Genomic DNA, 71,532 nt, shown 5'->3' on the forward strand with positions numbered 1-71,532 from the left:
CTAGAACCTGGGGTGCCCATATGGGTTGCCGGGGCTGAAGGCGGAGGATTAACCAAATGAGCCACGGCGCCGGCCCCCTGAGTTTTGTCTGGATTCTGAGAGGCACCCCCTAGATCACTGCAATTTCCCAAGTGATGAGTCTCTGCTATCTACAGGGGTCCCTTCGGCCACGTCTGACGGTTCATGCTAAGAAGGTGACTCCGGGTGACGTCCGATGGCTGGGACTTTGGGTATGTGATATCATCCCCCACTTCAGGGAAGGAAGTGGCCAGGACATGGAGTCCAGATGGGCAGTGTCCATCAGTTGCCCGTATGCAATGAAGCCTCAGTACCCACTCTCGGTACCGAGGCTTGTGGGATGTCCCAGGTTGATCTGTAGCACAAGACGCTGGGAAGTGGCACAGCCTGGGGATGACGACAGCTTCGCCTCTGGAAATCTCCCAGCCTTCCCCTGAGGCTCCTCCACCCTGACTGGCTCTCATTTGTGTCCTCTGATCACGGTAAGCTGTCGTTACGGGTACAGTGCTGTCCTCCGTACTTTGAATCATTTTAGAGAATTATTAACCTGAGGGTAGTCATGGAAAATCCCTTATTTCATAGCCAGCTGATCTGGAATGAGAGTGGCCCCAGGGAACCCCAAATTTGTGGCTGCTATCTGAAGTGAGAGTAGGATGGAGAGGGATTCCTTAGACCGTGCGGTTTGTCAGAGCTAAGATCCTGTCACCTAAGCCAGGGCCATGAAGGTTGGCTCAGTGTCATCTCCACGTCTTACAGTCTCAGGTCTCAGATCTGTGCTCCATTTGGAATTTGTCTTTCTATACGGCTGAGTTGAGGACTTAGGGCTATTCTCTGTGGGAGGATGTCTTGTTGTCACCTAACCATCAGTTCAGAAGATTTTTCTTTCCCCTATGAAGTTGTCTCGGTGCATTTGTCAGAGTCCCTCGGTCACAAGCAAGCCTTCTTTCCAGAATGTCAGCTCTGCTCTGTCGATGCTCTATCTACACTACACCAGTACCAGACTGGCTACACCAGTACCAGGCTGGCTACACCAGTACCACGCTCGCTACACCAGTACCACGCTGGCTACACCACTACCACGCTCGCTACACCAGTACCACGCTCGCTACACCAGTACCACGCTGGCTACACCACTACCACGCTGGCTACACCAGTACCACGCTCGCTACACCAGTACCACGCTGGCTACACCAGTACCACGCTGGCTACACCAGTACCACGCTCGCTACACCAGTACCACTCTGGCTACACCAGTACCACACTGGCTACACCAGTACCACGCTCGCTACACCAGTACCAGGCTGGCTACACCAGTACCACGCTGGCTACACCAGTACCACGCTCGCTACACCAGTACCACACTCGCTACACCAGTACCACACTGGCTACACCAGTACCACGCTGGCTACACCAGTACCACGCTCGCTACACCAGTACCACGCTCGCTACACCAGTACCACGCTGGCTACACAGTACCACGCTGGCTACACCAGTACCAGGCTGGCTACACCAGTACCACGCTGGCTACACCAGTACCACGCTCGCTACACCAGTACCACTCTGGCTACACCAGTACCACACTGGCTACACCAGTACCACGCTCGCTACACCAGTACCAGGCTGGCTACACCAGTACCACGCTGGCTACACCAGTACCACGCTCGCTACACCAGTACCACGCTGGCTACACCAGTACCACACTGGCTACACCAGTACCACACTCGCTACACCAGTACCAGGCTGGCTACACCAGTACCACGCTGGCTACACCAGTACCACGCTCACTGCACCAGTACCACGCTGGCTTAGTCACGTAGATTCTGAGGAAGCTGTGCAGTACAGAGCGTGCGTTGCTCAGCCTGTCCTCCTTCTTCAAGACCGTTTTGGCGATTTTGTGTTCTTTGACTTCCAGATGAGCTCTACGATTGGCTTCTCATTTCTGCAAGGGGGCTCTCTGTTACAGGGTTTATGCTGAACCAGTAGGTCAGTCTGCAGAACACTGCCATCTTCCAGCCCTGGCTGCAGAGGAGGGTAAGCCAGCGGCTGGAAGATCGGCCTCTCTCTCTCTCTCTTCACACTCTCTCTCTCTCTCATTCTCCCTTGCTTCCTTTCAAATAGATAAATAAAAAATCTCTTTCAAAGAGGATGTTGCTATCTTAACAATATTAAGTCATTGGACGCATGGATATGGATTTTTTCTGATTTAAGTCTACTTTAATTTCTGCCAACTCTGTGTCTTGTACGTGTCTTGCACTTCTTTGGTTTTATTTATTCTTGAATATTTTCTGGTTTTTGATTTTATAAACAGAATTGCTTTCTTAATTCCATCTTTAGATAATTTATTACTAGTGTATAGAATATAATTGATTTTTGTAATTTGTGTTATACCCACAGCAAATTCTAACTGCAAATTTTATTTGAAAACCCCAGACAGATCATAAGCCCCTTGAAGACAGATATTGTCTTGTTGTGAAATAAACTCAGAACCTGAACAGTGACAAGGATGTAGTTGGTGAAAATTCAAGTATCTATTTAATCTTGTCATCTTTAAGGTACTCTATGAGAGTCTATGGCTGATACAAAGTATAAATGAACAGCTTCTGCCTTAGTGTCTTTTTTTACAAATTCATTTGAAAACTGCAATTAGAGAGAGAGAGAGCAAGCGAGCAATCTTCCATTAGCTTGTTCACTCTGCAGTGATTACAATGGCTGGGGCTGGGTCAGGCTGAAGCCAGGAGCCAGGAGCCAGGAGCCAGGAGCCAGGAGCCAGGAGCCAGGAGCCAGGAGCCTCGTCTGGGATCTCATGTGGGTGCCGTGGCCTATCTACTTGGCCAGTCTCCTGCTGCCTTCCCAGGCCATCAGCAGAGAGCTGGACTGGCGGTGCAGCAGCTGGGACTCCAACCACTGCCCACATGGGATGCCGGTGTCACAGGTGGCAGCTTAACCCGCTATTCCACAATGCTAGCCCTTGCTTTAAGGGTCTTAAAACTTGTTTAAAACTGCATTTTGCTTAGGGCAAACACTGAAAAACGTCATGAGGTCCACTCCACCCCTGTTGTGACTCACCCCCGTGATGGCACAGGTCCCCTCATGGGCTGCATTCGCTTTACCTCTCCTGGAGTGTCTCATCATTCCATGGCACTTAGGTGCTCTGGTCCTGGGTGTGCGTTGCTGCACAAGGAGGCACCGAGTCTTTGTTGGATACCAGTCTGGGTATCTTCTTACAGTTTCAAACAGAAGGGTCTGTAGAGGCAATGCTTACCCCTAAAGGTTGAGACTGGAATGGGATTGCTAAGATCCCTTCAACTGTAATGTCCCACAGATATGAACTTGGTGGCTACCAGATATGACTGCATCTCAGGTAAGAGCACGTGTCTCTTTCTAGGTGGCTGTCTATCACATTTGCAGCCGTGCTGGGTAATAAGCCATCTGTGTTACCTATAAACAGGATTCCCGTTGACTGAACTTGCCCTTGGCCCTAAGACACCTGTCACTCTACAGTCTACCAGAGCTGGTGCAGAGGGGGTTAGGCAGGGCTGTCCAGCAGCATGTTGGGAATTCCTCCCTGATAGCAGAAGATTTGTCTCATTTAAATACTTGTTGCTGTAGGTATGACAGATATTTCTGACCAAGCATCTGATTAATTTGCTCTATTTGGATAACATCTTAATGCCTGTCAGTGAAAACGAATTAGCGCTTGAAGGAAAAAAAATGAAAAGGTAAAGCTATCTTTATTAAATTTTTGAATCAAAGGCTGCTCACTGGTTTGATTAGATCTTTCATATAGTCCAGAATTACTGAGACTAACTTTCAATTTTCCTTTTCTAGTCTGAGGAGCGAAAGTTTAGGCCAAACATGACTTACTTTGCTGCGGCAGGTAAGTCACTGCACCAACGCAAATCTGACAGCGTTTTATTTTGTGGGGTCACAGAGCAGTGTTCTCGAGAGCCTCTGACCAGAGGCACCTCTGGGAGTTACACTGGCAAGTGAGCACCAGGGGACAGCACCCGCTGTGAGCCGGTCGTCCGGCTGTCGTCTCGGGGAGGCGGGTGGAATGGTGGGAAACGCGGCTGAGCCGTCTGATGCGGCCATATGTGTGTTTACTCTGGAGAAGGCCCAGCAAAACAGATGGCTCCCCCAGGAGAGCGTAGAACGAGAGTGCCAGGGCCCGTGCAGCATTCGCTGTCTGCAAGCAGCAGTTAGCTGACCTTGGCCACGCGGACATACGCATCACGTTCTCTTGGCCAAATGGAATGGGGACGGTCCTCCAATCTCCTTACCTGAGGAGCGATTCTTGAGAGCGGCTCTCTGTTGTTGGCTTCTTTGCCAAGTGCCTGAATGGCCAGAGGGGACAGAAGCCAAAGCTGAGAGCCAGGAGTGGTCCAGGTCCCCCACATGGGCGACGGGGCCCCCATCACTTGAGCACCCTGCTGCCTCCCGGGTGCGTACTAGCAGGAAGATGCAGCCAGGAGTCAGAGGCGGGCGCCGATCGCAGGTGCTCTGGCATGGACCCGGGGGTCTCGACTGCTGGTCGTAATGTCCGCCCCCTTCCTTCTTATTGTGCTGAGTCTTGGAACCCTGATGTGTGCTGTACCCCACATTCCGTCTCATTTCAACCCAGCAGCATTCCCAACGTCACATGCGGCTATTTGAGTGGAAAGCGTCGTTATGTCAATTTCTTAATAAATATCTACGTTGTAGGAGCATAAAGTTTGAAATAAACTATAATTGAGAATCCCCAGATTGCTATCTTCATACAATTAAAGGATGATTTTTTAAAATTTCTTTTAACTTCTGGATGTTCCTCTTCGCTTGGTGTTGCTGCCACGCGTTCGGGAGCTAGAAGGCGGCAGTGGCTGTGCCGATCGATCACCAGCTACGGCTCCCTGGCGGCCCCGGAGTTGCGTTCCGCTGCGATGTGGGTGCGTACAGAGCGCTTTCGAGGGGGCGGAGGCAGCCTTGGGATTCTGTAGTTTCACACACCGCTAGGTTGGGCTGTTTGCTCTGCAGGGAAGGTGACCGAGTAATAACACCCAATTCATGCAGGCACCTCCCGGGAGACTAACTCCTCATCTTTAATTCTCCGGACGTTAGAAGAAGAGAAAACACACCAAGACTCAAACGCCTGAAATATTACTTTCAATTTAGTTTAGTGTATATGTATGTGTGTGTGTGTGTGTGTGTGTGTTAGTGCCTCTCTTCCCAGAAGCAGACCCTGAGATGTCATTTAAGCACAGATAGTGTTTGGGGCTGTGTGAGAGCAGGCGGGCACTGCAGGGAAGAGAAGCCAGAGAATGGAACCTTTCTCCTAAGACGCCGCCACTGTGGGCCCTTGGCATTGAATCCTGAAAGGAGAGCATGAAGAATGGAGTGTAGTACCAGGCTGGGATTGACAGAGGGATCAGGACTGGGGAACACACGCATCCCAGTGTTCTGGCCAGCAGCACACACAGCTCCATGGAGAGGTGCACACGCACATTTAAACTGACCTGGACAAGTGAAGCGCCAGGTCACAGAGGCGTGGGTGAGCCCCGGCCATGGCTGCTCTGACAGCCCTTTGTCTCCACGTAGGACAAAGTCCTAGCATTAGTGTCCCGTCCAACCACGCTGGCCCGGGAAGGGAGGCTTCATGCAGTGTCACAGGGTTAGGAGATGGGAGTGTAACCGCCACTCTGCAGTGAGGAAATCGAGGTCTTTGAGACAGCCGTGGCCCGAGGTTGTCACGCTTGGAAAGAAGGCAGGAAGCAGTCAGAGAGACCAGGAGCCGGGGCCGCCTGCCTCCTGTGCCCCAGGTGGGTGTCGTGATGGAGTCGCTCCTTTGAGGATGGCTGCAAGGCTCTACCCAGGCTGCTCAGAGGCGGCTGACGCCCCTGGGGGGGTACCCCCACCTGGCTGCACAGTCAGCCTGCTAATTTGTCAAAGACAGTTTCTCCGTGGTGAGGTTCGCAGCTCTGCTCTGATCAGAGCCAGTAAGTGCTCTGTGACCAGAGCAGCCAGCGCGAGAGCGCGACGCTGAGAGATAAGGGTTGGCAGACACCCCTCTGGGTGCGATGCACCTGGGCACGGTCAGGACGGCGGAACTCGCTCATTCTATGTGTAAGACTTAGTGTTAGACATTGGAAGCATGTGCGTCTCTGTTCCCATGGTCTAGAGATATACGCTGCTTGGGGATTGTAGCTCCCCGGGTACAATATGTGGGTGAATTTATATCATCAACCAGTTGGAAAAGTAAGCCAGTTTTTTTCTTTCCATGGGTCAAATCTGGAAAAACAAACAACTCTGTTAAATAACTATTTAGCACTTATTATTGGTTAACTACTGGACAAAGAGAAGAGGGTGGAGATGTAAAGAACTGTGTTAGAGTTTTAGAACTCAAACATCAGGACGTGTCAAAGTCGTCTATGCACAGATATTTATCATGACGGTCCTATGTGTCAGATACTGGAATGGGTACTGGGCTTCCCCTGGGGAACAAGGTAGATGCGATGGGTCCCAAGCAGGTGAGAAACAGATGAGTGAGAAAGAAACCCAGACCATAGTGTGGTCCCAGGGGTGACAGGGAGACACCGTGTGTCGGGACTCGGAACGTTTCTGTCTGCCGTTGTGGCCAGATTGGGTGGGGACTTGTGTGTCACCAGCCTGCAGATGGGAACGAGAGATAGCACAACAGGCTGACAGTGGAACAGGCAGGAGGAGGCATGTCCCGCAAGCCCAGGACAGCAGGTTCCTGCACTGGCGCTGCGTCCTGCTTGCTCAGGTGGCTGGAGCTGGGTGTCTAGAGCGGGGAGTGCTCCAGCAGTGCCTTGTTTCAATAGGACGGGATAAGAGAAAGTATTGTGAACACATTTCTTGAAAGATAAATATCGTAGGCAGGTGTGGGGAGTGGTGGCTTGCCGTGGTGCGTAATGGGGTCCTTTGTCGCTATACCCGAGGGTCCGGCTGGGCAGGTCTGAGGGGCTGGCGTGGCAGGTCCATCCAGAAATCCACTTGCAAGAGAATCTTCCAGTTAAGGACTTATTTCAAGGGAAGAGAATCAGACCTTAAAGCCGAAAGGCAAGAGCAGGGTGATGGGAGTGATGAGCCATGGGAAACACGCAAGTTTGACACCAGCTCAGCAATCGAAGGAGGCCTCTCGTTTTGGTCGTAATTGAGAAATGGTTTAAAATAAAATACAACCAGGCTATTCCACCAAAACCCATGTAAGTGAGGGTAAGCCAATTCTGCTGAATCAGGGTGGTAAGAGGAAGAAGAGTTTCCTCTAAGCTTCTCCCCTGCTGGGGTGACACAGGGGCTGGGGGCTCTGCAACACGGGTGGGCAAGTGGCAGAAGTGTCTTGGCACAAGTGGCTGGCGCCCACAGCAGTGGCAGTGCGTGGCCAGGGTGCAGGAGGGCAGCATTTGACGGGTGACGATAGCAGTGGCACCTGGCAGCGCTGCCCATGGCTGCTGATGGCCGTGTCCACGAGGATGCGGGAGCCTCTGGGAGAGTCTGAAACACCCTCGTGGCAGAGGCGAGGCTTTTACGAGAGCTGGCTCTCTGTGTGGGCAGGAGGAAGCCAGAGGCAGTAGAGTGACATAGGGAGGGAACCGGTCCCTTTGGGCTCCCAGTGGGAGGATGGCAGGTGCGTCAACGTGACCGCCTCCACGTGTCTGATCTCTTTGCAGAGCTTCTCTGGCCCACTAGTGTCAGGATGTTCACAGAGATGTTTTGCGCGTGTGGTCGGATGTCTGGCATGCAGGGCGATGTTTTCTTCTACTCATTTGTACGCATTTCAGCGCGGCAGCCTTGGGGCTGCTGAAGACGAGCGGGGCTCACCCCTGCATCCTGATTCTCCTCACTGTCCGAGCTCATTCCAAGGAGCCTCCCAGCTTCGACTTCGGAGGAAAGGATCGCAGCCCTCAGGAATGCCCCGCAGAGTCCTGGACAAGATGACGGATCCACCTGCTCCGGCTGCCTGCATTGCTGGTGCAGAACATCTCTCGTCACGCAGGGCAGCCTCTGTGGGCTTCGAGCATTTGCAGGCTCTTCCCTGGGGCTCTTCCAGCCTCTAGCGCTCCACTTCCTTCCTTCCTCTCTGCCAGCATCCGCTCCAAGGTTGCTATCCCTGCCCCCGTCTTTCCCCACACTTACTGTGCGATTCCTGACCCCGCTGCCATCAGGAATTCCCCCCAGGAATTGCTCCTGGACTCGGGGCTCTTCTCTTTCCTCCCTCCCTGGTAGTCCGGCACTGCTTCTCTGGAGTAACCTCTCCTAAAGCAAGCCCTGCGGTGTGACGTCCAGGCTGTGCCCCTGCGCTGCCTGCTTCAGAGGGCGAAAGTGAGCGCATCTGGATGTTGGATCCAGAGGCAGAGATGCGGCCTCAGGGGCGGGGGTCTGAATCCCGCAGGCTGGTGGCGACTCCGGTTCCTGATAATTGACCGACAGAATACGGAGTCTCCTCACAGCACGAGAAACTGAGAATTTTCCAGACTGAAAGGAACGGAGTTCATTGAGATTGACAGTCATTAGTGATTTATTCCAGTAGGACCGAGTATGATAATGAGTGGGTGAAAATTTATGGAGTAAACAGCCTTTCAAAGCCCTGAGAGTGAATCCGAGCCTTTTTGTGCCTTGTGCTGAGTGACTGGTATTAGACATTCAAATCACTCTTCCCCACACTCGTTATGTGCGGTTTGAATAGACTCATGTAATCCTTACCTGCTGTGTTCTTCTGCAGCTAATCTATTCCAACACCAGAGGAATCACAATGACTGGGGAGCCCGAACGCTTTCCGTAACCTCTGCTGTTTGTGCCGTGACAAAGTTAGGGAGCGTCTGCATTTAATTACGCGGTGTTGGACTTCAGCAGGAAAGAATTCGGTTTTGTAAAATAACAAATTTTGGGTAATTGCATGCATAATCGATGCATATTTTGTCCATATTTTTTCTCACCAGCCATTACCCTTTCCCCTCCCCAAAGGAAAGCTGCAGTTTTGAGGGCTCTGTTCTTCCAGCCTTAATTAACAGCAAGAAAAAAAAAAAATGGATCGAACTTCAGACATTTTTTTCCCTTTGGCTTTTCAGATCACCTTTTTGCTTTTCACTTGAAGGTCGCAGATTTTGACAGCTGAAGCAGTTTTCCCGGGTCTTCTTCCTGGCCTGCTTCTCTGGATGAAGCTTGCATTGTGGTAGGTGACACATTTTCTTTTGGTTGGGAAAAAAAATTACACAAAATTATTTTATTGTCTGGGGTTGAGAGTAAAATAGGCAGCCAGATGGCAGAGAACAAGTCCTTGGCCCTGAACCCACGCGACCTTAATGTCACCGTAGCCATAGGCGAAGCAGCTGGCTCCAGGCTGGCAGCCATTTACTTGGTGCAGAAAATAAGAATAAAGTTCTGCCTCCAGCTCTCAGACGTGGCTGAATTTTCCTCTAAATTATTGTGTTCGTTTTAGCCTCAGCTTTCTGGGTCTAATACTAAAACACTAAGTCCCAGCATCCTTTATGCTGTATATTTTTTAAAAAAATCATTCTTCATCCTTCCTTCTCTCACTGCTCTCAGAATAGAGTGATTTACATGCATAGGGTCAAGGAAAACTCTTAGCAGCTACCAATTTGACCCGGTTGGGAAAACGACAGCTTTGGCATCTCCCTGTCCCCACAGCACTCCAAGCAGCCTTGTTTCTAACTGCTCTGAGTACATGGCTTGCACAGAGCGCTTTATTGAAGAAAGTGGCCTAGATCCAAAATGATTGTGCGAGTCACTGAGGAAGTCTAAGGGGCTTCATTGTCTAGCAGGATCTGCAGCTCAGAAGTGGTAGGGGCTGCGCTTGGAGTCACAGCGCTGAGAGGAACGTGGGCTGGCGTGGATGTAGGCTCTCTCGGGTCCTATATCCAATGCCCATTGCCACCGTCCCGGCTTCATGCAGTAAACCAACCTCAAGGTCAATGTAGGAGGCAGCCCAGAGCAGTCACAGTCACAGGAAATACGCAGTTGGCGTCACCATTTTTTTGCCTTTTGCCTAAGGAGCTTATCTTCACAAATCCAGCTTGTCACAAAGGAGTGGTAAATACAGGAAACTTCACTATCATCAGCTGTGGGCCAATTATTTCGTTTCAAGGTTTATTGATCCAAATTCCTGTAAAATTGCACGCAGCCCCCAGGCGTGTGCAAGCCCACGCTCTCCGAGCTGCTTACCCTGGTCAGCAAGGCACGAGCACTTGCAGCTGCCTCCAGCCTCCCGGCCCCACCTTCCCCAGTGTTAAGCAAGAAACACAAAACACATGGATGCTTATGAATTATTCAAGCCCCAAGAGAAGGCCATTCGATACTGACCCTGCTCAATCCCTTCCCATCAATCTGCATTTCTAAATCTAACCCTGGGAAAGTCAGGCTCCCTCATACGTGCGAACGCAAGGCAGTTCTGATTTGCAAGCCTAGAGAGGCCCTCAAATAAAAAAATCAATTCAAACCCAATGTGACATTTCGGTTTTATTAAGTCAGCGTTGTCTGGCCTGCATTATTTAATAGGGTGCGTGCATTATGACCTCTGAAGAGTTAAATCGCATGAACGGCGGGGCAGAACGCTATCCATTTTAATTTCGGCTTTAATGATGGGAAACGCAGAATTCATTTTTTGCAGGAAGAAGGCTCTGAAATGGTTTTCCCTTCAGCCCATCCCACAGGAGGGAGTGGGGCTTCCAGAACTTGCATTGACTTCATTTTGGGTTCACCACTCATTTGCTTAAGCATTTAGAGTTGATACCCCAAGAGAACACCGCTCAGAGTGCTGTGATCTGCCCTGACTTCCAGGTACAAGGGGACACCCAGGTGACTTGCAAGGCTGAGCAATCCTGACACAATGAGCCGCAGGCCACACCCACAGACGCTGGTGGGCGGAGCTGCTTGCCCGAGAGCTTGGTGGGCCATCCAGCAGCTCCCCGAGCAGCTCAGGAAGAGATGCAAGGGAAGCCACCGGAAACACTCAAAACTCAGACTCAGTTTGGGGGTGAGCTCTGTGTCTGTCAATTTGATGGGTGGCTTTTATCCCCTAAGACTCTACTCGGGGACTCCCGAAAGTTAGTGGCAAGCAGAATTAAGAGGCGAGTTTATCTTGACCCAAAAAGGTTTCGAAATCCGTGTGTTTGAGGGGTCTTCAGAATTCATGGCAAATGCACCTGATGAAAAATTGAAGCCTGCATTTCAAAATACCTTGCTCCAAAGCAAACTTAAGTCTTAATTCCATTTCCACAAGCTTTGTGGAGTTCCCGCTTGTTGATTGGTTGGTTGGCTTCTCTAACAGTGGAATGCATTTAGACTAGAGACAGAATCATCTCCTCTGCCCCCGCCCCTGGCCACTTGCAAAGTGGCTGAAGCAGAAATCGAAATTTTCACGTAGATATTTATGAAACCTGATCTGGGATATCTCAGAACACGTGAGATCACAGCTCGACAACCTCCTGCCCACAGGCCAAATCCATCCCCCTCCTGTTTCTGTGAATCAAAGGTCACCGGGACACACCGTGGCCCACTCCCAGTGTTCTTTGGTCTCACAGCACCGGGCCGAGTTAAGTGATCCTTAATGAAGCCTCCAGGCCTCCGAGCCCTCCACTCACATGCTTGCCCCACCCCGGGGTAGTCTGCAGCCCGGACCATCCACGAGGGGCAGTGAGCCCTTGACAGCACGGGACGTGGGTCAGATAACAACCACCTCCCAGAGCGAGCCAGCCTGTGGATGTCATCACAGCCGGGCCCACAAGGAAACCTGACATTGGTGGCGCTGCTCCAGCTGAGGAGCCCGAGGTGGCCCGAGAGGACCAGAGCTTCTGCCCGGTGTCCAGCCACAGGCCAGCACCACCCCTTGCGAGTCGGCTTCGCTCCCGCAGTCTGGCCCAAGTGCAGGCAAAGGCAGCCAGGAGCTCTGGAATGGGGATGCTTATGAACGGTGTCTTAACATGGCTTAGACTGGGGGTAAACAACATTTTTTGTAAAAGACCAGATAGCAAATGTTTTGGGCTCTGCAGGACAAGAGGTCAAATCAGGCAAACCGTTCTCGGAAGGCTGGCCGTATTGTTCCTATCGGCTGGCCACACACACACACACACACACACACGGGCAGCAGGCTGGAGTGGGCTTGTGGGCAAAGTTGGCTGGTGTCTGACTTAGAGGAAAGGTGTCTTCAAGTCTCCAGGTCTGCTTCTTAGCCTCCACGTTCACTGCTCTCCCTCGAATTTCTAAGTGCTCGCTTGGCCTCTCCTACGTAGACATCTGAAAAGGACTGGAAATGCTGACTTGCAGCAAAACCAAGACCCCAGCTCCCACCAGCTCCCAGGGGAGTGTGGGCACTGGGTCCCCGAAGCCTCACCTATGCCAGGCCTACGGTGGGCACCGAGCAGTCACTGCTGGCGTCTCCAAGGCAGTGCAGCCCCACGAGCCCCTTCAGGTGGGAACCTACAGCTGGCTTCTCCGGCCCGATGCGCCTGTGGGCATCCCGTTCTGCAAATGCGTCAAACAGACACATGTGTATCAAGAGGTCGAATTTACTTTGTATTCTCACTGCCTGTGGGGAGGCCTGTGCGCTTGGCCTGGGGCCTGTGAGCGGACTTGCAGCTGCGTGTCTTTCCTTAATACCCACACGTTGTGACGGTTCAATAAATATCTCTCGGGCTTGCCCGGGAGGAAGAAACTGTTTTTGACCAGGTAGCGCTTTATTTTACTAAGAAAACAGCTTTTAAAGCAGAGGTAAAGGCGTAGGTCATTGAGTGAGTTCTGCTGCTTCCAGCTCCGCTGTCCCTCCCCACCTTTCTGTCACCCCCACGCATTTTATCAAAGCTCTGGGCACCGGACTCGGTCTTCCTCCGCCCCAGCCCCTCCAGGCAGGGGCCTGGCTTCTGTACATTTGCTCCTCGCACACAGGGAATGCAGGATCTGCCCCAACTCCCTGGCTCTAGGGTCTGTTTGGAGCCCCCCACTGCGGCCATCCTTCAGCGCCTCTAAGACCCCCCAGCCCTCTTTTGCCCCCACTTCTCCCAAGTATTGGCACTTCCTGTGTTTCCGGTTTATTTCTTACACAGCTTTTTTCTATTTATTTCTCCAGCTGCTCTAGTACAAGGCAACCTGTTGAAGGCTATTGGGTCTGCACGGCCACTAAACTTCGATTTGTCAGTACTGTTCTGAGTCTAACCCTTCATACGTTGCTATCAGATCTGCGGCACCTTCGACAGTAGCAGAGCAGGTGCAGGACAACAGATATCATTTTATAAATTTCTCGTTTTAGAAACGGTTCTTATAAACTCTTCTGTACTCTCCCTGACCTCCTTAGAAGGCACAGCTACAGGTGGAGCTTTGCAGGATCTCTCGCAATGAGAAATTTCCCAGGTAAATTCTGGCTCTTGCACTTGCTGTACGTCCTTGAAATAATCACATAAACTGAATTGACTACGGAATTGAAAATCTGAATCAGATTGCCTAAGCCACGAAGGAAAATCCTCATCCCCTGAGCATGGTCATGCATATTATTCGACGATTTTACTGTTAATGAAACAGAAATGGAACTACAAGGAATAAAAATGAATGCTTATTTTATTTATTTGAAAGGCAGAATGACACACACACACGGGGGGGGAGGGAGGGAGGGAGGGAGGGAGAGAGGGAGAGAGAGAGAGAGAGAGAGAGAGAGAGAGGTCTCCAGCTGCCGGTTCACTCTCCAAGTTACTGCAAGAGCAGCTGCGGCTGGGCAGGCTGCAGCCGGGGGCTGGGAATCGGCGTGGCTCTCCCATGCGGTTGGCGGTGATCTAAGTACTTGGGCCACCACTTGCTGCCTCCCAGGGTGCACAGTAGCAGGAGACTGCAGCTGGGAGGGAGCTGGGCCCAAGGCCCGGGCACGCTGATATGGATGCGGGCATCCCCAGTGCTGTGTTAGTGACGGTGCCAAATACCGGCCCCCAAATGAACATTGTGAAGAAATAAGAACAGAGCAAATCCCAGGCCTCTTCAGTTCTTAAACATAAAAAAAGTACACCATAGGCACCCACACATATCTCCATGTCCGTCTGTCTGTCTAGACGGAGATACAGAGAAACAGACGTAGTGCAAGCCAGCTGAGTGCTTGGAACCCCTTCCAGAGCTACAGCTCTAAGGCTCTTGGGCATTTGCCAGCGTGGGTGGGGAGAGCGAGTGGCACAAGGGGATTTAATATGGTTAATGCTTGAGCTTAGCACATTTTCTACATATAAGGTCAGTACAGAAATTACATTTCTGATTATAACAGAAATTTTTAAAAATTTAAAAGTATGGTTGATATGTATCAAAAAGGATGAAACACCTTGGAATGAGTACAGTAGGTGCTATTCAAGGTCTCTACACAGAAAACCAGGAAACCTTTTTGAGAGAAGCTAAAGAATGAGGAATCTGAGCCGACAGCATTGATCCTAGACTATGGATCCTGGATCAGTGCGACCCCTGGGAAAACCTCACAGGGTTTGTTTTGCATTTTGCTGGCACTTGACAAGCCAGTTCTTGCAAACGACTATGAATAGTAAGAGCACACATCAGGAGAGACCAGTAGGAAGACTTGCTCTACATACGTCAAGGATTGCTATAAATACATGTTATATATATGACACTGACATACAGCACACGGGTAGGCTAATGGTGTAAAAGATTCCAGGAATAGACCCCTCTGTCTCTGGACAAAGATGCATGATAAAAATAGCAATTCAGAACAGTGGAGGCTGGATGGCCCCTTCAGTAATTGCTGTGTCTGTACGGGAAGAAATGAAATGCAGAGCCTATTTTAGGGCACACACACGTTAGTTCAGTTGGATTGTAGGCATCCACATGGCCAGCAAATCAGCGGGCAGTTTCTCAACCTCAGTAGGAATTAGGAAAACGCAGAGGCCTGTGGGGAGCAACTCGGACTAGACTAAGTTACTGGAATTAAGACTTATTCTATGCATCTGCTCTCCCACAATATGGCGCTGGGAGAGAAGAAAACAGCTTCTACACAGCTGCCTCCAATTCAGCCAATAAACTGTAGGACCTGCTCCTGATTGGAGAGCAGCGTACTCGGCGTGTGGGCAGCCGAGTTAGGATTGGCGGAGGAGGACTATAAAGGAGGAGAGAGACGGCATGCACCAGGAACATCTAAGGGGAACATCTAAGGGGAACACCTGTGCAGCCCCTGAGAGAGCCGGCCAGCGGTGTGCCGCTCCCCTGCGGAAGTGGAGAAAGTGGCCAGGGGGAACCGCCCTTCCACGGAGGTGGAAGGGTTGGTAGCCAACCCGGGAAGAACCAGCAGCAAACCCGGGGAGGGCCGAGCAGACGAAAGAACAGCGCAGGGTCCTGTGTCTTTCCTCCACGAAGAGGGGGAGCGACATAATGGTGCCGTGACTCGGATAGGAAACCCAGGACGGATAGGAAACTTAGGAGGGAAGAAACGGGAAGAAATGGGAAAATACCAGAGAGAGAGAGACTAGCAAACAGCCTAGGGAAAAGCCGGACGAAAAAGGTGCCGGAAAAAGCTATTGAAAGCCTAGGCATAGACTCGGATACGGACTACGGGGGGAAGCTGGGAGAAATCTCTAAGGTCGAAAGTGAAAGTGAAAGCTAGAACAAACAGACTCGGATACGGACTGTGGGGAGAAGCCAGGAGAAATGAGGGAGGAGTATTGTTGGAGGAAAGCTTGGGGAAACATACCGGGTAGAGAAAAATGTTAGGGAAATTGAAGCCGCGGGGGGCAGGCCGAGGCGGAGACGAAAGCCACTTTGGGATTCTCAAGTTAGCCCGGGAATAGGGGGCGAAAAGTTAAAACCAGAAGCGGAAACGTAAGCCAGGATGGAATCTGTCTGATTAGCCCGGGGAGCAAAGGACGGGAAGCCAAATCGTGGGGCGGAAATGTGAGCTGGGTTGAATTCGCCAGGTTAGCCCGGGGAACTTAGATTGAATACTAGTGGCGGAGACGTAAGCTACGCTGTGTGACTCGCGGAAGCCGCCGCGTGCAGAGAGAGCACGGGGCGTGAATAGATAGGGAACGCGGGGCTTGTGTGAGGCCGTGGTTCAGACGCGAAGGGGCGTGGAGACCGCGGAGTGTGCGCGCGAAGCCGAGCCGCGCAGAGCCGGGAGCCCGCCGGCAGGGCGAGGCGCCGGGAAGCCGTGCAGAGCCATGAAGCTGCCGCGGGGCGGCGAGGCGCCGAGAAGCAGCCTCGGGGCGGGCGCCGGGAAGCCGCAGGGATAAGAGAAACAGAAGTTTAGAAGTAAAATGAGAGAAATAGGAATGCTGGAAGATAGAAGTAAAATGGGAGAAATAGGAATGCCCGGAGATAGAGAAATAGAGAAATAGAAAGGCCTCCCCACAATACTGCAATGAGAAGGCTTGGATTCGGTCTGCCTGATTAGTGAGGCAATGAGCACCTGCGGGCGGCTAGCAGCTTACGCGCCGCAGGTCACCGAAGACAGGCACATTATTAACATCAATAGTCTCTCCACAATACCGCAATGAGAAGGCTTGGATTCGGTCTGCCTGATTAGTAAGGCGGTAAGCACCAGTAGGCAGCTCGACCAGAGTATGAGCTGCAGGTCACCGAAGATAGGCACAAATCAACACCAATAAGCCTCCCCACAATATGGCGCTGAGAAGGCTTGGATTCGGTTTGCCTGATTGCTAGGTTTTGTAAGCACCTGCAGGCAGAGCAGAGCATGCGCTGCAGGGCACTGAACACAGGCATGCATCAGTGCCTAAAAACCTCCTCACAACATGGCGAAGAGAGGACCCGGATTCGGTTTGCCTGATTGATAGGACTTGTAAGAACCTGTGGCAACTCTAGCAAGTAGAGCAGAGTGTGTGCCGTGGGGCACCGAAGACAGGCGCGTATCAACGCCAAAAAATGAAAAGAAAGGGGGATCTGTGGGGAGCAACTCGGACTAGACTAAGTTACTGGAATTAAGACTTATTCTATGCATCTGCTCTCCCACAATATGGCGCTGGGAGAGAAGAAAGCAGCTTCTACACAGCTGCCTCCAGTTCAGCCAATAAACTGTAGGACTTGCTCCTGATTGGAGGAGAGCAGCGTGCTCGGCGTGTGGGCAGCCGAGTTGAGATTGGCAGAGGAGGACTATAAAGGAGGAGAGAGACGGCATGCACCAGGAACATCTAAGGGGGAACATCTAAGGGGAACACCTGTGCAGCCCCCGAGAGAGCCGGCCGGCGGTGTGCCGCTCCCCTGCGGAAGTGGGGAATGTGGCCAGGGGGAACTGCCCTTCCACAGAGGTGGAAGGGACAGTAGCCAAGCCAACCCGGGAAGAACCAACAGCAAACCCGGGGAGGGCCGAGCAGACGAAAGAACAGCGCAGGGTCCTGTGTCGTTCCTCCACGAAGAGGGGGAGGGACAGAGGCCATCACTGAGCAGCCACCAGCACGGCAAACATACAAAAGGCAGATTACACCGAGCATTGGAAAGGGATGGAACCGCTCGAACCTGGACACATTGTTGGTGGGAGGAAAGCAGGTACAACGGTACCAACTGTACACTCATTCTTGACAATAACTGCTAAAGCTAGGGTAGGCAGATCCTGTGGCTCACAGTTTTACCCTTAAATATATACCCAGAAAAACAATGCAACCGGGTGCATACGAGAAACAAGAATAAGCAGGAATGTTGATTGTAGCATTCTTGTAGAAGTTCAATTATAAATAACTCTGTTTGGCAGCAGTAGATTGCGGTGTATTTATACATATGGTAGGTAGCCAGGTAACACTACACAGAGATGAGAATGGGCAAAAGCAGCATCACATAGCATGGGTACATTTCATGAGTATTTTTTATTAGGGAAGTAAGATGTAAAAACAATATATATGTACACACAACACAACAAGCGGACTCAAGCTCATACAGGAGGCAGCAGCTGCTTTGGTTGTAAACTACAAGTGCCACTTTGAGAACCTGAATGGTGGAGGCGGGAGGGGATCTGCGCTGGGAGTGAGCACGTGAGGGCGTCTGTGATGGACGACGTCTGATTGAGTTCCTGGTTTTATGCGTCACTGCTCTGAACATTTTGGGGCACTTTTCTATTTATGCTGTGTTTCACAGGAGAAATTTATAAGAAATCAGAAGTCTTTGATGTTCTGGGTTTTTTCATAAAAGCAGACAAATACCCCATCCAAGGATAAATCACTCCATTTCTTTTCCAAATAAAGAAACTTGTTTGAGTTAAATCCTTGTACCAATGATCACTAAAAATGTCTTTTCAAATTTCTCTGAGAAATGAAAGAACTAGATTTTTACATTACAAACCCTTTCATGACTTCATTATAAACTACAGTGAATTTTAATCTGTCCTTGGGGACCCTCCAGGAAAATGTACTTTTTGTTGGGAATATAGACCAAACTCTTCATATATTTGCTGTCAATTTATTTGTGATTGCAGTCTTCGTGCAAAGAATTTCCTCATCAACACTGGTGAAACGCCAGCTCACTAGGTGTCATCTCCAATATTTTGAGTTTCCTATTTGGGGTTAGCATTTTCAAAGAAAGAAATTATTTTTCCCTCTTGTAGTTAATAGGGTAACAAAATCGTCTCTGCTTCCGTTCGTGACACGCCTGTGCTTTGGAGGAGTTTGAAGTGCACCCTCATACGAACTTGAATTCTCTGAGCACTGAGGGAGCAGGAACGATGAGCTCTGGCGCTGGCTGGTGCTTGACAATGAGATCCGGACTGGTCTAGGGGCTGAGTCAGTGCCTGAGCTGCAGACGGAGCTCACCTTGGGACCCAGCGCTAACCTGGGTCACGTCCAAACTCCTCCCCCTAGATTTTCACAGACTGCGCAGAGTGGAGGCTGTGTTTTGGGAAGGGTGTGGATCGTCTCGCCATCTTCACGGATTGAATTTGGGGGACTCATTTGTCTTCTCTGAGGACCGATGACTGTGTGTGTGCGCAGTCAGCAAAGTCTCGTCCACTTTGCAGAGTTTCCATGTGTGCAGTAAAGCTGCTCAATAAATAAAAAGCGTTATCCACACAGCTACGTTCAACCCACTGCTGCTATCGTCAAGGCACTGAAAGGCCCTTTGGAGAGAGGAAATTTGCTTGGGATCGCACAGCAGAATTGGAGTAAAACCCAGGTTTTCTGGATCCCCCCAAGCTGTACCTTCTGCCAGCCCCTTTGCTTCCCAAATCACCACGAGTCCTGGTTCAGTAACTTACAATAAAAACAGAAAGGAAGAAACCAGCTACATTGTAGCTCTTGTTGCTAAAATTTCCAGGTGAATTTTATAGATTTAATTGGATTGGCATGGACGAGATTCGTCCTAATAAGAGAACGTCTTCATTAGGCTGTAAAGTACACCCCAAGCAGGAGCCGGCATGTGACAAATTACAGAAATAACAAGGCTCTGAGTGGCAGAGCAAGTGCACATGCAGCCGTCCACCTGGGGCTGTGATTTCATTACCCTTGTAAACCAAGGCAAGGTCAGTGTTAGTCAGACTGCCATTAAGAGGCCCCGAAGGAGATGCCAGGTGCAGAAGGAACTAGCATACATGGAGAGAGAGGGAGAGAGGGAGAGAGGGAGAGAGGGAGAGAGGGAGAGGGACAGGGAGAGAGGGAGAGAGGGAGAGAGAGAGGGAGAGAGCGAGAGAGCGCTTCTCTTTCCCGTTCTGAAGCAGGCCTTCTCAGGGCAGCTAAGTGGTGAGGTTAGTGAACCGCCCATGGAGTACTGAGCCAACCAGAAAACCTGGGTTCGATTTGTCTTCAGCCTTTGTTACAAGTGTGAGTCAGAGAAGGTTTTCATAAACTGTGGGTGAACCTAACCTTGCAAGTTTGTTCAGGTGCAGGAAGAATAAATCTGTCCCCTTATTTGCTGGTAAGTGGCCTGTCTTTTATGAGCTGGTGCCAGCTGGATCAGACTGAAGACAATGTTCTTGAGCCTTGGGAATGGCCCACGGGGCCCGCTGACCTGGCCACAGTTCAGGTCTCCCAATTAGATCTGCTTTTCTAAGTGGCTCCTGCAGCTTTGCATTTTGCTTCCCAGAGCTGGCCACGCAAACAATCCCTGGTGGTGGAATCCGTCTTTCAACACGACTTGGCAAGATGCCTTGGGCTAGACTTGAAGCAGAGGGGGGCGTGGAACGGTCAGGGCCACGCTTCCCAAATCCGTGCGGAGCAAGGTGATCTTACAGGTTTCTCGAGAGACCACGTGGTTACCGCAGCCATGGCCAACTTGGAATTGAAATGCTCTGGGGTCTTTTTGCTATAGCTGTACCCTAGACAAGCCCGAGCTCTCTGCAGTCTCTACAGATGACCACAAGCATTTAGTGAAAGCCAACAGACACTTGAATGAATCCAAATTCCTCTTTTGAATAGGCCAGGATTCGATCGGGCCCGTCACTCATTCACAGAGCCCCCGGCGCAGGAGGTCTAGAATGTTTGAAGGCATGGGTGAATTGTGGATTCAGGGCTGAGATGTGCCTTGGGAGTTGACCAGGGCATGCCAATGGGGGAGGGGGTCCCCAGTGATTCTTGGTGCAAGGGAGTAGATCAGAGCGGGGAGCTGCCCGAAATGAGGTCAGAGAGCTTGTAAAAAGCACATGTAAGGAGCACCCAGGCCAGAAGCTGGGACCACTAACGCTTGTCTTCAAGTAGGAGGGTCAAGTTTATGGCACAGAGTAGGAGGAAGCCTGCCAGGTGCCAGGAACTCTAAGGCTACGGTGAGGCGGAAAGACAGGTTGGACCAGCGGAGTCCTGACGGGTCCACCCTGTGACGATGCTGGGCTTCCGGTTCCTCTGCTCCAGCACTGCCTTTGGTTGTGCTCTTCCTGCGGGTTGGCCCCACATGCACACACGTGACACCTGGGCTCCTCGTTCATTCCCCTGCAACCTGTTTGCATTTTCTTGCTTCCCTTAGAATTTCCCAGCTGCAGGATTCCCACAGTGTACCTGGAGGCCCTGGTACTGAGTGACTGGGCCAGCTGCGCAGCCTGGGTTTCAACCCTGAAGGTCTCACAAGTGCGACCGCAGATTTTCACCGGGCAGAATCTTCTAAATGCAAAGTAAAACACGATTTAAGAAAAGGTAGGATGGCTGGGCCGGATATTTTTGGGGTCCGTTGTCTGATAACGTTTAACCCTCATAAACCTTCCAAATGACGATTACTCCTTTGCCAAGGTGGACTTTACCGGGGAGCAAGTGGTTCTGGTCCCTACAGACAAATGAGAGTTCTCTGTGCATCTGCCAAGCCGATGTCAGCCCTGCTTCTTAGGCAATTGCCCCCACCCCCCAACGAAGGTCTGATGAAGAAACCTAATGGAGCACACGTGTCTGCCCCACCCCTTCCCAGCCCCTCTCGCCCTGCAGTGCCCACAGGTGCTAACCTGGCCGAGAGTCCAGGAAACGGGGTTTGTTTGATCTCAAGAGGAATCCGTCTCTCTGAAGGTGTCCTAGCACCTAGCCAACTCGTGGTGCGGTGACCCCTAGACGGGCAGGTCAGTGACAGCCAGGAATCTACCACATACCAGCTCCAACCCTCGCTTTATTCCCAAACCCAGAGCAAACATTCCTGCCACAGGTATTCCAGGAGAGTTCCTGGAGGAAGAGGCAGGACTTCCAGGCAGCTGCTTCCAGGGACGGTGCAGGCACGGTGCCGCTGCTGGAGAGATCTGAGCAGCCTCTGAGATCCGGGTCACAGGAGGCAGGGGGGAGGCCCCTGAGCGCCCAGGCCGCGGAGCAAGGTAAGAGTTGTTGAGATCTCGAGGTGTGGGGGCCGCATTTCAGGCTGAGTGTGGGAGTCCCTCGTTGCTTAGTGGCAGGAGAGAGGAATCAGGATCATTGAAGCCGAAGGTGTGGCCATCTGTGTGATGTTGAGGGGCCCATTTAAAATCTGTGTTTCCATTTGTGAGAGGGGGAAACCAATACCTACTCTGCAGAATGTGGGAGACTTCGGGAAACCAGTGTGTGTGAAATCGCTGAGCTCACACTCTGGCATTCCAATGAAATGAGTTAACACGCGTAAAGTTGTCGGAACAGCGCCTGGTGGGGGCTGATTCTGTAGTGAGCGTAGAGGGTGGTTATTATTTAAGAATCTGATTAACGATGTCAGAGCTCTGCACACATGTTTGTCCGCACTGGATCTCGTGTGACACGTGCACCTGTAGGGCATAGCAGGGTGCTGGCAACAGAGCTGCCCCCCGTCTTCGTCAGGGGCTGGGGTCCCAGGGGGACTGTACAAGGCAGAGAAGGACAGAGATGCCCAGGGGAGCAGGGAGGCAGGGGATGCAAAGCAACTCTGCTCCTTGGTGTTTCAATGCCTTTCAGGAGGAGAAAAGGCCCCGCCTCTTTTTGCTGTGCACGGCCTCAGCCATGAATTGTGTGCGAGTGCTGGGAGTGAGAAATCTCTAAAACATGGACGGGGAACCTTTTTTTCTGCCAAGGGCCATTTGGATGTTTCTAACACCATTTGCAGGCCATACAAAATGATCAGCTTAGAAATGAGCCTGCCTTGCTTGATTGAATCGGTTGTCTTGGCAGGGCCTTATACGGCCCGGCCCGTGGGGCCAGCCATTCCCTACCGCTGCTCTCAAACGAGGAAATGGGACAACTTCACAACCCCAGAGGGTGCAACGTGAGAGCTCCATTTAATCACACTCACCAGTTCTCTGATAATGAGATTGGTTCACTCTCACTCAGGTTTTTTTTTTTTTTTAATTATATCCTATGCAGCCCTAATACTTATGTCGCTGCTAATAGTATAGGCAAATTCCAAAGACGAGATACATTGGCATAAAATTACAGGATGACCGTTGCTGCTAAGTGAGCTCTGTTTCCTGGAGAGAGATTGACTTCTCGTAATGAAGCGGAAACGTAAATCCTGCAACAGCTCCCGAGTTATCTAAGCACGGGGAAGACGTTCCTCAGTCCTCAATTCAGTTCCCAGACGGGTGACTGTGAGCGCGCTGAGGCCTGCAGGCTCCTCTCCCGGGCCCGAGACGGGGTCGCAAACCCTGAGGGTTAACCCCGGACACTGCACCGGGCCGCGGCCTCACGGCAGCGTTCTGGCTACTCATCACCTGGCCGGAAGCTGCAGAGGAAGGTGTTGGCCTAAACTTGATGCCAGATTTCCACGGAGCAGTGTCCGTGGCAGAACGGGCCAGCGAGTGTGTCCACCACAGTGGCTGCCACTTTGAAACCTTCCTCTCTTCCTCCTCCTCCTCCTCTTTATTCCCAGCCACCCTCTCCTCCTCCTCCTCTGCCCGTGTCCGTGGGAGGAGCTTCAAGCACCATGTTGCAGGGCCCGGAGCAGAACACAGCACAGCAGAGGCGTTCCTGGGCTCTCAGTGGACATCTGCGACTCAGAAGGGAAGTTGGGGACATTCAGGGGACGCTGCTGCTCTCAGCGTCACCTTCACTGCCAGGGCGCAAAGCTGGGACTGTGAACTGGGGGCTCCAGAGACAGCCGTAGGTGAGACGTGACTCTGGGGAGCTGGGGGGGCCGGGACTGGGGGATTTGAACGCACACAGGAACATCCACGCGGGGGGCTCCAGCCCACAGCAAACGGCCTCGGCCTCAGCCGGGTGTGGCTTTTGGAGAGTGTTGGCAGCAGGGTGTGCACAGACGTTCACGTGGTAGGATCTGTGTTAACTGGACAGATGCAGGTCATTGAAAAGGTGGCCCACATCGCAGCTGAGTGTCAGAGAGACGCGCCGAGCCGGGGGATCCCTGCTCAGAACACCTGTTGTGACCAGGATGAAGAATCCTTGCTTGAAGGACCATGTGGGGGCTCTGCCAGCCCCCGTGCTGAGTCTCCTCCACCACCCCCCCAGCCCCGTGCCCACCCGGTCTCACCAGCCCCCGTGGATCCATTTGTCTACCTTCACCTGGGCACAGAGCCTGGCTCTCCTCAGCCCTTAACCACCAGGGCAGCTTGTGTTTCCTTTATGAGTCCTAATTTCAATGCTTCCACCCCTACTTCAAATTCTTCCCAAGTTTATTTGTTAGAGAGAGAGAGAGAGAGAGAGAGAGAGAGAGAGAAATCTCCTGTCTACTGGTTCATTTCTCAAATGCCAGTAACAGCCAGGGCTGGACCAGGCTGAAGCTGGGAGCCAGGAAGCCCATACGAGGCTGCTGCATGGTTGTCAGCTCTCCAAGTGCTCGATCCATCACCTGCTGTCTCCCAGGTGCATCTGCAGGAAGCTGGATCAGAGGCAGAAGTGGGGCTCAATCCCAGGCACGCCTGTATGGGATGTGGGCGTCCCAACCAGCAGTGTAACCAGTGCGTCACGACTCCTGTCCCCTAGCTCCTACTTCCTTAGAGAATAATTCCATAACTCGGAGTCTCCAGGGAATTAGTACCAGTAATAGACTCTGTACCAAAGGAACTCTTTTCTTCTTGGTAGGGACACGACAGATTCAATTTCTCTGGGCCTCATTTCCCAAGTTTGAAAGTGAGCATGTGAGACGTGTGGTGTCTGGGAGTCACATTTTCCAGAAGCTTCACAGACCGACTCTAACTCCCCTCCACTGACTGCCGAGGCCTGCGTCACCCCAGCTGCCCACGGCCTTCGGTCGCTCCCGTTCTTCTCTCCAAGCCCTCTGGATTCTGGTGGCTCATTCTTGTGTCTCTAGGTTGATCCCCCACATCAGACACCTGCACAGCCCTGGGAGTCTCTCTAGCATCTCAGTTCTCACCAGCGTGAACACTTCCGGAGCACCCCTAGTGGACAGCAAAGGGCGTCAGCAGTGCACATGGCCGTTAGCCACCTGCGCTTCCTGTTGACTCACGCACTGTGTGTGTGTGCACGCACGCGTGTGTGTCACTAAACGTCCATGCACTCCCTGAGGAGCTGGTGTCTCAGGGGAGTCTCCGTCCTTGTCCTCCACCCAAGTCCACACTGCGGTGGTCCGAGCATCGGGTCTGAAGCCGGAGCCTCTGCGTTTCAGCTTTAGCCCCTTCGCTTGCCTTTCAGGAAGCAATTCATCCCCGAGTTCACCATGGGCTCCTCCCATCTGATTTTCCAGCTTGTTCTCTCCGCGCATGACAAACAGAGACAGTTCTCAGGCTCGAGGGACACCTGCAGAATGAGCCTGGATGCTGTCCACGATGCAGCCTCTAAACCAGGGCACACGCAGGTGCCATGGAGATTGAGAAGTTCTGGGGCGGGGCGGGGTGAGTTTTCTATGGCACAGACTCGGGCTCAGCTCATCCCCACGTCCTGGGTGAGTGCTCTCCGGCCAGGGGGGTTACTCATTCCCAGTCTCCTCCTCAGTACAATGGGCAAAGTACTACTGAGCCCCGGTGGGTGACGCTGGGTGACGTCATGACACCAGCAGTCATTTTCTGCCTCTTGGCTTCTCACTGTCCTCCTGGAAGCTGTGAAAGCCGCAGGTCCCCTCCAGGCCTCAGTGTCTGGTGGATGCCAGCAGTGAGTGGCCTCAGCCTTCAGCTGGGTCAGGAGCAGGTGGCTCTGTGGACATCACTGCCTTAGAGACTGGAGATTAGTCTCCTGCTGCTGTCCCGGGCGAGAGTCGGCAGGGACTTGCGTGTTGTGGGGAACTCAGGACCCAGCCTTGCCATGCTCTTATCTTGTAACACTTTCTATTCTGGATATGACCTTTTTCTTGAGGTTTTATTTTATTTATATGAAAGACAGAGTGACGGGGGGAGAGAGTAAGAGAGAGAGAAGAAAATACAGAGAGAGAAAGAGAGATCTTCCATTCACTGGTCCACTCCCTGTAAGGCCACAATGGCCAAAGCCAAGAGCTTGGAACGCAACCCTTGCCTCCCACATGGGTGACAGGGCCCCAAGTACGCGAGCCATCTTGCACTGTTCCCCAGCTGCCTTAGCAGGGAGCTTGATTGTAAGTGGAGCAGCCAGGACTCGAACCAGTGCTCCAGCGCGGGACGCTGGAAGGTAGGTGGTGGCCTCACGGCACTCAGCTCCTGGAAGTGATCCTAAGCCGATGCAGCTCAGGTGCTCAACGGGAATAGTAACCTCTGATGTCAGAATGGTGTGTTATGGTACTGAGGGGATCCCATGGCCATCAGACTACCCAACTACCCCACCACGTGCTCCACAAATCAGACACCTGCACCACTCTCTGTGTGCACATAGAGTGACTATCATAATTGTGATGAGCGCCATGAATCTAACAGCCGGGTAAGCATGGGCAGAGCTGGTTAGGCGGACATCATTTACACGGGGGATCCAGGGAGCGATGTCTAAGGGGGTGAGCTGAAGCATGAGAAGCGATTAGCAATAGTGAGAGCACGGGGTGGGCAGGGGAGGAGGAGCTATAGAGTCCAGGCCTGGGCATCGCAGTGGGTGGCATCAAAATGGGGCAGAGGACAGAGTGTTGAGGGGACTGAGGGAGACCAGTGAGCCTGCACCATGATGACCCCAGCGAGTGAGATGTCCAGATGCAGAGGTGGACGGCCGGTCTTGTAGGTCATGGTGAGGAGTCTGGGTTCATTCCATGAGCAGTGTGAAACCTCTGCGTGATCGGATCTGAGGTGCAGTGCTGATGTTGTCTAAGGGGCGCCCTGGGTGCCTGCTTGGGGCAGGGCTATCCGTCTCTCAGGACGGGGAGCCGGCAGGCTGTGCACACCCTTGCTTCTGGCCTCTCCCACCACCCCTCTTATAACTGGCACCGAAGCCCCGAGCGCTTGAGGCATAAACCACACTGCTCGCTCCCTCTCTGCCCAGCCGCTCTCACGCTGACTCCATAACGTGGGAAGCCAGCGAGTCCAGCCATGTACAGCCCTTGCTCCCTGTGGTGGGAGAATGGGAGATGTGTGCACTTGGTCATCCCGTCCAGCAGGAGTTCCTCCCTGACCACGTGCACAGAACTCCATGGCTGCTGTGCAGGACATGGGCTGGGGAGGCAGAAAGCAGGCCCAACCCTTGGGGAGTGAATACTGATGGTGAATGGGCTGAAATGTTTCCTGCCCAAATTAATATGTTGAAGTCTTACTCCAGCACCTCGGGATGCGACTCTCTTTGAGACGATGAACTTACATGGAGGCTGTGGGGTGGACCCCAATCCAGTGTGGCCAGTGTCTGTATAGAAAGAGGAGGGTGGGACACAGCCATGCACAGAGGGACGGGCATGTGACGACACAGGGAGAAGACAGCGTCCACAAGCCAAGGGGCCTCAAAGGACACCAACACTCCAGCGCCTTGATTTAGGGCTCACAGCCCCCAAAACCATGAGAAAGCGAATCTTGGTTGCTTCTGCCACCTGATCGGTGGTATTTTGTTAGGGAGGCCTGAGGGACTTCAGGATCCTAAGGCAGGTGGAGCAAAGGGAAGAAGAACCAAGTGACAGAGCCGAGTCACGAGTGATGGCAAGAGCAGGACAGACTGACCCAGTCACGTGACCGTCATGGAATCCACTGGATCCTCCCAGCTCTCCTCTTGGGCCCGCCGTGGGCCTGCACTTCCTCACCTCTTGCAGGATGCCAGTGGTCATGTGACTTGCTTTGGCCACTGGACTGCGAGTGAACGGACGTGTGTCCCAGCCAGGCGGAAACTCTGCCTTCCCCTGCACTGCAGGGATGGGCAACGTCTCCATGGGCAGCTGCCTTGTTAGCCTGGGCTGAGCAGTGGGGGGTGGGGGCAGAGCTCGGTGATGGATGCACGCGTGGGCTAGGAGAGAAGTGCACCTTTGTTGTTGTAGCCACGGAGACACTGGTCGCTTCGCTGCCAGGCTGCGGCCTGACCCCTCTCGACTGATGCACCCACACCACTGAGCTCCTTCTTCCGGGTGTGGGAGGCAGCAGGAGCCTACCCAAGCTGAGGAGGACGGCCTTGCACTGCAAGACCGTGAGACCGGTGTGAGCAAGGCAACTAGCGCCCGCCGTAGCTCTCCAGCGGGCAGTGCTCTGGTGACACGCGTGAGCCATTGACTGCTGAGCTCAGGGAGTTGTCTCTGTCCCTGTGCTCCTTGCAAACACAGCGCTCATCTGTGTGTTAAGGGACACTGGACACTGCACGTCTTGTGATGGTGCTGTGGGACGCGGTGTTTGCCGGATGTTCTCTGCATTGCCAGGAGGGTGGAGAGAGTGGAGCAGCTCAGACGAAGCTCAAACTTGCAGTGTTCCCTGAGCCTCACCCATGGAGTGTGCGTGCAAAAATGCACTCAGACAGGCGGTGTAATCAGGGAAGCATGGAAGGAATATAAAACAGGAGGAGTCACTGCTGGGCGCAACGATTTCCCAGGGGCAAGCCAGGGCGTGCACTTGGAAGCCACGCGTGGTTCTGAGCATCCCGGCCTTCCCAGGAGGGAGCAAATGCAGACTACTCTGCAGCTCGCAGAAGGAAGGAGGCTTTTTTCTGTGTGCGGAAACCCAAGCTGATGCGTGGGCTCCTTTGCAAGTGATGCACGCTCAGGAGAAGGAGCTATAGAGTCCAGGCCTGTGCATCGCAGTGGGTGGCATCAAAATGGGGCAGAGGGCAGAGTGTTGAGGGGACTGAAGGAGACCAGTGAGCCTGGACCAGAAGAGGATTGGCTCTGAGAGGGGACAGGTGGGTACTGTCGGGGAAGTCCCTGCTTGCAGTATTTAGAGAAGAAAGAGGTCTACGTTTGGACGCCACTGGTCTGGGTTCAAACACGAGCGTCTGTTGCTGTGTATTTGTTCTGAGAGGAGGAGCACAGTGGGGGCAAGAGGCACAGAGTCACCACACAGACCCCGGAGTTGGGTGAAAGCAGGCCAGAGGTGAGCAGCCTGCAGACTCGTTTATTTCAGTTGGTACAGCAGCTTATATAGCCGAGACAGCCAATCTGGTCAAGGGGTGGTTTTTGCCCTAACCAATCACTGCCTGTTGCCAGGCAGGCTCCGTTGCCGGGGGTTTCCCAGGGGGTTTCCAAAGCCATTTCTGAATATCTGACACTCACTTGCCAGTGGCCATGTTGGAATGGCTTTCTCATTCTACCACAAGCATCCTTACTACACACGTGTTCTGCCACCAGAGACTTCACGTCCGTGAGCCCGGGTTCCTTGTTTGGTAAATGAGGGAAGTGGTGAGTTGATAACACAAGGCAACCACGCAGGCAAACTCAGTGAATTCATAGAGTATCTGCATGGCCCTGGGCTCGACTGCTTTCTGCCCCCGTGCCTCCTCCATCCACCCCCTCCCTTGCTCTTCCATCCTCTTCCCTTCCTCCTGGATTTCCTGACTGCAGCAGCCACATCCCGGGGAGAGAATGTTCTTAGGACGTGGGCCCCTCTTGCTCTCTGACCCAAGTCCCGCTCAGCATCTCCCGGGCTCCCTTCTCCAGAGGCCCTGTGACGCTTCTGTCCCCTCCACCCTCACCTTTCAGCCCCAACATGAGAAGGCCTCTCCGCGGGGCCTCTGACGGATGCTGATCCAATCGGCTTGAGTGCACCAGAGACTGGGTGGGTGTCATCGCTTTATTCCTGGAGGACAAACCCGCTGAAAGCCCAGGAAGGTGCAGCACACACGGTTACTCGGCGTGTGGGGCAGGCGATGCTGTTTCCTCCCCACGGCACCGCCTTTGTCTCCGCTACCCTCACCGCGGTGCCCCCGTACTGCCTCAGCAGGTGCAGCTGAGCCCAAGGACTGGTCGCCTCCCGGTAGGGGATGGTCCCGGGACTCTGCTACACAGAGGGGACTCTCAGCAGGGCAGTGGCTTTAGTGTACACAAATGACACTGATTTGGGTATCTTTTTTTTTTTTTTTAATATTTGAGAGGCCGAGAAAGATATCTAGAGAGAGACAGGGACGGACAGCTCGTTTCTGCTGGATTATTCCCCAAATGCCAGTCAGGAGGTGGGATCTCAATCCACGTGGCCCTCGTGTGTGGCGGGACTCAGTCACTTCAGCCATCGCTGCTGCCTCTCAGGAAGCTGGAGGCAGGAGCTGGAGCGGGGAATTGAACCCAGGTTCTCCGATGTGGGATGGCAGCGTGTTAGCCGGAGGCCAAACGTCCACTCCCTGGGCCAGTTTGTCAAAGCACGTTCTTGGGAGTACGGCTGCGTAGTGACTGCAGGTGCTTCTTTCAAATTTAGGATGAATAGATGACAAAGACATGAAGCAGACTTGCCATTCTCCTTAAAATGCAAACAAAGGAACAAACTGGAGACTGTGTTCCTGGGACAATATTCACCAGACTGTGGCGACCACGACCGTGTCCTGGAAAGTTAGGGCCTCCCAGACGTGCAGGGAACTGGGGAGTGGCCCTGCTCAGTCCATTCCCAGGGAGGCAGGGCCTGGCCAGCGGCTCCAGCTAAGAGGACGACCTGGGATGAAGGTGACGTGTGATCACCAGTCTGTGGGTCCTTGCTTTCTAATCTAGCCAGAAGCATTGGCGAGGCAGAAGCAGAAGGAAAAACCTTCAGAAAACTGGAACTTGCAAAAACATTGCTTTGTGAGAAAAGAGTTACGGGAAGCATGTTGGAACATTCTTTAATATGGATTCAAGATAGTTGATTGATTTTACTTTGGGCCGTGTTGGTTTGCTCATCTTAAACACCTCTACGTTCTGCGAATTGTAGATGGTGCCTTGTGCTACTGAAATTTAATTTTCAGTTCATCAGAACTGGATTTTGGAGGTCACTGTAGTAACAAACTATTAGAAATTATTTTATTTTTCCTTTCCCTTGATGGCTTTCGATGTGAAATTCTCAGCAGATCAGCGGCGTGCTTTTGTGGCTGGTCATGGAGCTGGTTAACTCCAATAACACAGATTCTCAAGTGAAAAATGCCATCTGTCTTCTCTGTTTGCATTTCTTTCATCTCTTCTCCCACATGTGCTCCACACAGCAATGTTCCTTGTGCGGGGTTTACTGAACATCTTTAAAGGGGTGCCTGCCCCTGGTGTGCAGGTACAGTGGGAGGGACTCGGGTCACACTTTGAATAAAACAGGGAGCTTGGAGCTCCTAGATTTCCTCTCTCTCTGAGGAGGTAGGAAATGAGAACAGCTACAAAGTAGCAAATCCTGCAGAATGGTACAAGAAACAGGAGAATCAGAGCTGGAGGAAGAGGAGGAGGGCCCGGTGGTGGAGGTTCAGGACTGGGGGGGAGGCTCATTGCGGAGATGCCAGGGGATCAGATGCCCAGAGTTGAGGGCATGACGGGGTGATGGGAGAGGGTCAGCACAAAGCCGCGGGGTGCGTGGGCTTGGGTCCTGTCTCAGGAATGGCAAGGAAGCTGGTTCCCCTGGATACATGTTAGCAGGTAGAAAAACTAGATGAGTTAGGAGAACTGACCCATAGAAGAGAGTCAGGTTTGTGCATACTGAAAATAGCAGAACCAATAACTCCATGCCAAAAATGATCAGGAAAAATTGAGAGAAAGTACAAATAATCAGTGCTAGGAATGACACAGCAAACTCACTATTAAGGATTTGCAGGCTTTCAGAAGTTCCCATCAGGAAAATAAACTGTATTAGAGGTTTACTGAACGAGATTCCGATGCACTTGAACATTTTGCTGAAATGGACAAACTCCAGAGTGGATGTCTGTGTAGTCTAATATCTATAGAAGAAAATGAACCAACAGTTTCAAATTCTCCCACAAAGAAAGTCACAAACCAGAGAGCTTCACCAAAATACTCCGCACAGAATTTACCTCAGAAATGATGCCAACGTTACACAAATGCGCCAGAAGACAAACAACGGGGAATGCTTCCTACTTCATTTAGTGAGACCGACTTAAGCCTGGTACCAAATCCTCACAAGACCCTACAGAAGAGGGAGAAAAATGTAGTTGACTCTTTCTCAGGAAGCAGTACATAAAAATCCTGAAAAATGCTAGCAAACACACTCAGCAATGTGTAAGATTCTTACAAGGAAATCCAGTTTAGTTAGGTCAATGTAATTCATAGCATTCACAAAAAGAGGAAGTCGTATGATCATCTTAATTGCTATAGAGAAAATCATTTGATAGAGCTCTATGTGATTAATTATGAAAACTCTGGGCTGGCGCCGTGGCTCAATAGGCTAATCCTCTGCCTGTGGCTCCGGCACCCCAGGTTCTAGTCCTGGTCGGGGCGCTAGATTCTGTCCCGGTTGCCCCTCTGCCAGGCCAGCTCTCTGCTGTGGCCCGGGAGTGCAGTGGAGGATGGCCCAAGTGCTTGGGCCCTGCACCCTATGGGAGACCAGGAGAAGCACCTGGCTCCTGCCATTGGATCAGCACGGTGCACCGGCCGCAGCTGCAGTGGCCATTGGAGGGTGAACCAACGGTAAAGGAAGACCTTTATCTCTTTCTCTCTCTCTCTCACTGTCCACTCTGCCTGTCAAAAAAAAAAAAAAAAAAAAGAAAGAAAGAAAACTCTGATAAGGTACTAATAGCGAGAGAATTCTGTAATCTGCTAGACACAGTCCAAAAAAACCAGGAATCACCATCTTTTCTCCAAAACTGAGAAAGAGAAGGATGAGTTCTGGACACGTCTATTAACACTGACTATGGGGACCAACCAGCTCAGTGACAGTGGAGTTGAAACTGGAGTTAAGAAAATTAAAACTGTCATTCACAGAGAATATGCTTTGGATGTGTAGAAAATCCAAAAGCGTCTATACATAAACAGACTACTAGGGAAAAATTTCAAGGTTGCTAGATACAGATTTGACACACAAACATCAATTCTGTTTTAAAGTCCATCAACAGAAAGTTAGAAATAAAATGTACAGCAATTTAGAGTATGATTTATAAAATGTAAATATAAAATATCAAATAAATGTAAATAAATCTATCAAAACATGTATCAACTCTATATAGAAAATATAAGCAGTATTAAAATAAATGAAAGAAAACCAAGTAAATGAAGGCAAATGATGTACTCATGAAATTAAAGACTCAATATCATAAAGGTATTATTTCTCCCTAAACTGATCTAGAGATTAAACGTGTTCTTTATCAAAATCCCAAAGGCTGCTTTTTCATGTGGAAATTGGGAAGTTGCTTCTAAATGTTACATAAATTTAAAAAGTGCCAAGAATAGCAAATTATAAGAACAAAACATAAAGACGGTTCTGACCATCAAAAGTTAATAGAAGTGGCAATAGTTAAGACAAAATGCTACAAATGTAAGGGTAGACAAATAGAGGAACAAGAGAGTACACCGGACTTTAGGTGATAACACGGAACTGTTGTCAATTTGACCGTTTTTGTAGTTCCTTCTGACTCGCGGGCACACGGTGGCTAGGTAGGTTTTTTCTTTCCCGCCCTCTTGAATTCAGGTGCGGCTGTGTGACTTGCTTTGATCACTGACATACAGCAGACGTGATGGGCAGGTCCAGGGTGAAGCTTAAGAACCAACACCCGATTTCCGGATCTCAACTGAGGGGACACTACTTTGCAACTGGACACTGCCGATTGTGAAATTTGAGCTGCAGAAATCTGAAATTTGAGACACTGGCAGAGTGGCTAGTTGCTTGTTGGCAAAACTCTGTTTGAATCTTGAGAGATGATGAGTTGTGTCTGCCACAACTGCCACCCTTGATGACTGTGGACAAGTCACGAACCTGGTGAAGTGCGGCTGTCATGGAAGATGTTGGAACCAGTGCTGCCACAGGAGTTGTTGGTTGCATTCAATAAGTTGTCGTAAGAAAGTGATGAGCTCAGAAAAGACGTGGCCCAGTTTGCAAGCAGTAACACGATGTAACAGAGTCACAGGTTAGAAAGTGGTCAATTTTAGGGGCTGGTGCAGTGGCGTAGTGGTTAAAGCCTCCGCCTGCAGTGCCGTCATCCCATATGCACACCAGTTCAATTCCTGGATGCTCTACTTCTGATCCAGCTCTCTACTATGGCCTGGGAAAACAGCAGAAGATGGCCCAAGTCCTGAGGCCCTTGCACTCATATGGGAGAACTGGAGGAAGCTCCTGGCTCCTGGCTGTAGATCGTCCTAGCTCCAGCTGTCGAGGCCATTTATTTGGGGAGTGACCCAGTGAATGGAAGACCTCTCTCTCTTTGCCTCTGCCTCCCTGCAACTCTGCCTTTCAAATAAATAAATAAATATTTTTAAAAAGTAATCAATTTTAAGCCTCTTTTAGGAAAAGATAAAACAGAGTGAAAAATGGCCACTTAAAACTCATCTCTTTAACAAGGGACAAATCAGTGGTTCAAGTGTCTAAGAGTAAAAATCCAATTAAGAGGTGGCATCCGCTTAACCTTAAATCTGGACAAAAAGTCTCAGATTAAGTATACCCATTAAAATTCTTGTAAGTTCGTGGTACTTGGCATTAAAATAGGGCAGGATCTGCTGGTAATAAAATGCATAAAAAACTACATATGAAAAAGAAGAGAGGGGGTGATGATACCCCAGTCCACTGGAGTCGGTAGATATATTGTTTTCTCCTTGTAAGCTGGTTGCACTGTTAGGTCAGTGGGTTGACACGTTGGGTTCTTTAATCGCCAGAAAAACCCATGAGCGCCCAAATCCTTAGACTGAGACACTGGCTGAGAAAGATGTTTACGCCCTGGGAGAGTGGCTGCTCCAGTCCTACTTCAGACGTCACCACTGGAGCTAGCACAAAGGAAGAACGTACAGAGGGAGAGCGAAAATCAAGGAGAGCAAAGGCCAGAGGGTGTTGCTGGGACGGGCACGGGGCCACGCCTGGGAACACCCACGCCCTCTGCCTTGCAAGGGTCATCATTTGACCGCCTCTGCAGTGGGTCTCGCGTTCTCACTTCCGAACAGGATTGTTGCTCTCCAGCCACGGGGATGCATTCTATACGCGGCAAACTCTCAGGCGCTGGAGCGTTTGGCTCCGATAAGCGTGGGTTAGAACTGGGCTCTTCCCTGCATTTGTGTTATTCTGCACAAGGCGACCAAGTTCTCTGCACTCTGCTTTTCTCAGCAGTAACCTGAGAATTAAAAAAGAAAAACCTGCTCTATAGCATCCTGTGAGTATTGTGCACAAAACCTTAAGCCCAGAGTCTGACACATAATGAATGTTCAAAAACAGGGAAGGGAAGCCATTATTTCTTAAAAGATGCCATTATAAGTTATATCTCCTTTAAAACCAATGATCTATCCTGTTTGTTTTTACACCTAGCAAAATGGTGGAGCTAGGCTCCTGGCTGGTACCTTGGAGCAAGAACCAAGGTATCCAAGCTGGACTGAGCCACAGCAGGCAGCCCAGAACGCCAGCATTTCGCATGTCCAGAGGGAGTCTTCCAGAACTGGACTTCCTTTTTCCCAGCTCTCAAGTCACTTCCTACACCCTGTTCCACCTGTGGCTCCATCCTCAGGGGCAGAGTTGCAAACATGTCTTAGGACGTCATGCTTTGCTGTTTTTATAAGTACAAGTGGGTGTGCGTGAAGTCAGTGGCTAGTGGATATTATGATTTCTCTAATCCCGATGCGGGAGCTGCACCCCTCCCGCTTTATATTTCTTTGGGCAATAAGCAGGCAGTCTAATTTAGCAGCTTCCTAGCTAAGTGGAAGAACAAGAGGACGGGCAAATGGGTTGGTGGTGTTCCTCATCTACTGGCTTGAAGAAAGGCACTGTGTGTATGTGCTAGTATATGCGTGTGTGTATTTTACATCTATGTATTTTATATATCTGTGCATTGTGTATGTGTCTGTATGCGTGTAGAGTGTGTACAAGGGCATGTGGGTTGTGTGTGAAGGCAGTGAGGGTTGAAGACAGCGCTAATTCTGGCCAAGAAAATGAAACACCCACCGAGATTTTGGGCTCAGTACCTTGGAAGCTGCTGCTACCTTCCCAAGATTTTGAAGTGAGAAGCAAGTGGCAATGCACAAGTCCAAACCCAGTGTGCCGCAAAGCTGGGGTTTGTACGGTTTCCAATGCGTCCGTTCACTTCGCCCCACAGCAGAGACAAAGGTGAGAAAGTGAAGATGCTTATGAGAAATGCGTATGCTAAAAAGTCACAGGCAGAGAACAACCAGCAGCCAGCTTCTCTCTCGGACCCTGTCGGTTTCTTCTGCCCCGTGGATTGCTTGGTGCTGCAAAGAGCTGGTTTGCCATCAAGTTATTAATGCTGCACAGGTGCATGGAGGGTCATGTAATTAGTATGCTCGCTGCAGCAGCTAACGCAGAAGGAAAAAAACGGTTTTAAAATTATGCCTTTGAGGCCCTGGCTAGGGCTTTCTATAATTGGATACAAATACGGGGCCCTGGAAGGGAATTACTGTGAGATTTAGCATGGGATTATTTAATCATGGATTTAAAAAGGCAGAATTCTGTGGGTGCCAAGAAACCACAGGGTTTTAAAGCATAGTTGTGGTTTCAGAAGAATGAGGCACCACCTGCCTGTCTGTACCTGGTCCCAGGAGAGCCAATTTCCCGTCTTTAGTCAATGATCCATCCACTCCCTCATGAAGGGCGTGCCTCCCTGGTGCTAAGCAGTGTTGTGGGTCGAATTGTGTCCCCCCAAAAGACCAGGGAATTCTCTAACTCCCGGCTCCCAAGGATGTGACCTTACTAAGGTACAGGATCTTTGTAGATGTAATTAAGGTGTGTGCGGAGCTGAGGGCCTCCAGGCAACCTGTCTGCCATCCCGAGAAAAGGAGGGGACAGACACGGAGCCGGAGAGACTAGAGAGGAAGCCCTGTCCTCCCGACGCCACGGCTGTGGGCTGCTGAGTTCTGGAGCTGTGAGACAGCACATCTCTGTCGTCTCAAACCTTCCGGTTCGTGCACTGTGTGTGGAAATCACAGCAAGTTGAAAATCCATTAAACACGGCGAGCCCGCTGCACCTGGCCCTCGGCACTTGGCACACCTCGGAGTGACGCTGTGTCCGGTGTGATCTGAGCTCCCTGCAGCTGCATTGCCCCGGCCGGCCACCCACATCGTCAGGGAGGATGGGGTGCAGGGCGCTGGCCCAGGACAAGATCTGAATCCACACTTGGAGGTGCCGCAGCGTGAACCGGGGACACTCTGAGGTGGGCCATCGTAAGTGGGAGCTTCTAAGGAAGTTCCTTACAATAAACACTGTCCTCTTTGCTGATGAAGTTACTGAGGATGAAGATGGTGGCCATGTCTTGTCTCTGGCCCATCAGGCCAACGACTCTTTGATTGGACATTAGCTGTTTACTTTTCTCAGCAAATCTACATGGGATCTGTCAACCCTTGCCTTACACAGAGGAGGAGACCAGCGCTGGGAAGCTGAAGTCACTTCCCTTAAAGGCTCCACAACTGATGAGTAGACACCCTCCTGATTGGCTTCCAGCCCGGAGGTGTGTGTCTTTTTAAAAGCCTCAGCTTGACGGAAACAAGAAAACAAAAGAATCCTGGTGCTCTGAATTTGGCTTACGCTCTTCTAGATTGACGGTAGATTTCACTTTGCCCGCTTTTCAGCTCTGCCTCTGAAATTAAGGTCTGTTGGTGGGACTGAGCCCACAGCCACTTCCAGCCGGGCTCTGATCGTTCATGTTTGTCCAGTCACTGCGTGTGCAGTCGCCACGCTGGGTCCTGGGTGCCAGATGTCACGGCACTTCCTCCTTCCTGCACCACATCAGGTCTGGATGCTTCGGTGCGTCCTGAGCGGGTAGATCCTGCCTTTGAATTCTGCTTATTAAAAGGCACTGGATGTCAACCGCATCCAACCAGATGGTCTTTGCCTCCTGAACATTTATCAGACAGCTGCGTGGACTAGGAACACTCATTCTTCTACAAATAGGGGGCAACATTTTCTCTTATTATCTAACTTGCTTATCAGTAGAATGGATCTGGGTAGCTTATATATGTTTTAGGGATTCAGCTACCTTCCTGGGAGTGTCCAGTCATATCTAAGTCTGTAAAATATCAGGGCAACAAAGACAACAGGTGCTTTAGGTTTCAAAAGAAAATGTGGAACTTGTCAAACTGCCCAACCATGCAGAGAGGAAGGGGACACGAAGCTTACAGATAGCCTGGACCCTGGGTGGCATCCTGGAAAGGAACATGAGCTGAACGCTGAGGAAATCTGCAAGAACGTGGTCCTCAGGGACTCTCAGCGTGTGCATGTTGGCTCGCCCGCCGCGACACATGCCCCACATCAACGGAAGATGTGAGCAGCACCGGCAGTCAGCGGTAGCTGCGTGGGAATTCTCTGTGGCTTCTTTGTAATTGTTCTGAAACAATCCCCAAGCTAAGAAATTAATTTTGACGTCGTTGGTGTCACAGCTGTTTCAGCTTCTATCTGGATCCTTTCCACGCTGCTCCTTAATGTGGGTTCTTCTTGTCCTTCTCAGACTTTCTTTTGTGCTTTGGAAGGAGCGTCATTGGATGGCTTGGGGCGGCTCTGCTCGGAAGCTGCTGCGTTCTTGTGCGGTGGCATCTCTGTCAAATGTGAGAAGTTGATAGATGGGGACACATGAGCACAGGCCCTGCCCGGACTCTCCCGGGAAGGCGAGATGCATGTGAGATTCCTGCCAAAAGGCCTGGAAGAAAATTCCTCCCTGAGCTGGGATTGATTGCCCAGCGTAACCTGATCTGTTAGGGGTAATCTTGAAAGCAATATCGCGCGGTGTGCATAGCACAAAATTCTCAGAGGATTTTCTGGGTGAAATGATCAGAATAGAAACTTTTTCCAATTACTTTTTAAACTGAAATTGATTTTCATTTTGCCATTTAAAACAGTGCGTATTCATTTTAGAAAATGTAAAATGAACCAAATTTAAAAAAAAAATTCTCGCCGCGGCTCACTAGGCTAATCCTCCGCCTAGCGGCACCGGCACACCGAGTTCTAGTCCCGGTTGGGGCGCCGGATTCTGTCCTGGTTGCCCCTCTTCCAGGCCAGCTCTCTGCTGTGGCCCAGGAAGGCAGTGGAGGATGGCCCAAGTACTTGGGCCCTGCACCCCATGGGAGACCAGGAGAAGCACCTGGCTCCTGCCATCGGATCAGCGCGGTGCGCCGGCCATTGGAGGGTGAACCAACGGCAAAGGAAGACCTTTCTCTCTGTCTCTCTCACTGTCCACTCTGCCTGTCAAAAAAAAAAAAAATTCTGTGTTTTTGCTAACCCAGAGACAAAATGCTATGGTAAATTCCTTCCAGGTTCAATACGTTGTGTTTCACAGAATTCTTGGCTAGCTGAGCGGAAGATAAATTCTGAAAGCATTTCCTAGTATGAGTTGTTTCATCACCAGTGACTCTGTCTCTTTTCAAATTTGCTGCCTCTGAGAAGTTTCTCTTCCTGTGCGTGTGGAGATGAGTCAGAGCCCACGTGGGGCACACAGAGCCCCGCTCATGCCTCCCTGTTCTCTCATCTCTTTTTCTGTCCCTCACTGACTACGTCGTGGAGCAACAAAGGATTCTGGGAAGAGCTCAGAGATGGCAGCCATGAAATCCAAGGAGGGAGAGTTTGGGGGAAGTGCGGTGGGCACTGGATGGCTGCCCGGTGTAACCTCGCTGGTGAGAACTGGGGTTTGCATTAATTTAGTAGATCTCTGATGACATCTGCCCACAGTAGCACCTGCCCACAGCACATGTGGGCTCTCCTGCTCCTCCGTGCGGAGTCGAGAGGAACTGTCGCTTGCAATCTGTGTCTCGTTAGGTTTTGAATCCTGGAGTAAGAGTGTGGCTAAAAGTCAGATGACTGGAGATTATGGCGGAGGCTGTAGGCCGTGCTGAAAAAAACCCAAGGCTTTCCCGCACCTGCGTGGGAATCGGGACTCTGTCACCTCCCACCTGTGTGTTGTGGTGTAGCTCACAGAACCTCCCGTGCCAAGGGTTGATCTGTACTAGGAAGTCAGCTGTGTGTCTCACAGCACTGTTGGATGTGTGAAGTGGGCTTCTGCATGGACGTCCTGGCAAACTGGCCACGTAGTTGGTTAGCAGTAAATTCTGGTCACTTTAGGTCCTTTTCCCTGAGTTCCTTGTCCATCTCTTCAGCCTGTCTGATAGCTACTGCTCAAATGATAGAAACGGGGGCCGAGCCTGTTTTAAATACCCATTTTGGGGTGTGGGTAGCATTCTTTGCGGTTTGGCTTTTGATTCTTTTATCTTTGGTCTTTGATGATTTCATTTTCAGTATGTTTAGGGATTCAAAATAAATGTTGCATTTACTTTAGTGTAAATATCGAAAATGGTGTCCTAAGGGTCTGCTGCCCCGAGCCCAAGCCCGAGAGTTTAGGTGGGAAAAGTCGATCTGCTTTGCAATTGACCTTGTGTAGGTGCAGCAAATCATCCGCTTCTTGTTTTTTTTCTTTTGTAAGCTGCTTCTCTTGATGCAGTGTAACCTTGCTTTGTTTTCGCCCTTTTCCTGGTGTTATACCGGAAAGAACAAAAGGAAAGAGCAGACAACATGGGGTGGAAAAGAGAACCGACCCCTCCTAAAAACCAAGAACAGGTTCCTGAAGGTGAAAGGGCTCTCAGGTGCCGCGCCTGGCTCACGGTCAGCTCTGGTCGGAGCCGTGTTCATCACTCCATCAACCGTGAATGAAGCTCAACAGTGCACAGCGTCCCCTAGCCTGTGCCCAAGGATTCCTCCACCGTCTGCCTGGGGTGTGACCTTCATCACATTAACGACCAGTTTATGCCAGGATTACGTCATTCCGCTAGAGGTCTGCGAGCCAAGGGCAAGACGGCATGAGCCTTCCTTTCTTTTAAGCCAGGGCTTTGGCATCTTGCGGTGCTTACATCTTTAATAGGTGACGAGAGAATTTGTAATAGTCTGTGTGCATCTTGACCCAGAGATGGGGCGGCTCGAGCAGACCCTGGCCTTTTATGAATGGCTGCTGTTCCCGGCCTTGCTCCTCTTCACCACTGGAGAAGTCTGAGCTCATGCCTGCTCCATAAATCCAGTGATGGTCGAACCATTCTTCTAAATCATTACACTGTATAGTGCAATTTTATATACAGGTCTTGACCTTTGAAATTTATCATTTTGAAGAAGGATGATGGTTATATGTAGCTGTAAAATTACTCCCCAATAAATATTCCACTCCAAGAGTAATGAAATATTGGCTCTAACAGAAAGCAGTGACAAACAAAATTAACTTCCTATTGTTTGATATATGACAACGGTCTGATCTTCTGCTATGGGAATCAAGGTACAGGTTGATATTAATTAAAGTTTAGCAAGTGTATTATAAAGAGGCTGCACAGTTGATAGAATTATTAGTTGAGGAATCACAAAACTGTCTTATTTTTGCCCAATCTCAAGGTGCTTCAGAGATGTTGTGTGGTGAAGAGAGAGCCACAGTGTGGAAAAGAGCCGTCGGTGTCGACTAGAGTCTGAGACCACAGCCTGTTTGACCGCAGCAGTCTGTTTTCCTAGTGCCCGTTACATGTGGTGTGAGCGTTCGCGTCATAAAGGCCTGGAGTTCTAGAAGGGACAAACGTGGTCACCCAGCGGGGCTTCGCCGTCTGGATGAGACTGGCGGAGAGCCCAGAGGACGGCAGGCAGAGATGGGGACTCCCTCGTCCCTGCTTAGCCTCCGCTGCTCAGAAGGTTCTAGAAAAAGGCCAAGTCTCATCTCATGGTGCAAGCCTGTTTCATTTATTCTTGTTCACATGGAGATGGAGCGGGGCTCGCGGGGGATTCATCAGGTGGTCTCTGATGTGCAAGGGCTCAGTTATCTACCACTGTGCACAGATTCAGCAGGTCAAGAAGACAGGTCAGATGCCACTCCTGGCTGGAATCCTTGGAGTCCAAATCGCCTGTCTGGTGGTTAGGTTTCTCAGAATCTGGCCTCTTGGCTATAGAAGCTGGGTCTCTCTGAAGATGTCGGGGACTTTCTCATCTCATAAGCATCGTGTAATTGTGTGCCTGCCTTCTGTGCTGTCCCCTTCTTGGTGCTGGGGGATTTCTCTCCATTTGTGAAACCTCAGCCCACAGTCACTTTGCCTGAACAGCCTTCTCCAATCTATGCAAACACTGCCCCGGCCTGGAAGAAGATAGGACTCCTTCTGTCTTCCCATGGACGTTGCTCAGTATCCACTTAAAAAAAGATTTATTTATTTATTTGAAAGACAGAGTTCCAGAGAGAAAGAGGCAGAGTGAGAGAGAGAGAGAGAGGTCTTCTATCTGCTAGTTCACTTCCCAAATGGCCACAACGGCCGGAGCTGGGCTGAGCCGAAGCCGGGAGCCAGGAGCTGCTTCTGGGTCTCCCATGTGGGTGCAGGGGCCCAAGGACTTGGGCCTCTTCTCCTGCTTTCCCAGGCCACAGCAGAGAGCTGGACTGGAAGTGGAGTAGCTGGGACTAGAACCCACCACACTGGATGCTGGTGCTGCAGATGTAGACTTAGCCTACTAAGCCACAGCACCAACCCCTGAATACTTTTCTTTATGTGCGAAGTTCCTTATTTAGAAGGAAATTCCTTTTTTAAAAAAGATTTACTTATTCATTTTAAAGCGTTATGCAGAGAGGAAAGAGAGAGAGGGAAATGTCCTCCATCCGATGGTTCACTCCCTAATTGGCCGCAACAGCTGGAGCTGCACCAACTTGAAGCCAGGAGCCTTTCCGGGTCTCCCATGCGGATGCAGGAGCCTAAGGACTTGGGCCATCCTCCACTGCTATCCCAGGCCACAGCAGAGAGCTGGATTGGAAGTGGAGCAGCCAGGGCTTGAACTGGCACCTATATGGAATGCCAGTGCCTCAGGCCAGGGCGTTAACCCACTGCGCCACAGCACGGCCCTGGCAATTCCTTGAGTTGGGGTCCTTCTCTGGCACAGTTATTCCACAACTGGATCAGCCCAGCTCCAGCCGTTGTGGCCATTTGGCGAGTGAACCAGTGGATGGAAGACCTCTCTTTCTTTCTCTCTCTCTCTCTCTCTCTCTCCCTCTCTGTAATTCTGCCTTTCAAATAAATAAATAAATATATATTTTTTAAAAAGTGGAGAGTTGTCTGATGGGCACAGCCTCTCTCCTGGGAGATGCTGTGAGTCGGTGTTTCCTGAGTGTCCAGAGGCTCCCACTGGGACCTCATCCTTGTTCCTCACTCGTTTTCTTCCTCCTGGCCAAGCCAATCCCACGTTTACTTCTGTGGGCCAACTGACACTCTGAGCTTTTATCTACATCTCCATTTTCCAGATCTTTTTATTTTTTTCCAGAATGCCATATTTAACGCACTCCAATGCAAGTTCATAAATACCCCCTGAGATCTCAACATTCTGTCTCAGCAATGGGGCCACCCAGGCTCCGAGCTTTCTCATTCTTGGGTTCGGAATCCAGTCAATCCCAGAGTCCTCCTCCAACCAAGTGCCTCTTGCGAGTGTTGGCTCCTCCCCTGGCCTCAGTGTCCCCCCATTGGTCTGGGCACAAGCCACAGTCGGCATTTGCTGGGATTATAGCCAACGGATCCTAGTCCAGCCCAAGTCTATTTATTCTTCTTAGTGAAACCAAAGTTCTCCATTAAAAAATGAAATCTAACGCATCATGCCTTGACCTGAAACCTTAGAGTCTGCCATTGTCTTTAGGGAGATTTCTGTACCCCTGGGCTGCTTGTAGGGCTGGAGCGCAGAATGCTGTCCATGGCCTCTTGCACACCCAAGAGTGCACTGCGCCTTGTTATGGAACTGCAACCGAGGTTAGATCTCGCCCTAAGCACTCCCAGCATGGCCCTCTCTGACCACCGCTCTCCGACTCTGCTAGTGTGTGCACAGAGAAGCCTTTCCCGTCTGTCCTCTCTGCCATCACAGGCTGCCGCCACGCTTGTGCGACTTTCTGTTTTCCCTTCCAGAGTAAGATTCACAAGGGAACACATCCTACTGTCTTTCCTAGATTATTCATGTGACCCGCATGCCGCGGCTGGAATATGCTGTCCTAAACCTAATGGCTTTGGCAACGGCACTTTATTCTTTTATAATTCTAGACCTAAAACACCTGGTTCAAAAGTAGGTGTCCCTCAGGCCACTCTCATCTTGGGGATCCAGGGGAGACTCTGTCTTGCCCAAATTCTGCTTGCTGTCGGCATTTGGTGGCTTGTGGCTGCATCATTCAAAGCTCTTTCTGTTCTGTCTTCGTGGGACTTTTTCTTTCTGTGGGCCTGATCCCCTCAGCCTCCTTCTTACACAGCACATGTGATTGCATGCAGGACCTGACCAGGTAACCCAGGATGACCTCCACATCCCAGGATTCTTAGTTAATCACATCTGCAAAGACCAACAGTCTCTGGAGGATTATTTAACTTGCTGCAGTATTGAATTCCTAGCTCCTGTCATGAGGCCTCACTTAGATATATGTGCATATGTTATATGATTTTATGAGTTGATTAATTCAGAAATTCAAAATGTTTGTACTCTTAAATATATATCAAATTCACTGTATCTTTGTCATAGATAGGTTTATTGGGGTATGCACACTAGAGCCTTAGATATAGTTCCTGTCTTGGTGGAGTGTTGTGTCCAGAATCTTTTAACTCAGTGAGCTGGAAGGTAGGTTCTGCAGACTGTACAACCCAGGCGAATTTCTTAGATATATTTTTTTTGACAGGCAGAGTGGACAGTGAGAGAGAGAGACAGAGAGAAAGGTCTTCCTTTGCCGTGGGTTCACCCTCCAATGGCCACCGTGGCTGGAGCGCTGCGGACGGCGCACCGCCCTGATCCGATGGCAGGAGCTAGGTGCTTCTCCTGGTCTCCCATGGGGTGCAGGGCCCAAGCACTTGGGCCATCCTCCACTGCACTCCCGGGCCACAGCAGAGAGCTGGCCTGGAAGAGGGGCAACCGGGACAGAATCCGGCGCCCCGACTGGGACTAGAACCCGGTGTGCCGGCGCCGCAAGGCGGAGGATTAGCCTAGTGAGCCGCGGCGCTGGCAGAATTTCTTAGGTATCAAGCTCTCTCAGAAGTGGTAGAAGCAGAATGGGCTCAATAATCATGACAAAGTGTTGTGCAGGAGAAAGTTTCACAGCAGCAGCTGGAAGCTGTTTTCCAAGGAGATGGTAAAACAAGCAGCCGTCTCCTGGTGAAATAGAAGCTGTAGCAATGGTGTGAGAGCCATACCGGCCGTGTGAAATGAAAACGCCGGTGCAGATAACACTTGGTGCTTGTTCTAACCCAAGACAGAAATAGCCTGTGACACAGGTTTCTCCTCAACATCTGTTTTTTCAAAGTTTTATTTATGTCAATAAATAAAGGTAGAGTTACAGACGGTAAGAGGGAGAGACAGAGAGAGAGGTCTTCCATCTGCTGGTTCACTCCCCAAATGGCCACAACGGCTGGAGCTGGGCTGATCTGAAGCCAGGAGCCAGGAGCTGCTTCTGGGTCTCCCACGCAGGTGCAGGGGCCCAAGCACTTGTGCCATCTTTGACTGCTTTCCCAGGCCACAGCTAGGAACTGGATCGGAAGAGGAGCAGCCGAGGCTAGAACTGGTGCCCATATGGGATGCCGGCACTGCAGGCGGAGGATTAATCTACGCAGCGCTGCCCTAAAATGCGACATCTTCATAGGTCTATACCCCTCTCCTTTGATTCTGCACCAGCTGTTCTTCTCTGTCGTCTTACGGATGCCAACAGCTCTATCGCTTCCATCATGCAAATCCCAGATCGTCTGCCGCCATGCTGGACCCCTCTGATTGAGTTCAGATCAATTGTTACTGAATTTTATAAATCAGACTCCCATATTTAATCTTGTTTATTGCTGCAATAAGTCTTTGAGGAAGATGTTCTTGTTCATTCTTGTTTTACAGAGTTCATTTCACTTTAAACTTGATGGGTATATGAACAACTGTTTGACTCGTGACTGTAATAATTTACAAGTGCAACATCTGGATTTATCTAGATTCCTTAAGCAGCTAGAAGAGGAAATGCCGCCTGTTGACTATTCGCTCCCTATCCTGTGACAGCCTGTGGGCACGTTGGTCCACGTGGCCACAAGACAGCCCACGACTCAGGCCTACTGAAGCCGTTGTTTGGTGCTGATGAGGAAACAGGCTTGGAGGGTTTCTGCTGAGAATACAGAGTGAGTAAGTTGAAGACATGGGATTTGAACTTACGGCCTCATTTCCAAAACATCAACTATCTCCTTCTATCTATACTGCCCTCTGGATAAAAAGTGTGACCTTTGAAGTAAATCAGACACAAGGGACATAGTGTGAGAGTCTGCTCTGTGAGGCACAGTCCACAGTGGCGCTGCCTGGAGAAGAGACAGGAAGTGGGGCGTCAGGAATTGGTAGGCGTGGAGTTTTGGTTGGGAAGACGGGTGGTGGTGGTCGTCATGTATTAGCATGGACTTAATGCTCCTGAACTGTCTACTTAAAAATGGCTGAAATGCTATATTTTTGTTACATTTGTATTAACACACTAAAATGGGATTTTTCTGCCTAGTTTCATTGGTAAGGAGAGAAATTGTGTGAAGGCCCAGTATACCCGCACAGCGCTTCTGAGAGCCAGAAGGGATGAGGTAGTGAAGGAGCTCATTCGTCTTTCCCATCTCAGACGTTGTTATTCTATTATTTTTATTGTAAAAGCTGTCCAGGAGGCAATGCTTCCCTTTGAGAGTCTGATTAAGAACCACCCTTTGAAAACAAGAAGCATTTATTCTCCAATTACTGAAGCTGAAGATGCCATAAAGAGTAAAATGTGAATTTTTGGGAAAACATAGCTGGGCAGAGCGCGGCCCTGATTCCGTTTCATGGTGCACCCTTTACATGACCTGATGCCAGCCGGGACGGAGAAGCCAGCAGGGGAGCCTCGCACGGTGCAGGATCTGCAGTGAGAGGAAGCGGAGAAGGGAAACGCCATGCAGATGAGGCGTGAAATACAGCAGTGTCTGCAAACGGAGCGTCTACACCCCACGCACCAATGAGACAGGGGTGATGAATAAGCAAATGAATTGGTTCCATCACCCAGGGGACTGGTCACTCAGCCTCACCCAGCTTTGGTTGCCAGGCCCCTGATAAGGCAATCTTTTGAGTTAAGTAGGTACCCAGCCTGCTTTTGCTTTCTTTAGCCTTAAAAATAAACAGGGTAAATTGAAGTAGGTTGTTCGTCTACACTGCAGTTCCAGACAGTGTCCCCACCCCCTACCACGTTGAGACATTGGCAGAGGAGTTTGAAGGCCTCTCTCTGGCATCTGTGAAGCCGACAGTAAGAAAGGAGTGCGAAGGGGCTCCTGCTTTGGAAGTAAGTTAGACCTAGGCTTCATCTTGCTGTGCTGCAATGTCCCAGCCTTGATGGAACAGGAGTAGAGAGAGTGCCTGGCGGTTGAAGAGTAAACAGGTGAAACAGACTAACAGAGGAGAAACCTCCCTGTGACTGTGAATCTCCTGAGTGTGTGTGTGTGTGTGTGTGTGTGTGTTGTGCTTGCAGCTAAGTAGTGCTCAGGTGTTTGTGAGCTGTTATTTGACAGGTAAAGTTACAGAAAGTGAGAGAGAGAGAGACAGAGAGAAAGGTCTTCCTTCTGCTGGTTCACCCCCCAAATGGCCGCTGTGGCTAGTGCTGCACCAATCGGAAGCCAGGAGCCAGGTGCTTCTTTCTGGTCTCCCATGCGGGGCAGAGGCCCAAGGACCTGGGCCATCCTCCACTGCCCTCCTGGGCCACAGCTGAGAGCTGGACTGGAAGAGGAGCAACCGGGACTAGAACCCAGTGCCCATATGGGATGCTGGCACCGCAGGCAGAGAGGATTAACCAAGTGAGCCACGGCGCCGACCTCCATGAGCTGGTAGCACTTTTCACGATTAAGCATGAACTGGTTTGCATGGAGTGTGTAAGGAGGCCCTCCGGGGAGCTTTACCCCTCAGTGCTTGGAGGTGAAGATATAGGGGAGGGGTGGGGCTGTGCCATGTCGCTGGAGGGGCCGAGGTGTTACCAGGTTTCACAGAGATCTCCCTGGATGGATGCTGAACTCTTTGAAGGCGGGCCAGGCAGCCAGGAGACTAGGGCTCAGCTCTTTCCCCTAGGGACCCTGTGGACTTGAGACCTGCTGTTGTTCCAGGTGACATGTGACGTGGTGTGGTCAAGGAGGGGCTCTCCCTTTTTTGGGAATGTATATTGTCTTTGGTACACTGACAATCGAAAGTAAGCAGTCGCTTTGGGGTGGTGACTGTGAGGCCAATGGGATAGCACAGTAATGATGCAAAGACCCCGGGCTCTCCAGACGTCAGGTCAGCAAGAGGCCTGCTGCAGACACAGAAGATCTGTAAAGAGACGTGGAGCAGCCTGAGAACCTCCCAAACGGGACGAGGAGGGCAGGGCTGCAGGCCTGGCCGGCAGAGGTGCCAACCAGGAGATCACGGAGGCTCCCACCCAAGCACCACCCATCGACATCAGCCACAGAAATGCAGGGTTCGCCACTGCTGTTTAACCAGGTCTTCGTGTACATTGTATTAACGGGAAGGAGGGGGCTTCACGCAGCTCATGGGAAATGGAGTGACGATGTGGAGGAGTGAGCATCTGGCCTCGCGGTTCAGGTGCACAGCTTCTATCAGAGTGCTGGGGCCTGCTTCTGCTCCTGCTCCTGCCTCCAGCCTCTGGCCCCTGCGGACCTGAGAGGCGGCAGTGATGGTTCACATAGCTGGGTTCCTGCCACCTGCATGGCAGTCCCAGGCCATTGTGTGCTTTTGGGAAATGAACTAATGGAAGGGAGCTTTCTCTCTCTCTTGGTTTCTCTGCCTGCAAGTATTTTTTTTTTTAAAGAAAAGTTTGGAGCTGGCATTGTGGCACTGGCACAGTGTGCTAAGCCACTGCTTGTGGCATCAGCAGCCCATCTAGTCTTGGCTACTCTGCTTCTGATTCAGCTCCCTGCTAATGCAACTAGGAAGGCAATGGAAGATGGCCCAAGTGCTTGGGGGCCCTGTCATCCATGTGGGAGACCTGGATGGAGTTCCTGGCTCCTGGCTTCAGGATGGCCCAGCCCTGTCTCCGGTGGCCATTTGGAAGTAGATGAAGATCTCTCGCTCCCTCTTTCTGTCTTTCCCTCTCTCTCCATGGTTCTGAATTTCAAATAAACAAATAAGTAAAAATAAATGATTAACTAAATTTGGTGCTAAAAATTTCCAAAATTCATGTACAATTTTCTTTTCTTTTTTTTTTTTTGACAAAGTTAGACAGTGAGAGAGAGAGAGAGACAGAGAGAAAGATCTTCCTTTTTCCGTTGGTTCACTCCCAAAGTGGCCGCCATGGCCAGCGTGTTGTGGCTGGCGTGCTGCACCAATCCAAAGCCAGGAGCCAGGTGCTTCTCCTGGTCTCCCACATGGGTGCAGGGCCCAAGGACCTGGGCCATCCTCCACTGCCTTCCCGGGCCACAGCAGAGAGCTGGACTGGAAGAGGAGCAACCGGGACAGAATACGGTGCCCCAACCAGGACTAGAACCCGGGGTGCCGGCACTGCAGGCGGAGGATTAGCCTAGTGAGCCACGGCGCTGGCCTAATTTTCTCATAAATAGCATTCCCATGAACTTTTTGAAGGAGCATTGTATTTCCAATCTTGATCTTTCCCCAATTTTAGAGAAATAAATGCAGAGCATTCTACTCCCAACATCTGGACTTGTCAAAAATCACTCACTCCACCTAAACAGACTAAGCAAACACTGCATTACTCTCACAAACACCATCTCCTCCGACCTTCACTGCCCTCCCCTGAGCCATGTGTTGTGATTTCCGACTTACAGGTGAGGGAAGGGGCAGAGACATCGACTCCAATTAAGAACTCAATGTACTCCAGGCACTGGATCAGGAATCCTGCTGGTTTCCCCCTCAGGCAATCATGGCCACCTTGAGAAGCAGGTATTAGCAATCCCAGGAGCCCAGATGGAAGAGGAGGCTCGGACACACCTTTCTGAGGGGCACGAGCAGGGGTGGGACCAGGGAAAACCAGGCTCTTTCCTCTGTGTCCTGTGGATGGAGATGCTGGAGGCCGCGGGAGATCAAAAGCAAGAGCTGGTGGACTCAGCCGTAGCCAGAGGGAGGCAGGAGAGAGCGGAACAGGAGAGGGGCTGCTCAGAGGCCGTGTGGAAGGCTGAGGTCGCCAGCCGGTGCCACCAGTGGGCTTTAGCCTGCCCGGGCATTCTCCCTGTCTGCCTTGTGGCTGGATTAGCTGCCAACCCAGGTCTTCAAGGGCAGCTGACCCCAGACCTCCTGTGAATGCTGGGCTGAGGGGCAGCTCCTCCAGCACCAGCCTCCAGCTGCTTTGACAAGTGGGTTCCGAACTCTTTCCCAACTCCGTTACGCTCTCCTCCCTCCTCTGGCTCCCCTTCCTGCTGGTGTTAAAGGTTCCTGTGAGAAGCAACCACTGACGTGCTGTTAACAACAGAAGGGATGGCTGGGCTCTGTGCAGACCTGACGGACAATGCCTTCTGCCAGCTGCGGCTCTACCACCCTGCACGGCTCATCCCTGCAGAAACGCGCTGTTCCCTTTCACGACCCGGGTCATGTGAAGAAGCGAGTGCACGGCCATGTGTGATGGACACATGTCATTCATCGTGAACTCTTTCTTTCATGCAAAAGCAGGGTATGAGGAAACTTGTCCAGCTCTGTGTCTTCTTCCTTTCTCCTTCCTTCCTCCACCTTCCTCATCCCTCTGCCTGTTTGTAGAAGTGCAGCACAGCACCGGGTATCCCAGCCTAGAAACTCCAGCTGCAGCCGTACCTCCTCTTGCTATTTACTCCACGGTGAATCATTGCCTTCCCATTGAAATCCTAGCTCCACTTCCCCTCCAGTCTCCTGTAACATGAGGGCTTAGACAAAGCAGGTGCATCTGCAGCACTGAGTGTGTGTGCAACACTGGTCACATCCCGGGATCTCTGCTGTGGACGCACACGCTGTCAAGCTTCGGCTGGCTGCCTGTTTCCATGAAAGAACTGATATGCACAAAGCTTTTCCAGAAATAATGCTGGTCATGGGGAAAGACCGATTTGAGATGGGCAGGGTGCCATCACTGGGGCTGTCCCTGGGGCCTCTGATGCTTGGCCAGTGCTTGATGCCTCCCTTGCTGGACTCCCAGGACCCACTCTGACGGCGTCTCCACCTCCACCTCTGGTTCTTTGCACGCAACCTCCTTTAGGGGCTCCTTACCTTCCTCATGGCCCCACCTACGTGGGAGCGGCTCTTCACGGCAAGAACCGTTTATAAATCTGTGATCGCGCTGACTAGCAGCATTGAAGTAAAAAGAGAAACAGTTGTTTTTCAGCTCTCGACAGGAATCTTGAAAACAGAGTGAGAACGCGTCTTGGGAAAGTGTGCCATCTTGGTCTGCTCATGGCCAGAGCAGCAGGCACCGTGTCTGTCTGAGCAAGGCTCTGCCTGCACCTGTGTTTGCTGGTGTGGAGGCATCAGGGTACTGCGTCTGTGGACCACATAGCCATATGCTGCTAAAGCAAGCCACTGTTTTTTTTTTTTTTTTTTTTTTTTTTTTTTTTTTTTTTTTTTTTACAGGCAGAGTGGACAGTGAGAGAGAGAGACAGAGAGAAAGGTCTTCCTTTGCCGTTGGTTCACCCTCCAATGGCCGCTGCAGCTGGCGTGCTGCTGCTGGTGCACCGCGCTGATCCGATGGCAGGAGCCAGGTGCTTCTCCTGGTCTCCCATGGGGTGCAGGGCCCAAGGCCTTGGGCCATCCTCCACTGCACTCCCTGGCCATAGCAGAGAGCTGGCCTGGAAGAGGGGCAACCTGGACAGAATCCGGCGCCCCGACCGGGACTAGAACCCGGTGTGCCGGCGCCGCAAGGTGGAGGATTAGCCTAGTGAGCCACGGTGCCAGCCAAGCCACTGTTCCTACTCAAGCAATAAGCACAGATGATGGGGTCGCCTCCCCCCACGACTCCAGGGGTGCTGTGGGGATCCTGGTCTTTGGAAAGGATGCTCCCTGGATGGTCGCCAATGCACGGGCAGTGGCTGTGCAGAGAGAGAGAGAAATGTAGAAACTCCGTGTATGATTAGGAATGAAGGCAGCCGTCCACCGTCCCTTCCAGTGAGCTCCCCAGCAGGTGTGCGATGGATTCCCCAAGGAAGAACGGAGTTGGGGCTGCTTTTCTATTCCACTCCGGGAGCTGAGAGGCAGGTGCTTAAAGGCCATTTAGCTGCTCCCCAGCCCTTGAAACTTACAGATGGCCCTGTCAAAAGTGGAGATTTAAAAAATGAATAAGAAAACCACTTTAGGAAATGACTGCCAGTAATTCTTCCTCTCCTTTTTCCAGGCGAATGTGAAATATGAATTGATCTTGTACGGAACAGAGATGATGGGGGAAGAAATCTGCTTCCAACCCCCCTTCCCCTCCAGAAGGGGCCCTGGTGGCAAGGCCAGGCTCGCCTCTGGGTCCCTGCCCCTGCAGCTTCTGTCGCAAGAGCCCAGCAGCTCAGAGTAGGAAGAGGACTCGGGAAGTTCCTTCTCCCCCCGAGGCTGTAGCTGACCAATGACAAAACGCCATCCCCAGGGGCAGACGGCCTTCATCTCATCCCGCAGAGTCTCGTGGGAAATTCACTGGGCTCTGCCCATGTGAGTTCCGTCCCTGGGTGACTGTGGCAGGGCCGCCCTGGGCTGGGCCTGTGCAGCTTCCATTAGTGGGACTCATGGAAGCGCTGAGACAGGTGCGTTCCATGCTGGATTGCAGGACTGCCGACAGCAATGGGGCTCGGGCTGCTTCCTCGACGATGAGAAACACCTCCCAGGCAGCCTTCGGACAACCAATTCAACGCCTGGAAGGCTTTTTTAAAAATTAATTTTAAATAATTGATATATTCACAAAATTGAAAATATAAAAAATTGCATAATTAAAAAATCTCTCACTCTTGTCCTGTGGGTACCCACTTTCCCTCCTCCCTCCTCGTGCATATTATTCTAGAAACATCTATGGACTATACAAATATATACCTCCCACCAATTTTTTTAAAAAAGATTTCTTTATTTATTTAAAAAGCAGAGTGATAGAGTAGATAGGAAGATACATAGAGAGAATGAGAGAGAGAGAGAGAGAGAGAGAGAGAGAGAGAGATCATCCATCTTCTGGCTCACTGGCAAATGGCCACAGTGCCAGGACTGGTATAGGCTGAAGCCGGGAGCCAGGTCTCCCGCATGGGTGGGATGGGCCTAAGCGGCTAAGCCGTCGTCGGCTGCCTTCCCGGGTGCACCTGCAGGGAGCTGGATTACTAGCAGAACAGCCAGGACCACAGCCAGCACCCTTGATATGGGATGCAGTTAGCTCACTGTGCTCCAAGGCCAGCATCACTCCCGCCATTTTAGAAACAGAAACATTAGTGTCTGCACTTGTCCTTGCATTTCCCTTTACTGAACATTCCGGGGGAATACCTAGATTAGTGGAGAAAAGATGGTAAGGGAATACAAAGAGTTTCTATATCCTTAGCCAAGTACTTCTAGTGTTGGTTAACACCGTTCATTACCGTAGCACGTTTGTCAACACTAAGAAATTTAAATTAACATACCCCTATTACTGATACCACAGACATGATTTGGGCATTGTCAGCTTACTTTAGTATCCATTTCTATTCTAGGATCCAAACTTAGAAACCTGTCATGCTGGACCAGCCAGAGCAGCCCAATTGCTTAACGCTCGTCAACAGTTTTAGAGAATTATACATTTTCCAAGAGGGGCAGGCCAGCTGATTCTTTTTTTTATTTTTTTGACCGGCAGAGTTAGACAGTGAGAGAGAGAGACAGAGAGAAAGGTCTTCCTTCTGTTGGTTCACCCCCCAATGGCAGCTACAGCCAGTGTGCTGCGCTGATCCAAAGCCAGGAGGCAGGTGCTTCTCCTGGTCTCCCATGTGGGTGCAGGGCCCAAGCACTTGGGCCATCCTCCACTGCCTTCCTGGGCCACAGCAGAGAGCTGGACTGAAAGAGGAGCAACTGGAACTAGAACCTTGAATGTTAGTGTGTCGTCTGTTTGTTTTGAGACTCTCTGTTACAACCATTTGTTCTTTTTGTATATGCATGCATACATAATGCATTTTCTTTTCTTAAAGATTTATGATTTAGTTGAAGCTCAGAATTACAGAATGAGGAGAGAGAGAGAGAGAGAGAGAGAGAGAGAGAGAGAGAATCTTTCATCCATTGGTTTACTCCCCAAATGGCCACAGGGGCTGGGCCAGGCCAAAGCCAGGAGCCAGGAACTCCATCCAGGCCCCCCACAAGGGTGAAGGGACCCAAGGAATTGGACCACCTCTGCCCCTTCCCCAAGTGCATTAGCAGGGAGCTGGATCAGAAGTGAAGCAGTCAGGACTTGAAACATTGCCTTTATGGGATGCTGGCATCGCAAGCAATGGCTTACCCTGCTGCCCACTGCACCACAACGCCTGCCCTGCATATTCTTTATGATCACAGTTTTATGAAAAGCTGGGTCACTGTGAGACTTCCTGCAGCTTATCCTTTGAGAATATCTAGTTAGTCTTGACTTTTGAAATATCTATATAGCCATAGATGTCTACAGACGTAGATATGTGAAGTTGAGAATTATTAAGAACCATGGAAAATAAAAGATTGGGTTATCTGTTGCAGTGGCATTGAATTGAGTTCGGGGGAACCAGCGTCTGTGCTACTGAGGTTTTTCTATCCATGAACTTAGTCTGTGCTTACTGGAGTCTTGTAACTGTCCTCCAGAGACGTTCCCTGGCTTTCTTTAAAAAGACTTGCACATCCTACATTCGGTTATTCCCTTTTCAAAATGAGAGAGGATACGCACAGGCTATCTGCAAACAATACAGCATTTTGTACGAGGGACTTGTGTGTCTGTGGGTGTTGGCATGGGAAGGCGTTTCTGGATAAGCACAGAATCAGAGAGAAAGACAGGGCACTCCCATCCACTGGTTTGCTCCCAAGTGGTTGACACTGGGCTGGGCTGAACCCAGAGGCCAAGAACGCAGTGCAGGGATCCCACAAGAGTGTTGCTTTAGTTAAACTGGAAATGTTTCATCTTTGCTATTAAAATGCAGTTGACATTTTTATATTAGGCAATCTATCTGAACATCCCTGAATTTTAGTATTTGTACTGAGATATTTTAGTGGTTTCTGTGAATAAGTAAGTATCTTTTTTTTGACATGCAGATTGGTTGCTCTTTTTACATTATTAAACATGATTGTTTATTTCTAATTTTTTTCAGAATTATAAAGTCTTTTTTTGTATTTCTATAACTGTATTTCTTCTCATTTTGAGGGCTGGTTAATATTGTGATAAATATCACATCTATAAATGAGACAAACCCACCAGTGCAGTGTGTTTACTGCTTCCTGTAGTTACACGTGCCTTATAGAATCTGGAAGGGGCACAGACAGCGTGTGTGTATGTTGTAATTTGCTATGTTGTCCTTCTTGTCATTGCTTCTTGTTCTCTCACTCCTTCCTGTAAATTCAAGTTACTATAAGGTGTAATTTTCTTACTCCAAATACAATTTGTTACTTACCTTCATTTCACTTTTATTGTCTAATATATCACATTTATGTGTATGACATTTATAATACAATGAAATATGTGTTGTTTAAGGTAACTGCTTACTAAGTCAAATAACAAGCAATATGCAATTACAGTGACTTTTTAAAGAAGCTGATACCATTTCTTTCTTAGTTTTTAACTCTTTTATTTACTGATTATTTTATTAATACAAGCAGAACAGATTTCATGTAGTGCATAGATAACAGTTCTACGGAAATAATGATACTTCCCTCCCTTCCTTCTCCTTCCTTTTTTTCTTTCTTATTTTTGGTAACATTTTTAATGTACTTTATAATCACAGGTTTAATGCTCCATGGAATAGTTCAACAACTAAAAAACAGAAACACCAGTGTTCAGGAGAAACAGAGACAAGGGCTGTACATCATAACCAAATGCCATAATGCAATTTCACCCATATACATTACATTTTTAAACGCTTTATAGATTAGCCACCACAAATCGTGGTGATATTTGCCTTCTGGGTTCTGGCTTATTTTGCTAAGTATAATGCCTTAAATTATATCCATTTTGTTGCAAAAGAGAATTTCAATTAGTCATTAACTGAGACTTGTGCATTTTGATGCGCAGTTTGGTATCTAATGCAGGTACGCAGTGCAAGCTGATCAGATCAGGTACTTAGCACTTCCGTTTCTCCACTCTGCCCTGGACTTGGAGCACGCCAGCTGCCGTTTCCTCGTTCCTCACATGGATGATGACATTATTGTGAGCTATGGTTGTGCACTGTGACATGTAACATGAGAACTTTTTACTGCTACCTGACTGGGCTTTGGCTCTGGTTATCCAACATCCTTTGGCCCTCCACCCCTCCCTTCCCAGCCTCCAGCAACCATTACTCTAAGTTCATATCAACTTTCTCAAAAGCTTCCAGGTATGAGAGATAACATGGAGTATTTGTATTCCTGTGGCTGGCATATTTCACTTAAATGACTTCCAGTTCCTTAGATGTTGCTGGAAATGTCAAGACTTCATTCTTTTTTATAGTAGAACAACAGTCCATTGTGTATTTAGACAATATTTTTTATCCACTTATCCATCAGTTGACAGTTGGGCTGATTCCATATCTTGGCTATTGTGAATAGCACTACCATGGATATAGGAGTGCAAGTATGTCCTTTATATGCGGATTTCGCTTCCTTCTGGTGGATACCTGGAAATGGAAGAGCTGTGTCATGCGGTACTTTGTTTTTTTATTTTTATTTTTTTTTTAGTTGTTTGAGAAATCTCCCTACTGTCCTCCATTATGGCTGCAGTAATTTCCATTCTCTACCAAAAGTGTACCAGGGTCCCCTTTCCCCAATCCTTGTTGACATTTATTTATTTCTTCATATTTTTGATAACGGCTATTCTAACTGGAGAGAGATGAAACCTCCTTGTGGTTTTGATTTGCATTTCCATGGTGACTACTGATATGAAGCATTTCTTCATGTAATTGTTGGAATTTGTCCTTTTATTTTCTTTTGAGAAATGTCTATGCAGACCCCTTGCTCTTTACTTAACGGAATTGATTACTTTTTTGAGTTCTTATATATTCTGGATATCAATCCTTTGTGAGATGAATAGCTTGCAAATATTTTCTCCCATTCTGTCGATTTCCCATTAATCTACTAAGTGTTCCCTTTGCGTACAGAAGCGTCTTGTTTTGATGTATCTCATTTGTCTGGTTTTGCTTTCTTGCCTGCGCTTCTGAAGTCTTGGAGAAAAATCGTTACCTATATTGAAGTCTTTAAGTATTTCCTTTATGTTTTCTCCTGGAAGTTTCATATTTTAATGTCTTACCTTCAGATCTTTGATCCATTCTCAGTTGATTTTTTGGTGTGATAAGAGGTGATTTCCATTCTCAATTGAGTTTTCTGTGTGACAAGAAGTGGTTTGGAGCTGTCTAAATTCAACTTCCTGCACATAGATATGCAGTTGTTCCCACCACCATTTATTGAAGAGATCACGCTTTCTCCAGGGTATGGTTTTGGTGCCGTGAGCATTGAGAATTAGTAGGCTGCAGGTGTGTGGATTCATTTCCAGGACCTCTGTTCTGTTGAATTGGTCGATGGGTCTTCTTCCGTGTCAGTACTGTGTTGTTTTGGCTGCTCTGGCTCCGTAGTGTGACGTGAAACCAGGTGTTGCGATAGCTCTGGCTTCGCTCATTTTCTTCAAGCTTGTTTTGGCTATTCGGGGTCTTTAGTGCTTCCATGTGCATTTCAGGATTTTTCCTAGTTCTGCGAAGATTTTCACTAATATTTTGATGGAGATTGCGTGTCTTTTACAATTTTCTGCAGTTACTTTAGCTGGTACACTATTCTGTGTGTATTTAAATTTCCTTTGGTGTTACTTTCTTTCAACATGAGCAGCTTCTTTTGATACTTCTTGAAGATTACTGTGCCGTCAACTCATTCTATCAGTTTCTAATTCTTTGCAGAATGTATTTAATCTTAATTATTTTAAATGTCATTTTTCTGGAAACTCTATTCTGGTCGTGAGCTTCTCATTTCCTAGCACATTGGTTATGGAATCTCACTGTCTTCTGGCCTCTGTTATTTTTAATGACAGTCAGATGATAATCTTATTTGACTCCTTTGTGTGTGATTACTCATCTTTCACATGCTGTTTTCATTATTTTTGATTTGTCCTTGAGTTTCAAGACTGTTACCATGTTCTAGGTGGGTGTGGATCACTTTGCATTTATCCCACGTACAGTTTATTGAGTTTTGGTTTTCACAGATGGATATTTGTTATCACATTTGGACGTCTCAGCTGTTACTTCTTTACATACTTTGGTCTTCCCTGCATCTTCCTTTCATGTATATTGTTGGGTTTTACAGTGTTTCATATTGTTTTGAATTTCTGTTTATTTTTTATTCGTTTCTCTTGCCCTTTTTGCAGATGGCATAGTCATATAAATCTATCTTTAATTTTGCTAACTTTCTCAATTCAAGTAATAGAACATTTATTACATCCATTTGCTATTCTAGATTTTATTGATGTAGGCATCCCAATGGATCACTGTACTGAACCTCAGAAGTGACCTATAAATGGAACCAGGATGGCAGTAATGAGTAAATAAATGTGTGGAAAATTACTGAAGACATCTGTGGCTCCGGAATATTTGGGACTAAATCAAGCATGTCTTGGAGAAATTGGTAAGGCCTTCATCACGATCATAATGCTATTATACAGAAAATCAAATTTTCAGAACTTGTTATGGTTCTATGGAATTAAAATAAATTTTAAAAAGAAAGTGAACAGGCTTATATCTTTTAAAATCTCAGATTTTTCTCAGGGGGAAAATCTAGTATATAATACATTATTGACACTTAGTTACTAGCTTCCTCACATATCAAGTTTAATTTATTGATTTTTTCTTATGGGATAATCATACTTTAGAGCAGCATTTTTATTTTAACAATTCTTATGTGAAAAGTAGGGCTGTATGAAGTGACTCTCCTCTTCTAGGAACAACAGTAACATCTCTGAACCAAAAACAAGGCATATTTTCCCTATCATATTCACCACCTGAAACCCAGATTAGATATTATTTACCTGTTTCAAATGGATGCTATTTAGATGTTAAGAGCAATACAGTGATGGCCGGTGCCGCGGCTCACTAGGCTAATCCTCCGCCTGTGGCGCTGGCACCCTGGGTTCTAGTCCCAGTTGGGACACCGGATTCTGTCCCGGTTGTTCCTCTTCCAGTCCAGCTCTTTGCTGTGGCCCTGGAGTGCAGTGGAGGATGGCCCAAGTCCTTGGGTCCTGCACCTGCATGGGAGACCAGGAGGAAGTACCTGGCTCCTGGCTTCGGATAAGCACAGCACACCGGCCATAGTAGCCATTTGGAGGATGAACCAACGGAAGGAAGACCTTTCTCTATGTCTCTCTTTCTCTCACTGTCTAACTCTGCCTGTCCAAAAAAAAAAAAAAAAAAAAAAAAAGAGCAATATGGTGAGTGAAGCTGACATTTGATAAAGAACAAAGCAATAGGGATTCTTTAGATTTATGGAGGGCAGAGAAATATGCTGGTATTCTTATTAATATAATATTGGTGGAGGAAGAATTAGCAAGGAATTTCTGGGCAAGCAATACATGGGAGACTCTAATCACTGCTTTACTTATGCTGTTCCAGCCAATCCTCTCAATAACCCTGGGAAATATATCTATTGTCCCATTTTACAAATTCCTGAGCAACCACTATTTTTTAAATATAGTAGTTACACTAAAGAATTTTTAAATGTAGTAGTTACACTAAAGAAGTGATAAAGTAGAATCATATAAAAAGTACAAGTAAAACCAGAGAAGAAAGAAAGAGATCGAGTCAAAGGAAAGCGAAACAAGGAACAGATGCAGCTGTTACATGGTAGATATTAATCTATCAGTAATGATTAAATGTGAATTATTTATATACAATTAAAGGATGGATGTTTTCAGGATGGATTAAAAACAAGAGTTCACTTTGTATTGTCTACAAGAAACCCACTTTAACTAGAAAGGCACTGATGAAATGGTGAAAGGAAAGGGATGGAGGACAGTATATCATTTTATTTTATTTTTTTAAACTTTTATTTAGTAAATATGGATTTCCAAAGTACAGCTTATGGATTACAATGGCTTTTCCCCCCATAACTTCCCTCCCACCCGCAACCCTCCCAACTCCCACTCCCTCTCCCATTCTATTCACATCAAGATTCATTTTTAATTATCTTTATATACAGGAGATCGATTTAGTATATATTAAGTAAAGATTTCAATGGTTTGCACCCACACAGAACACAAAGTGTAAAATACTGTTTGAGTACTAGTTATAGCATTACTTCACATTGAACAACACATTAAGGACAGAGATCCTACATGGAGAGTAAGTGCATAGTGACTCCTGTTATTGACTTAACAAATTGACACTCTTGTTTATGGCATCAGCAATCTCCCCAGGCTCTTGTCATAAGTTGCCAAGGCTATAGAAGCCTTTTGAGTTCACCGACTCTGATCATATTTAGACAAGGTCATAGTCAAAGTGGAGATTCACTCCTCCCTTCAGAGAAAGGTACCTCCTTCTTTGATGACCCGTTCTTTCTACTGGGATCTCACTCGCAGAGTTTTTTCATTTAGGTGTTTTTTTTTTTTTTTTTTTTTTTTTTTTTGCCAGAGTGTCTTGGCTTTCCATGCCTGAAATACTCTCATGGGCTCTTCAGCCAGATCCGAATGCCTTAAGGGCTGACTCTGAGGCCAGAGTGCTATTTAGGACATCTGCCATTCTATGAGTTTGCTGTATATCCCACTTCCCATGTTGGATCGTTCTCTCCCTTTTAAATTCTATCAGTTAGTATTTGCAGACACTAGTCTTGTTTATGTGATCCCTTTGACTCTTAGTCCTATCATTATGATCAATTGTGAACTGAAATTGATCACTTGGACTAGTGAGATGGCATTGGTACATGCTAGTGCTTATCACAAGAAAGCCAGATTAGCTACCTTAACTTAACACAAAGCAAACTTCAGAACCAAGAATATTATCATAGATAAAGAAGGGTATTATATAATGATAAAGAAAGCTAAGTTTGCAAGAATGCAAATAATTATGAACATGTATGCACCTAACAACAGGGCGTCTAAATATGCAAAGCAAAAACTGATGGAAATGTGAGGAGAAATAGACAAATTAATTAACGTATGGAGACTGTAACACTGCTCTTTTTAAAGTGATTGACCAACCGGGCAGAACATCAGTAATTATATGGTCAATCTGAACAACACTTTTAATTAACTTCACTTCATCAAGGTTTTATCAATAGAACACTCGAACACAGAACATACATTCCATTCAAGTTCAGATTGAACATTTGTCAATAGACTCTGTATAGCCATAAGACACACATTAGAGCTTTTGAATAAGAACTGTGAGATTCTTTTACAATAGTGAAAGTAAGCTATAGATCAATAACACACATCATCATTTATCATTGTGGAACTGCGAATTAAAACAGCAGTGAGCTGTCGCTATACACCTAAGAGAATGGCTAAAATATAAATAGCTGGTGGAACCAAATGTGATGGAGCATAGAAAGCAACAGGAATGCTCACTCACCTCAGTCGGAAGTTAGAGCAGCAAACTAGAGCAGCCTCTCAAAGAGAGTTCCTATAGTGCTAAGCATCACCGGGCCGCACGATCCGGTGTCCTGCTCCCGGTGTGTAGCCAGCTTATTGAAAAGCTGTGCCCACACAGAAACATGCACATGACCATGGGAAGCAGCATTGCCTGTAATTACCTCAAACTAGAAGCTACCACGATGTCCTTAACAGGTGAGCAAACAACCTAAAATAGTCACATACTGGAACATTGTTAGCAGTGAGAAGAAATGGGTCCTAACGACAAAGTAGCCCCAGGAAGCAAGCTAAAAGCATGCTGCTAAGTGAAAGAAGCCGGTCTGAGTGGCTGTGTCTTCTAAGGTCCCGGGTATATGGCAATCGGGAAGGGACCGCTTTTGGTCACGGTTACAGGATGAGTGGTGTCCAAGGTACAGCAGGGCCGGGCACTGGATGAGGCGAGCACAGAGATGGGGGGCACAGAGATGGGGGGTCACAGAGATTGGGGGGGTAAATCACATAGACTTTTTTTTGACAGGCAGAGTGGATAGTGAGAGAGAGAGACAGAGAGAAAGGTCTTCATTTTGCCGTTGGTTCACCCTCCAATGGCTGGCGCACCGCACTGACCCGATGGCAGGAGCCAGGTACTTCTCCTGGTCTCCCATGGGGTGCAGGGCCCAAGCACTTGGGCCATCCTCCACTGCACTCCCGGGCCACAGCAGAGAGCTGGCCTGGAAGAGGAGCAACTGGGACAGAATCCGGCGCCCCGACTGGGACTAGAACCCGGTGTGCCGGCGCCGCAAGGCGGAGGATTAGCCTCTTGAGCCGCGGCGCCGGCCAGTCACATAGACTTGTCAAAACCGCAGCACAAGCAGTGGATCTTTATGTCTGCCACTTAAAATAGACCATTTATCGAGGATCCCATTAAGAAATGTATAGAGTGGCGGCATCAGCACAAGTGTGATCCACAGCCTCACTGTGAGGGACCTCACTGAGGGTGAGCGGAGACAAGATGCACACCTGCGTCACCTTGGACGTGAACCTGGAAGCCGAGAGGCGAAATAAACCACATGCGCACTGCACTGTGGCTGAGAGCGGCTTGCCATGGGGCAGGTGCTGACAATTTTGATACAAATAAGTAAGTGTGACACGGAACTGAACAGTTATGCAGATGGGATATGGATGGCGGGAGACGGTTTCCCACTTTTCAGTGGGCGTTTACAGGTAAGCAAGAGAGGGAAGTTAGAATGAACCAAGTCATAAGGAGCTGGAGTTGGAGTCTTTACTAGGAGCTGAAATTTTGTTTAACATGGACACAGGTGATCATGTACCGACCTGCTTATACACAGTCATATATGTGCCTTAGGATACACCACGTACCGAGATTTTGGTTTCTAGCACAGTTCTCCAATGAGAGCAATCCGAATTTCTTCTAGAAATGGTGGATTCATGCGCTGGGGCTAGAGATATCCAAAAGGAGCCTAGAGCCTAGTGTTGCCAGACATTAAGAAAGCTTCAGAGAAGTATCACAATGCTGGGGAAAGTGTGAAAGGCGTGCAAGCTGAATGATTGAACTCCTCAAGGCAAAAGCAGGAATAATCTGGACAGAGGAATGAAGAGGTCCTGTAGTAGAAACAAAAATACACGCATGGTTTGATGCTGATATAAATGCCTGCATAAATAAGTAATGGGAGATAACAGGCAAATGCGCAATGTAGAAGGATTTCAAATGATTTACACAGCTATCCCACCCTCAAAGAGGCAGAGCGTAACTTCCCACAGCATAGTGGGGGTTGCACAGGATTGCTTTACCTGGTGTGCAGCATACGGGAAGAGTGAGTTGATGTTGGAGAAACCTGACAGATGCTACCCTCCCAAGGAAGCAAGGGCAGCATACGCGGTCATGCATTAAGTGCTACCCTGCAGGCGAGGGAAGGCGGCGTGCGCAGTCACGCCTCGCGCTGATGGCAAGTACCTCTGATGTGATGTGTGAAAATGACACTGCACCTGTGTTCTTTCTCACAAAACTCATAAATCCAGCATAATCATGGGAAAAAAATCAGACAACTCGTAACCAAGTCATGTTTTCTTTTTAAAGATTTATTTATTTATTTGAAAGGCAGATTATATATACAGAGATGGAGAGAGAGAGAGAGAGAGAGAGAGAGAGAGAGAGAAATTTTCCATCTGCTTTCTCACTCCCCAGATAGCTGCAAAATGCGAAGCCAGGAGCCAGGAGCTTACTCTGGGTGTCCCACATGGGTGGCAGGGGCCCAAGCACTTGGGCCATCCTCTGTTGCTTTCCCAGGCATATTAGCAGGAAGCTGGATCAGAAGTAGAACAGCTAGGATTTGGGCTGGTGGGCACATCAGCACGGCGGGTGTTTGTGGAGGCTGCCTTTGGCCCAGGAGTTGACAACTTGCCTTCTTCAGCAGCCCCGGGCCCTGGCTGGGATTCTTCCCCAGTGGGAGGAGGAGCCCCAGGGGATTTCTGGCCACTGCCTCCTCTGCATTTCTTTAAGGGATGAAACATGGCCGCTCTCTGTGGTCCTGCTGTGTTCTCCAGCTGGGGGAAGTTCGTGAATAAGACGGGTTTGGAATCCCGTTTCCCATGCCCTGGAAGGGTGGCGAGAGAGACTCGGGTTTTCTCCAGAGAGCGGTGTTTTCCCTTCCGTCTGGAAGGCTGGGTGGGGCGCCTCGCTCCCCAGGAAGGAGAGGAGGGGACAGATACTCCTCTGACAGTTGGAATCGCATTCCCTGGGAAGTGGAAAAAAGAAAAAGCTGAAAGAATGAGTGAGCTTTGCGAGCTGGAATGCAGAACTGCAGTCGCGTCTGCCCACGCCAGCTCCCGGCCCGACCCCCAGCACCACGCGAGACTTTCCACGTTCATCTCACAGTTCCAGTGGAGTTCCACGTGGCAGCCAGCACAGGCCGGGCGGGACAGGGCGTCAGAGGGCATAGAACACACAGCCCCGCCTGTGCCCTGCGCCCAGCACGGAGTGGCCGGCTGGAGACTGCGGCCGCATCGGCACCTTCTCAGAACCCAGCCACGCCAGCGGGTGCAGAAGAGGGAGCGGAGGCCGGAGCAAGGAAGACCACGTACCCGGTGCCACTCAGCTCTAAGGTGCAGGCTGGGTTTTAATCAATCTGTGTTCCCACCAGTTCCCTCCCCTGCCTGCTTCAACAGCTGCCCTTGAAACCCACCATGTCCCTGCAGAGGGTGAGTGTCACCCTCCTCTGTCATTGTTCTGTGGCACGGGCCACTCAGGGTGTCCCTCCTGTGTTCATGTAACTGTCTCTTCTACAAATCCACGGCCGTCTGTGCGGGAAGGCCAGTGCTGAATTGGCCTCTGGAGCCTCGGTGCCCAGGACTTGCCTGCTCGGTCCAAGGCACACACTCGTGGGCTAAATGCAGACCTGCACACCCCCGCGCCAGAACCATCTCACCAGCACGTTCTGCCTTTTAGATTTTCATCCCATCCAACTTGCAGATCATCCCGCCTTCCCAGAAAACGTCCCGTCGCCTCACCCCAGCCGTGGCACAGGGTTTCTGTGGGAAGAGAAAGGCTTCACAACACTCGGAAGGTTCGTACTTACTGAGGACGCACTGGGCACCAGGAGGAGGCCCCGGGTGGGCTAAGCCCCTTTGTGCGAATTTTCCAGCTTACTCCTGGTGATCTCAGACAGGTAAGGTGGTTGTCAGCCCCGTTCTGTCAGAGGGAAAGCTGGCGAGTAGAGGCCGAATCTGGACCCTGCACCACCTTCTCACAGCTGGCAAGGAGTCCTCGTGCCTTGGTTCTCAGGGACACGACCTGGAAGAGCCGCTGTCTGCCTCGGGGCTGCGATGTGGAGCAAGGCCGCCTGCTGGGGTTTACTCTGGATTGTGAGGGGCCTGAAACAACTGCTCTGTGTTGGTGAAAACAACAAGATGTCTGGATCCTTAACGACACGGGGCACACCGGGGGCCCAGGTTGATTTTGTTCCTTTGAATCCGTGCACATTTCAACCCGGAGACCTTGGAACAGGTCTCTGGGCACTTCCCATGTTGAACCTGGGCTCACTCTGGGTTCTTGCAAGGTCATGTGGAGGGTAAGATTCAGAGCATTCCGGGGAGATTATGCTCAAACAGCAAAAACCTGAAAAAGCAATTGATAGAGGCTTAGCCGCATTACGCGCAGCGTCCCTCACAAGGCTCTGAGGCTCAGGTCACTCTCTGTGCTCTCGCTCTCTTGGGACCTGAATCCTTCCTGCAGATGAAAGTGTAATCCCACAGTGAGCTGAGACGGAGAGGCCTCCCCGCGCTGACTCGGAGGCCTCATCAAGTGCACCTGCCATTATGCGCAAACACGCAAAGGATTTGCGTTCAGCAAAGTCCAGGTGCACAACTGTGATTCTGTCTGTGTAGATTTTAGTGTTTACAAATCGCTGTAGGCAGCAGCCCTGCAGATGCCTCCTTATTTGGGGTGGGGTGTGCCAGCAGTGCAGAGAATCTGGGCTGGATGGAAGGGAGAGGCGGTGAGGGCGAGGGGGTGGCGAGGAAGGGGCACGGCTGCCAACCCCAGCAAGTCAAGGACAATCCGAACCGATTGCAGCTGTGAGCTGAAGGACGCCAGGTCCACTGGTCACTTCCTGTGTGCGTTGTTCTGCAGTGGGCTCAGTGTGGCTCACGTGCAACGGGTCTTTCTCAGTGATCCTGGAGCAGGCAAGGCCCGGCCAGCTGGAGCGCCCGTTGTGGTGCAGTTCAGTCATTAATCAGAAATGGCGACCACAAGTGTGGTGATCTAACATGGTCAAAAGGCAGGTGCAGGAGAGTTCAGGATTGGCGTGGGAGGTGGGAGGTTGAAACCACAGTGTCTGACCCATACTCAGAGATGTAACCCAGCCAGGGCTCTGTGTGTGTGCGTGGGCAGGCTGCATCCACAGGCCTGTGCCAGCCTTGCAGCAGGCAAGAGGGAGGCTGGTCTGCAAAGGGCCTTCCAGGGCGGCTGGACGGGAAGGCTGTGGTGGGTCAGGTCCGGAGGCTGGAGAAGCTGCCCACGGCGAGGAAGCTGCAGGGCTGAGGGAGAGGGGCTGCACCAGGTCCCCACGCTGCGTGCTGCCCTGCTGGGGCAGCTGAGCTAGGAACCAGCTGCCAGAAAGGTCAGACCCCTTCCAGAGCCTGCATGCCCAGCTGGGTGGGGACAGAGCAGGTGCCCAGCTGACAGGCTTGGAATGCAAAGCACATGCCTCACACTGGCTTGGTTATTTCCTATCTCACCTGCACCCCATCCAGCTTGCAAACATGAGGCGAGAGCCGGTGTCTGTGGTTCAAGGCTGCGTCCCAGGCTGGGGAACAGCACCAGGTAGGGAGGGAAGCCCGGTGCGGGCTGGGGGTGGAGCGGGGGAGGCTGGTTGGGGAGAAAGGCCATGGTGCGTATCCACACGCACACAGGTACATATATGTGCGCATGCTCTGTGTACACATAGAGTCTTACACAGGAAGCTGCCCATTTTGATATCAAATGCATACATTTAAAATATTTGATTGAACAGCTTTCAAGACAGAACTTTTGCTACAGCCTAATCCGCTGTGTTTTGAATGACGTTTGTCGCATACCATGGGTTTCTGCCCAGCACTCAGATGTGATGTGGACAGGCCACAGAACAGGCAGCTCCAACAGAGAGGCTGGGTCAGTTGGATCAGCTGCTCCTCCCCCAATGGGAGCCGCCTCCCTGAGGCTTCAGGCTGGGGTGCCGGCTGGCTGTCTTTAAACCTCAGCAGAGTGGTGGAAACAATTTCAAGTTCTGGTCCAGGTCACTCAGGCTTGGTCATGTAGCATGTACCTGGGCCGGCCAAAGACTACCTGTCTCCTTGAAGACTGGGGCATAACCAGGGCTCCAGACCTTCTCTCCACCCATCTGGGGAGAAGTGCCTGAGAAGGAAGCCAGCACAGGGAGACAGGACTGCAGCTGCTGGGGGCAGGTGCCCAACACTACGAAGAGGGCAGCATCCCCGCAGGCACTGGGAGCGCACCCCTGCCCTTCCCGCCAGGTGCTAAGGAGAGGCGGTGCAGCTCAGTCCCTGACAACCGGAGAGCTGAGTGCGTCCTCTCCACACACACGCACGCTTGGGGAGAAAGAGGAAGCAGATGGTTTCCACGCATGGAGCCTGCCGTGGCCGGGCGCTTTTGCGCTGGGGGTGACTCCCTGTCCTGCGGGTTCTAGAACGCTCTTGTCGGGCCATGTGCTCGGAGGTTGGTTGTGGGGAGCAACTCGGACTAGACTAAGTTACTGGAATTAAGACTTATTCTATGCATCTGCTCTCCCACAATATGGCGCTGAGAAGGGAGTAAACAACTTGTACGCAGCTGCCTCTCGCCAACTTGAGTGATGACCTGCAGGAGCTGATCCTGCTCCTGATTGGAGGAGAGCAGTGTACTCGGTGTGTGGGTAGCAGAGTTGGGATTGGTGGAAGAGGACTATAAAGGAGGAGAGAGACAACATGCACCAGGAACATCTAAGGGGAACATCCGGATAACATCTGAGCAGCCCCCGAGAGAGCCGGCCAGCGGTGTGCCGCTCCCCCGCGGAAGTGGGGAAAGTGGCAGGGGGAACCGCCCTTCCACGGAGGTGGAGGGACGGCAGCCAACCCGGGAAGAACCAGCAGCAAACCTGGGAAGGGCCGAGCAGACAAAAGAACAACGCAGGGTCCTGTGTCGTTCCTCCACGAAGAGGGGGAGCGACATAATGGTGCCGTGACTCGGATAGGGAACCTAGAAGGGAAGAAGCGGGAAAAAGTGGGAAAATACTGGAGAAAGAGACTAGGGAAGAGCCTAGGGAAAAGCCGGACGGAAAAAGTGCCGGAAGAAGTTAGGATTGAAAGTGAAAGTGAAAGCTGGAAGAAACTTAGACTCGGATACGGACTGTGAGGAGAAGTCAGGAGAAATGAGAGGGGAATATTGTTGGAAGAAAAGTTAGGAAACATACCTGGTAGAGAAAAATATGTTAGGGAAAATGAAGCCACGGGGGCAGGCCAAAGCGGAGACGTAAGCTAGGTTGGAATCCGTCAGATTAGCCCGGGGAGCAAAAGACGGGAAGCCAAACCGAAGCAGAGACGTAAGCTAGGTTGGATTTTGTCAGGTTAGCCCCGGGGAACTTAGACTGAAAACTAAACCAACCGATGGTGGAAACGTGAGCTAGGCTGTGTGATTCACAGAAGCTGCCGCGTGCAGAGAAAGTGCGCGGGGCACGAGTGGAGAGAGCGCACGGGGCGTGAGTAGATAGGGAACGTGGGGCTGGCGCGGAGGCCGTGGTGAGGGCGCGAAGGGCGCAGGGTCTTGTGTCGTTCCTCCGTGAAGAGGGGGAGCAACAGTTGGTCTCCTGAGCAGCAGTCGCGGTGCACACGTTTCTACCCGCACCCTGGGAAGGATGTGGTGAGGATCTGTTTCTAAGGTTCTGCTCTGAGTGGGGGAGCATTCTCAACCTGGTCCGACCTTGAGTGTAACCTTGCAAGGTTTTCTTCACTCGTTGAGGGTAACAGCTTGGCCAAGCCTGACTGGAGGGGGTACCGCACCTCTCTGGGTCTGCTGAGATCTGAGATGTCTGCACCATCCCTGTGGGTACCTGTGTTCACGCCCCACTGCCACAGCTGGTTCCAGCATCCTGCTGTGCACACACCTTGGGAGGCAGCAGCTAACGGGTCAGGTACTTGGGTCCCTGCAACCCAGATCGAGTGGCAGTCTCCTGGCTTCGTCTTTGTCCAGACCCGGTTACTGCAGGCATCTGGGGAGTGAACTGGCAGATGGAAGTTGTCTGTCTGTCTGTCTCTCCATCTCTGTCTCTCTGCCTTTCAAATAAAGGAAAATTAAAAACAACAGCATAGATGTATTTCTCTGACCTAGAGGCTGGGAGGTCCGGGGCCGAGATACCAGCTGCCTTGGGTCCTGGTGAGGGCTTTCTCCCTGGCTTGCAGACTTCCTGCTAGGTCCTTCACGGCCTTTCATAGCAACAGGACCTGAATAGAGAACTCTCTCCTCTTCTGATAAGGCCACCAATTCCATTACGAAGGTGCCACCTTATGACCTGGTTGTATCCTTGTTACCTTCCAGAGGCCCCATCTCTGAACGTCATCACATTGGAGTTTCCAGTTCCAGTATAGCTTTGAGGGAACACAAATCATATATAATGATGAAAGGGTTCTTTTTTTAAAGATTTATTTATTTGTTCGAAAGGCAGAGTTACAGAGAGGCAGTGGCAGAGAGAAAGAGGGGACTTCCATCTGCTGGTTCACTCCCCAAATGGCCACAATGGCTGGAATTGAACCAATCTGAACCCAGGAGCCAGGAGCTTCTTCCAGATCTCCCACACAAGTGCAGGGGTCCAAGGACTTGGGCCATCTTCTACTGCTCTCCCAGGCCATAGCAGAGAGCTGGATGGGAAGTGGAGCAGCCGGGGCTAGAACTGGCACCCATATGGGATGCCGGCACTGCAGGCGGCGCTTTACCCACTACACCACAGTGCCAGCCCCAGGGTTTCTGAGCAAAGGGTTCACATGATAATTTGCAATTCTCCTAACCAGATAAGACCTGAGACTAGTTTCTGTAAAATATGCAAAATCCCTGACTCTTGCGAGGGTCTTGTAAGCCAAGGTAAACATTTACACCATCTGCATTTGTAGGGGCAGTGATGAATGGATCCGTGATCGGGGTTTGCATTTGGATGCAATGTGGTTCTTATTTGCCTTACACAAATTCAAGTCCATATTCCACCCTGAAAATATTCCACTCTGAAACTTAGCATCTCGCGGTCTGGATGTTAAGAACCAGTTTCAAGGGCCTAAGAAACGCTGCCTGGAAAGACGGCCTACGCCGCCTGGGCCTCTCCACCTGCCCTTGCTGGGCCCAGAGTGTGCCCTGCCGTGTCCTGTCAGTGCCACCAGCCCGTAGTGCTCAGCCATCACCAGCCTCTCCTGGGTGACCCCCCTGGGGACTGGCACTGATCGAGGAGCGTGTTTGGGGGAGAGTGAGAAGTGTGGATGACAGGCTGTCGTGTCTTGTCTGGGTTGCTGGAGACGTCCCGCCACGGCCGACTGGGAGGGAGATGACCTTTGGAAGCCAGTGCCTGTGTGCAGGAAAACCAGGAGCTGTGTGCCCGCCGTGCAGGCTGGGGATGCCGCCCAGGAGGTGCGGCCTCAGCTGAGCCTGAGCCTGAGCAGCCCGGCTGACCGGCTCTTGGCAGCCTAGAGATGCCCTCTTCCCCTGGAGTCTGCGTTCGGCTGTCCGTCAGCAGCGCTGGGGGGAGGCTGTTTTAGGAAACCCTTGGCTACAGATTCCACAGTGTAATCCCGATTTCCTTAAGAAAACGAAGACGGCAGGCAGGACCAGCGACACAAGTGCAGAGTTGGACGACAGACTAAGGGTAGTGTAGTTTTTGTTCTCCAAAATGAAGCATTCCTTATGCCATCTCTTGGCTAAACTTTTAAAAAACATTTGTGTCACTGATTTCCTGGGATGCCATCAGGGAAAACAAACCACCCATAAGCAACTGGGGGCTTTGGTTCCAGCGAAGCGAATTGCAATAATTCTGTGAGCGGCGAAGATGTGATGGCCTAGAAGGAACGGGGGGCCTGTGGCTGAATGCGCCTCTGTTTGCTCCCCATGAGAGACACTGAGAAGTTGCAGAGCACCAAGAGGTGCCAGCTTTCGCAGCTGTTAAGTGGGGCAGTGGTTCGGATCTGAAGTAGCTGTTGCAGCAATGAAATGGAGGAACACGTGGAAACTGCTAAGCAGTGGAGTATTGGCAGTTTTTGGATCACCCTTTTGGGGCTGAATATTTTATTTATTTATTTATTTATTTATTTATTTATTTATTTATTTTTGACAGGCAGAGTTAGACAGTGAGAGAGAGAGACAGAGAGAAAGGTCTTCCTTTTCCGTTGGTTCACTCCCCAAATGGCAGCTACAGCCAGCGCTACACTGATCCAAAGCCAGGAGCCAGGTGCTTCTCCTGGTCTCCCATGGGGTGCAGGGCCCAAGCACTTGGGCCATCCTCCACTGCACTCCCCGGCCACAGCAGAGAGCTGGCCTGGAAGAGGGGCAACCGGGACAGAACTGGCACCCCGACCGGGACTAGAACCCGGGGTGCCGGCGTCGCAGGTAGAGGATTAGCCAAGTGAGCCACGGAGCCGGCCTCAGGCTGAATATTTTAAATATTATTTCATAACCCTCCAAACTAGGTTATCGTATGCCCTTTTATTTATTTTTTA

At 50.1% G+C, this 71,532-nt stretch overlaps 1 long non-coding RNA gene across 1 annotated transcript; it reads left to right on the forward strand.

The window, feature by feature from the left end:
• Positions 1 to 21,295: 21,295 nt before the first annotated feature.
• Positions 21,296 to 52,319, forward strand: LOC149122917 (uncharacterized). Its single transcript, XR_016218496.1, has 3 exons — positions 21,296 to 21,469; positions 21,553 to 21,715; positions 51,958 to 52,319. It is a non-coding gene; the product is annotated as an uncharacterized LOC149122917 (long non-coding RNA).
• Positions 52,320 to 71,532: the final 19,213 nt, after the last annotated feature.

The sequence above is a fragment of the Oryctolagus cuniculus genome, chromosome 12 (genome assembly GCF_051225735.1).
Source record: "Oryctolagus cuniculus isolate XC-2025 breed Fujian yellow rabbit chromosome 12, ASM5122573v1, whole genome shotgun sequence".
Classification (NCBI taxonomy): domain Eukaryota; kingdom Metazoa; phylum Chordata; class Mammalia; order Lagomorpha; family Leporidae; genus Oryctolagus; species Oryctolagus cuniculus.